This window comes from Podarcis raffonei, chromosome 14, assembly GCF_027172205.1.
Source record: "Podarcis raffonei isolate rPodRaf1 chromosome 14, rPodRaf1.pri, whole genome shotgun sequence".
Classification (NCBI taxonomy): domain Eukaryota; kingdom Metazoa; phylum Chordata; class Lepidosauria; order Squamata; family Lacertidae; genus Podarcis; species Podarcis raffonei.
In genome coordinates this window covers 17,176,078-17,248,166 of record NC_070615.1, presented here as the reverse complement: position 1 = coordinate 17,248,166, position 72,089 = coordinate 17,176,078, and the positions used below count along the sequence as shown (strand labels likewise).

At 46.0% G+C, this 72,089-nt stretch overlaps 1 protein-coding gene across 1 annotated transcript; it reads left to right on the top strand.

Moving 5' to 3' along the window:
* Nucleotides 1-13,012: 13,012 nt before the first annotated feature.
* On the top strand, nt 13,013-42,351 carry MINAR1 (membrane integral NOTCH2 associated receptor 1). The gene is made up of 4 exons (XM_053364027.1): nt 13,013-13,623; nt 24,868-27,216; nt 31,499-31,753; nt 37,385-42,351. Exons 2-4 carry the CDS (start codon nt 24,919-24,921, stop codon nt 37,580-37,582), a joined length of 2,751 nt encoding a protein of 916 aa, XP_053220002.1. The 5' UTR covers nt 13,013-13,623; nt 24,868-24,918; the 3' UTR covers nt 37,583-42,351.
* Nucleotides 42,352-72,089: the final 29,738 nt, after the last annotated feature.

The window sequence follows — 72,089 nt, the reverse complement described above, 5'->3', positions numbered from 1 at the left end:
CTTTCCCTGGAAAGAGGGGGAAACCAATTAACCGGTGTGATTCATATATGCCCAGGCTGTTTGTGTAAAACCACAATATCTGGAGATGTGCGCGAGATCTTTTCCCTTCTCCCCCTGCAGCCAGGAAGGAGGGAAGGGTTGCGCAAGAGAGACCCATTTGGAAAACTGCAGCCACTCATTCCTTTCCGAACTCTTGCCGGATGCTGCTCTTTAATTTTGCAGGGTATCAGCGTTCAAGAATCAATGGCATGGGGCCCATAAAGTGCATGGAATAGGGCTGTAAGCAAGAAATACAGTGGACAGGGATTTTAAGGCAGTTTCAGAAAAAGGCTACTCCGATACATAATTTAAAAGGGCACTCTGCAGTCGATCGGTTTGAGATGGCTTCTGCCGACCACGAAGCCTCTTAGAACTACTTAGCTCCATTACAGGGCTGGCTAATATGTCAAAAGACAATAAGTGGGTTTGAATTTCTTTATTCTGGGTTTCCGGGGATTTATTATTATTATTATTATATATATATATATAAGTTCAAATTTCTTTGAGCTGATGTTTAGCAACAGCACTAGACTACAGCCCAACTATGGCAGGGGGTGGTGATGGTGGGGAGGGCATTTTATCCAGGATTGAGATCATAAAAAGAGCCTGCTGGTTGGGTCAATGGCCCATCAAATCCAGCATCCTGCCACGCTGGTGCCTATGGGAAGCATCCATCCAGTTGCAATTGCCAGCAACTGGCATTCAGAGGCATACTGCCATCAATAATGGAAGCAGAACACAGCCATTGTGGCTAGTATAGCATTGCCCCCTTTGTTCTGGCAAAATACAGGGCAGGGCAATGGGGGGGGGGCACGATTTTGTTTTCATCTGGTGCTGAAGTGACTTCAAAGCAATCTATTGCAGCATAACAGGATGACCTCTCTGGAATTTGTCACACACGCTGGAAGCAAGAAGAATTACCGATGAAAGAAAAATGGTGGATGAAACTGATGGGCTATGCAGAATTGGATAAATTAACAGGAAGGATTCTAAACCTGCGGGACCAGAGCTTCTTAGAAGACTGGAGTAAATATATGAGCTATTTGAAAAGTAACTGTAATGAACAGATCACGCTAGTAGGGCTGCAAGAAATTTTGTAAGGAGGACTATTTGAAATATTGCAAGAAAGACTATGAGGAGAGTTATTGTTGTTGTTGTTTAGTCGTTTAGTTGTGTCCGACTCTTCGTGACCCCATGGACCAGAGGATGCCAGGCACTCCTGTCCTCCACTGCCTCCCGCAGTTTGGTCAAACTCATGTTCGTAGCTTCGAGAACACTGTCCAGCCATCTCGTCCTCTGTCGTCCCCTTCTCCTTGTGCCCTCCATCTTTCCCAGCATCAGGGTCTTTTCCAGGGAGTCTTCTCTTCTCATGAGGTGGCCAAAGTATTGGAGCCTCAGCTTCAGGATCTGTCCTTCAGAATGGATACGTTTGATCTTCTTGCAGTCCATGGGGCTCTCAAGAGTCTCCTCCAGCACCATAATTCAAAAGCATCAATTCTTCGGCGATCAGCCTTCTTTATGGTCCAGTTCTCACTTCCATACACCACTACTGGGAAAACCATAGCTTTAACTATACGAACCTTTGTTGGCAAGGTGATGTCTCTACTTCTCAAGATGCTGTCTAGGCCTGTCATTGCCCTTCTCCCAAGAAGCAGGCGTCTTTTAATTTCGTGACTGCTGTCACCATCTGCAGTGATCATGGAGCCCAAGAAAGTAAAATCTCTCACTGCCTCCATTTCTTCCCCTTCTATTTGCCAGGCGGTGATGGGACCAGTGGCCATGATCTTCGTTTTTTTGATGTTGAGCTTCAGACCATATTTTGCGCTCTCCTCTTTCACCCTCATTAAAAGGTTCTTTAATTCCTCCTCACTTTCTGCCATCAAGGTTGTGTCATCTGCATATCTGAGGTTGTTGATATTTCTTCCGGCAATCTTAATTCTGGCTAGGGATTCATCCAGCCCAGCCTTTTGCATGATGAATTCTGCATATAAGTTAAATAAGCAGGGAGACAAAATACAGCCTTGTCGTACTCCTTTTCCAATTTTGAACCAATCAGTTGTTCCATATCCAGTTCTAACTGTAGCTTCTTGTCCCACATAGAGATTTCTCAGGAGACAGATGAGGTGATCAGGCACTCCCATTTCTTTAAGAACTTGCCATAGTTTGCCGTGGTCGACACAGTCAAAGGCTTTTGCATAGTCAATGAAGCAGAAGTAGATGTCTTTCTGGAACTCTCTAGCTTTCTCCATAATCCAGTGCATGTTTGCAATTTGGTCTCTGGTTCCTCTGCCTCTTCTAAATCCAGCTTGCACTTCTGGGAGTTCTCGGTCCACATACTGCTTGAGCCTTCCTTGTAGAATTTTAAGCATAACCTTGCTAGCGTGTGAAATGAGTGCAATTGTGCGGTAGTTGGAGCACTCTTTGGCACTGCCCTTCTTTGGGATTGGGATGTAGACTGATGTTCTCCAATCTTCTGGCCACTGCTGAGTTTTCCAAACTTGCTGGCATATTGAGTGTAGCACCTTAACAGCATCATCTTTTAAAATTTTAAATAGTTCAGCTGGAATACCATCACTTCCACTGGCCTTGTTATTTGCAGTGCTTTCTAAGGCCCATTTGACTTCACTCTCCAGGATGTCTGGCTCAAGGTCAGCAACTACACTACCTGGGGTATACGAGACATCCATTTCTTTCTGGTATAATTCCTCTGTGTATTCTTGCCACCTCTTCTTGATGTCTTCTGCTTCTGTTAGGTCCTTTCCACTTTTGTCCTTTATTATGGAAATCTTTGTACGAAATGTTCCTTTCATATCTCCAATTTTCTTGAACAGATCTCTGGTTCTTCCCATTCTATTGCTTTCCTCTATTTCTTTGCATTGCTCGTTTAAGAAGGTCTTCTTGTCTCTCCTTGCTATTCTTTGGAAATCTGCATTCAATTTCCTGTATCTATCACTATCTCCCTCGCATTTTGCTTGCCTTCTCTCCCCCACTATTTGTAAGGCCTCATTGGACAGCCACTTTGCTTTCTTGCATTTCCTTTTCATTGGGATGGTTTTCGTTGCTGCCTCCTGTATAATGTTACGAGCCTCCATCCATAGTTCTTCAGGCACTCTGTCCACCAAATCTAAATCCTTAAACCTGTTCCTCACTTCCACTGTGTATTCATAAGGGATTTGACTTAGATTGTATCTTACCGGCCCAGTGGTTTTTCCTACTTTCTTCAGTTTAAGCTTGAATTTTGAGGAGAGTTATTAGTTAATGATAATTAAGAGAACAGAGAAATTCAGAAATGCTTAATAAGTGATAAAGAACAAAAAATCATCAGAGGTGTTGACGGAAGTCTAAAACATTGTATAAGATAAGAAGTTATGTTATATGATTGTTGGAAATGATATGTTAAAATAACATAGATGATAGATAGATAGATAGAGATAGATAGATGATAGATGATAGATGATATAAGAATTTGTCACACACACACGCACACATACACAAGAATTTGTAAATCTGTCTGTGTGTCAGGGAATGGTCTGAAGACAAGGACTGTGGAATGCATTCCTTGGCAGACCAGCTTCACTCCGATGGAGAGCTGGAAGGGAAGAGACGTTCCCCTTAGCTACAGTGTGTTCAGAAGCAGAGAGAGACAGAGAGAGAGAAGCTGAACAGCTTAGGGAGGAGTTACCCAGTTATGGTATAATGACAAGGGAACCAGAAGGGAGGGAGCAGCTAGTCGAGACGTCATTTGAGAGTGTGGGGGACCCCCCCACTCCACGGACTCGGAGGTCCCAGAGACCAGGAATACAGGGCAAAACTGTATTATTACAGGATGTAGCATTTTACATCGAAATATGGGACAACCCTATATTATACAGGACAAATGGCAACCCTGGAGTACAGCCTTATCTTCCATCAATTTGTCTAATATTTTTCAAAAGCCATTTAAGTTAGTGACCATCACTACTTCTTTTGGAAGCAAACTGCATAATTTAACTATGCACTGTGCGGAAAACTTTCTTTCTTTCTTTCTTTCTTTCTTTCTTGTCCTGAATCTTCTGACTTTCAGCTTTACTGGACACCCCCAATTTCCAGTGTTATGAGAAAAGCCTACCCACTTTCTTGCCCTTTCTCTAAGCTGAAACCGGCCCAAATGCCATAGCTGTTCCTGGTGGGGGAGCTTTTCCATTTCACAGGATGGGAGAGAAGGCTGGGAACACTGACCTCTAATTTGACTTAGATATCATCACATAATCAAATCTCATAAAGTCACAAAGCCAAAGCCAAAGCGGAGCAAGGACATTGCTTCTTGCCCTCACTCTGACATGATGTGGTTTTTATTTATTATTTATTTTTTTAAAAAAGAATAGTAAGAATATAAAAAGTATTCAGCAGTAGTGTAGAAGGTGATCATCACAACCACTGCCAACACAAAAAAGGAGCAGGGATGGGGGAAGGAACTTCAAAAACGCCCACCTACCCAGCTTTCTTTTGAACCGTATCCATTAAAAAATGTGCTAACAAAATGAAGTAGCTCATTGCTGACTTAGAGGTGAATTTATTTATTGTGTGGCAACGGCAGCTCCTGAGGGGCTAAAATGTGGCGTCCGTCAAGTAGGGTCAGCCACAAATGTCGAATCTCTAGCCACCAAAAGGCCAAAGGCGATAAATCAGTGGCTCAGTGACAGATGGTCTTTTGCTGACTTGGCAACTTTCCATTGGCCACGGCACCTCAATTAGTGTCAGTTTTCTTGCAAGGCAGTTGTTACAGACATATTGGTTGCCGACTAGGTTTCTGGAAGTGGTTGCTTTCCATGCTGTGAACCGGACAGAGAGTACACAGGGGCAAGCTGTGCAAAGTATATGGACTGACATCTTGATGAATCCTTTTGGATATGTTTTCCAACATGTCATGATGTTGGAAGAAAAGAATATGTAAAATAAAAAAAAGAATGCTGATGGAAATGAAAATATGGGTTGCTTTTATTCTTCAGGGCAGCTGCTTCATGGTTCCAACAGAGCTTTTCCTATACTTTATTTATCTGTTATCTTCTCTGCAAAATCTGATTTTAGACATTATAAGGTCATGGTCCAAAGAGGGATGGGAGAGAAAGAGGGTTTGGTTTGGTTTCTAATGCAAACCTAGCTAATTTGCAGTCTCTGTGAAACGTTACAAGAAATGAGCTTTGGAATTTGCACTAAATAATTTGCACTAAACGATGGAGCAGAAAAGACTTTCCATGGATAGAACAGCCGCTCGGATGTTAATAGCCCAGAGATGGAAAGAAGACCAAGTCCCTACCAGAGAGGAATGGCAAACCAAGTGGATGGACTATGCTGAGATGGCGAAACGGACTGGAAGACTCAGAAACCAAGAGGACAAAAACTTCATAAAAGAATGGGAAAAATTTATACGTTATTTAGGAGACCACTGTAAGCAGATGGGAACATTAGCAGGACTTTGATTCCACTTGTAGTGTAACAATTGCCATGCATAATATGGACTGATATAAAAATTAGAGTATGGAAGAATATGCAGTTTTAAATGTTTAAAATGGGACCCCATGGAGGGGGGGGAGTCCTGAGATTCGGAGCAGTGGTACCCTGGGTTACAGATGCTTCAGGTAACAGACACCTCAAGTTACAGACTCCGCTAACCCAGAAAAAGTACCTCGGGTTAAGAACTTTGCTTCAGGATGAGATCAGAAATTGTGCGGCAGCGGCACAGCAGCAGCGGGAGGCCCCATTAGCATTCATAAGAGAAAGTCCGTCGTCCCCCCCCCCGCTGCCCCATTACCTGCCCAGCCAGAGTGGTACCTCAGGTTAAGAACAGTTTCAGGTTAAGAACGGACCTCTGGAACGAATTAAGTTCTTAACCCGAGGTACCACTGTATATGGATCTATAGTTGGATGTTTTTATAATTTTGTATTTGTAAAACCAAATAAAAATGAATATATATATATATATATATATATATATATATATATATATAGGAGTGAACATAGACCACTGGGAGCAAAATGCATGGAAAACTGCCCTACTAGAAAATTTAACCATCAAATTTAAACTAGCACAGGGACAAGCAAAGAAGGGCGCCTTCACCACAACGCTTTTGTGGTTGTGGCTGCCAATACTCCCACATTGCTTAGCCATCCAATTCACCAGCCAGTGGCGGAGCAAGGGGGGTGCCGTGGGGTTGGGCCACCCTGGGTGTCATCTCTGGGGGGGGGGGTGACATTCGGCACGCCGTCCACCCGTGACTCCCAAGCCTTCCCTTACTCCCGAGCTGCTGAGCCGTCAGGGGAAGGGGGCGGAGCTTTACCACTTTGCAAGAAGGTGGAGGCAGCCTAGCAGCTGCAATTTAGAGCCCCTGAACCGCCTCTGAGGTAGCTGCGAGGCTGACTCCACCTTCCCCAACCCCATCAACTATTCCACCTGGCTGCCTTCAGGTGGTGCAGGGGCTCTGATGCTGAGGTGGGGGATTCTTTAAACTTCTCCCCTCAAGGGAGCGGGGGCGGGGTTGGTTTAGCAGAGGCTTCCTCAACCTCGGCCCTCCAGATGTTTTTGGCCTACATCTCCCATGATCCCTAGCTAGCAGGACCAGTGGGCAGGGATGCCTGGAATTGTAGTCTCAAAACATCTGGAGGGCCGAGATTGAGGAAGCCTGGTTTAGCACTTCCTTCTTTTAATAATTCCAATGTGTTTTAGGGGGTGACAAGAAGTTATCCTCACCGGATACCACCTGACTTTGCAACATCACTGTCACCAGCAGCTCCTTCAACCCTTACCTATGTATTGCTGAGATTTATGCATTAAAGAGTTTGCCAGAAACAAAAACCTGAGTTCGGGTTCGTCACCCAGCAGCGAGGACCAGGACACACCAGCCTGACCCAGCAAGGTCTTCTTGTGCTCCTCTTAGCACTGATGAGAGAGGTGTCACCAAAGGTCTGGCATCATTGCGCAGAACCAGAGCATCCCTCCCATCAGCGATGGGAAAGCGGAGACGTGGATCAGCTCGGAAGATGTACAGCACGAACGCACCCTATGCCTTGCAGGGTCGAGACGTCAACACAAAAGCAGCATTAGGAAACGAATGTTAAAACAATGAAAAAAAAATCAGCATTCATAAGAGAAAGTCCATCCCCCCCCCCGCTGCCCCATTACCTGCCCAGCCAGAGTTTGAACTCCCGTGTTTTTCATAAACCAAGCTCAAAAACTCATTCGTTTCTGCCTAGCCCTGGCACCGAGTCCCATAACTTTCAATAATTTGGTGTATTTTTCATCAGTACATCTGGTAGGGGAGGATTGATTTCTCCCAGGCAACCCTGTGCCAAAAAGCCTTTAGCTGAACAAGAATTTGTGCCCATAATCAGTCATCCGCTGATTGCCACTGCCAGCTGAAAGGCACACCTTTCCGGGCACACAGCACTCGTACAAACTGGCAGCAAAAGCATATTTAACTGTACCTGATATACCTTAAGCGATAGAATTTGGAAGACGTGCATATATGAAATGATTGATAAAAACTGCAGAGGGCAGGATGAATCAGGAAGTGCAGCCTGCCTCTGCATGAGCGAACCCTTCTGTTGATTCATGAGTTTGCTCTGCCTTGAGATTCAGTCTTTATGGGAATCTTGTCTAACTTGGATAATGTCTAAAATTAAACCTGGAATTAGAGTATGCCCAGTTTGCCGCAGTTTTCTTTTGCACCTTTTCTCTTCTCCCCTCTCAAAGGCTGTATGTTTAAAGCACACACCCCAAGAACCCTGGGAACTTTAGTTTGTTATGGGTGCTGTGATCTGTAGTTCTGTCAGGAATAGACATACCGTATTTTTCGCTCTATAAGATGCACCTTTTCCCTCCTAAAAAGTAAGGGAAAATGTGTGTGCATCTTATGGAGCGAATGCAGGCCGCGCAGCTAAGCCAGAAGACAGACCAGCTGCACAGCGATCCCTCTCGCTTTTCTGGCTTCTGGCTTAGCTGCGCAAAGCCTCCGCAGGGCAGCAGGGTGCCTTCATCCAGGGAGCCAGGGATAGCTGCGCTCCCTTTAAACAGCGCACGGCTATTGCGGGAGGTGGGGGAAGTGACAGAGCCGCGTGCTCTGTCACTTCCCCCACCTCCTGCAAAAGTCCCCAAGAGCCGCATGGAGTGTGTGTGTGGCTCTTGGGGGCTTTTCTCTGAGTGACGGGCTGCCCTTCTCCCTTCTCCCTCCTCGGGGAAAAGCCTGCAAGCGCCGTACACACACTCCACGTGGCTTGTGAAAGGGGGCGCTGAGCAGAGCCTGGGATGCATACAGGCTCTGCTCAGCGCTCCCTTTAAATAATATTTTTTTCCTTGCATTCCCCCTCTAAAAACTAGGTGCGTCTTATGGTCAGGTGCATCTTATGGAGCGAAAAATATGGTATTTTAAATGTGCTTTTAACACATGGAGTCTTTGAAGCAATCGCTGATTGTACATCTGCTTTGGGGGGAAAACAACACAACAACATTCCCCACACACAGTCCTTATGCATCAAGATTGCATCAACATTCTTTGAGTGGTGTTTTCCTGCGCCTTCGCATGGCACGTCAAAAAAAGAATTTTCACAGTACTGCTACCCTAATCGCCTTTCACTGAGCAGTGAGAAATTCCAGAGGATGCCACACAATTTTGGTTTCCTTTGGAAGGTCGCTGGAAGCTTACCAGCATTTTATGACAACTGAATTTACTTACAAAGGTCATATCCACCCATACCTTTAAAGCACATGGCGTCCCCAAAAGATTCCTGGCAACCATAGCTTAAGAGTGCTGGGGATTGCAGCTTTGTGAGAGGTAAACTACAGTTCCCAGAATTCTTTGGGGGAAACCATGACTGTTAATGTGACATTGATGTGCTATAAATTTATGGTGTGGATGGGACCAAATATATAGGTGGAGCGTAGGTGGAGGCACAGCTTAAACCAGCCTTCTCCAAACTAGAATCCTCCAGAACTTCCATCTACCCCTCCCAGCTGTTTGGCTAGAGCCAATGGTAAAGGTAAAGGTAAAGGGACCTCTGACCATTAGGTCCAGTCGTGGCCGACTCTGGGCTTGTGGCGCTCATCTCGCTTTACTGGCCGAGGGAGCCGGCGTACAGCTTCCGGGTCATGTGGCCAGCATGACTAAGCCGCTTCTGACGAACCAGAGCAGCGCACGGAAACGCTGTTTACCTTCCCGCCGGAGTGGTACCTATTTATCTACTTGCATTTTTATGTGCTTTCGAACTGCTAGGGTGGCAGGAGCAGGGACCGAGCAACGGGAGCTCACCCCATCATGGGGATTCGAACCGCCAACCTTCTGATTGGCAAGTCCTAGGCTCTATGGTTTAACCCACAGTGCCACCCACATCCCTAGAGCCAATGGTAGTCATATCCCAAAACATCTGCTGATCACTAGCCGGACCTACTCTACCATTAGGCAAAGTGAGGCAACTGCCTCAGGCAGCAGTGGCAGCCTCCTAGCTCTCCTTCCCATCAATTCCTTTCTGTTGGAGGACAGAAATGTACATGCTACGTAGCCTGCCCTGGGCTCCCTAAAGCAACCTGTCAAGGATCCCATCACCAGGGCTGAAGCACAATACTACCACCAGTCTGGCTGGCTTCTGTACATGGGATGGCAAAGGGGTGCCATCCTGTAGCAAAATGCTTTGGGAAAGACTGCATTAAACGTCCGAACAAGCAGTTGATGTCTGCTGCTTTTGCATCAGCCTTCCCCAGCCTGATATTTCCTTCAGATGCTGCTCCCTTGGGAGGCAGCGATGGCCACCACCAGCCGAGATGGCTTTAGAAGAGGATTTGACAAATTCATGGAGGGCTGTTGGTGGCTGCTAGCCATAACGATTATGCTGGGTCTCCACCATTGGAAGCAATGCTACTGAATACCAGTTCATGGAAACCAGGGGAGAGGAGGAAGCGCTCTTGTGCTCAGGTCCTGCTTCTAGGTTTCCCACAGTCATCTGGTTGACCACTGTGAGAACAGGTTGCTGAACAAGATGGTCCACTGGCCTGATCTAGCAAACTCTTCTTATGTTCTTACAGTGGACTACAACTCTCATCCTTCCTGACCATTGGCCATGCTGCCTGGGGCTGATGTGAGCTGTTATCCAACACTTCTGGAGAGCATCAAGTTGGGGAAAGCTGCTCCAGGGAGACAGACTTTACTCAATGGTGCTGCTTATAGAGCCCAACAAAACAACACAACACAACAACAAAACAACCACTGCAACCACTACTATGCTGTAAGATCCACTATCCTGTAACATTACATATGAGCCTGTTCTACTGATGAAGCCTAGGATGGCAAAACATGGCTAATATTCCGGAAATCCTTGTCTTAGACTCTGTGAAAGGATTTTGTGGAACTGTAACAACCCTTCATGTGGATTATTGGACTCTGTGAACAGACAGGTGGAATAGACACTTATACACGTATGGACCTTATGCATGAACGGAATATAGAATGAACTGATCCACTGGGTCTTCTGCTTTTTTTGTTGAACTTTATGAGACTTCCGTTGAAATCTACAGTTTGATACAATGAATAGTATACCTTATTTATTCAGAAGTACAGCCGGTTATGTCTTGTGTGTTTATTGCTTATAGAGCCCAAGCACAACTCATTCTGTTTGTGTCCATCCCCCCAAAAACCTGCTGTTTCTTTTCACACAGACACCTGGGTTACATCATCCTTAGCTGGGATGTGGGAAGAGTCGTGCCCTGATTCCAAAATGGCTCTCAGGAGACTCTCCAACTATTTCCTTAGTCATCATGGGCCAGCAGTTGAGAGCAATCCACCATTCTCTCCAACCTTAAGATATTCACCAACCATGTCCCTGGATCCATTAACTTTCTGCTATCTAACCCCCACAAAACTACAATCTCACTGAGACTGCAGACCCTCTAAGTGTCCCTATTTTCCAGGGACAGCCCCAAATTTACAGAAGCCGTCCCGGTTTCTGATTTGATCCTGGAATGTCCTGCTTTTCCTTAGGACGGCCCTATTTTCATTGGAGAAATGTTGGAGGGTATGGAGTTATGTGACCCCCGAGCCAAGGAGATAAGTAACTATACAACCTTTAGAAGACATCTGAAGGTGGCTCCGTATAGGGAAGATTTAAATGTTTAATGTTTTATTATGTTTTTATATATATTGGAAGCCACCCAGAACATTCAAGCAAGATATGAGCCACTGTCTGACATGAAAATGATCCTCCCTGTAGTTCAGCAACTTTCCTTTAGTCCACATACTATGGAAACTCTTTTATTTTAATTTCCCCCCAAAGTAAACTTTTTTTCAATCTCTCTCTATCTATCTAAGGGTTCTATCCAATGCAAGTTCCACCAGACACCCTTAACCTTTGTGATGGCTTCTCTCAACTATTGGGTTGTTGCTGTTGTTTTCTGAAAGCTACACGAGGCCACGATTTGACTAAAATTGGGGTGGAAACAGAAGGTGGTGTCCATGGCTTTCTAGCATTCGATCCCATCATATGAGCACTGGATAGTTTTAAAAGCTTTTTTAAAAACTCATTTTTTAAAGCCTATATAAACTTAAAGACAGCGTCCGGTGGTCTCCTATCCAGCACTAATTGATGTCCATCACATGTACCTCCTCAGCCTCACCACTGCCCTAGAGTAAAAGCATCCCAAGCCTTCCTTGTGTATCATCCCTGATAGTAGGAATCAGCTGTAAAGCTGCACATTGTCATTTAAAATGCATCAAATAAGAGCACAGCATACAGGTTTTGGACGACCTCCAAGCAAGCCATATCATACATCAAGTGCATTGGCAATTTAATTCTGCAGAGGAAGTGACAGGCAGTGACAGAGAGAGGATGGGGCAGCTGCAATACTGTAAGAAAGTAAGAAATGCCCTACTGGATCAGGCCAAAGGCCCACCAAGTCCAGCATCCTGTTCTCACAGTGGCCAATCAGATGCCTCTTCAGGGAAGTCTGCAAGCTGGACCTTGATCCTTTGTTTTCCTAGTGGCACATTTTCCCAGGCTATCACCTTATGAGGAAGTTAGCTTTTAACACCTGCTGATTCCAGGGGGTTGGCATTGTCTAGCACACAGCTTAGAACACAAGGGTGTGGCCTAATACACACGAGTCTGGCATCCAGTTTTAACACTCCAAGCATTGATTAAATTCTAACACCCAGGATGATTTCCCCACCACCAGCACCAATTGCAAATGGACAGAGACTGAGAGAGAATATGCTTGCAACAAAATAAATATCTAAAAGCCAGCAAATCCAAGGAAACCAAGATTTATCGATGAGTAAACACTGTGGTGCAGTTAGGCAATTTTCATTACATGCTAGTTTAATGGGGAAGGGGGTCTGCTGAATGTTGGAAGATTCAGAACAGCCAAAAGTACTTTTGCCTACTTAAACTATGGAACTCCTCTCACAAGCGATAGTGACGGCTATCAACCTAGATAGCTTTAAAAGAGGAAGAGACAAATTCATGGAAGAGACAGCTATTGAGGGCCAGGACAGCTATATTCTGCCTCCGAGTCCACAGTTGCTGGAAATCACCAGAGGGCAGAGTGCTCTTGTGTTTTAATACTGCTTGTGGGTTTTCCACAGATATCTGGGTGGCCACTGTGGGAACAGGAAGCTGGACTGGACTAGATGGGCCATTGGCCTGATCCAGCGGCGATCTTCTGATGTTCTTACGGATGGGAATGTGCATGTCTTTCCTCAGGCACGTTTTTAGGGGTAGCCTTCTGCTGCGTGGGCCCCTGACCCCACAAAGTACCGCTTCCCGGAGTAGCACCATGGGAGTAAACGCGCTGAACATTGCCTTGTGCGCCCTGGGGAGTTTGCAGCGGCTCCAGAGCCTGAGCTTTTGCCTGCGCCCCCCCCCCCCGATCCTGTGGGGCTTCTTGGCCAATGATTTACGAGCCACTCATGCAGGGGGAGCTTTGGAGACGGGAGAAAAGGCCCCGGAGAGAAAGAGAGAGAGGATGAATGAATGAATGAATGAATGAACGAAGGAGCGTGCATGTGCGTGCTTGCTGGCTTGCGCGCAAAGGAGACTGTGCAGAGCAGCCTCCGTCTTGCTCCTTCTTCCGGGCTCAAACGAGGGTCCTGACGTCTCCAGGCTGTTGGGGAGCGGCACACCCACAGACCCAGGAGGCGGGGGGTGCAGAGAAAGAAACATCCAGGAGGGAGCGACCCCCAACAGCAGCAGCAGCAGAAACGTCCCGAGCCGCCCGCAGTGTGCGTTTTGCGTCGCTAGTTTGCAACGACGGGGGTTGACCATTGCAGTTGCGCCCCCTCTCCAATGCCGGAGGAGCGCTGGCCTTTTCTTGCTTTGCCTTTTTTTATTGGATTGCAAACCGACGCTTGGGGGGGGGGGAGACTCTGCTGGGGAGGGGGGTGTTGCTTCCCGTTCGCTCCGCTTTCCCTCCTCTCTTCCTTCTTCCTCCTCCTCCTTGCAAGGTCCCGGCTGCAAGAGCCGCGGCAAAAGAAGACCCTGACGTGAAGGGGACATTGAGGGGAGGGGAGGGGGGGAGAAGCAGGCACCGATCTTCCCTCCCCAACTCCGCCACAAGACAACTTCGAGGTAAGAAAGAGAGAATCCGGGATCCTGCAAATCCAAATGCGTAAATAGCCCCAACCGCCACAGTTGGCTTGGACAAGGCTTGGTTTGCTTTCCTGAGGAGTGCTCCCTCCCGCCCCCCCTCCTTCCACCCACCCCACCCCAGACCCCATTTATAAAGTAGGGGAGAGAAATTTGGGAGAGGTTGGAAAAGGACAATGTCAAGGAAAACCCGTGTGGGAAGGCCAGGGCCCTCAGTTGGGGAGGAGAGGGGTACAGAGGTATTCATGAAGGGATCCTTTGCCTCTTATAGATGTTTATTTTGGAAAGAGGATTTTGGCAGGTATGGGGCTGGGAGAAAAGCTATACCTGCTGAAATTCCCCCACTCTTAAAGGTACAGGAGTCCATTTCCTCCCTCCTGATTGAGCCACCCAAGACTGAGTCTGGCTAGATCAAGTAGGGAGACTTTTCAACTGACACGGAATAGATTTGGAGTAGGAACACTGGGCTGGCTCTGCCGGCTCCTGCCAACCTCTTTCTCTTTTTATCCTGGCTTCCCCCTGGAGCTGTGAAGTGGGGTCCTGCTGTTTCTTGGTTCTTCAGACTCCCAGGGAGGCAAAGAGAGGGGGGGGGATACAAAATTGTTGCAACAACTTCAGCTTTTGTTGGTGATACTTCTCTGACTGCCTGAGTTCCGTAGGATCCCAGCAGAGGCTGGTGATAAGTTGATGGCAAGAGAAAAACAACAACCCAAACCCTGCTGCCACCGCCTTTCCAGATGGGCAATGGCAGTACCAGATATCAAGGCGAAAATTTGGGGTCTGTAGAGGTCTGGGATGAGCGGGTAAACATTGCAAAAGAACCTGGCTTGCAGGAATGGAAAGACGGTTGTGGATGGGATAGTCAATTCTGGCAAAGTCATCTTTGTTTTGCTTTGTGAAATGGAAACACGGGAAAATGGGCTTCAGGGAGGAGGGGGTGCAATGTTTTGGAATCTACAGTGGGATTGTATGCTTTTCCACTTGTTCCATGCTGGAGATCCTCAATATTAAAAACAACAACAATAACACAGAATTAAGGTGACCATGTTTTAATATCTGTGTGGGCAGGAGAGTCATTCTTGTGCTGAAACTGTGTCTATCTGTGGAAGGATTATTCCCAGGGTGTGAGGGAGTCAGGAACCAAATCATAACATTCTGTGGTTTTATTATGGTGTTTTTTTACTATCATAATTTGCCCTGCTTCCCCCCCCCCCCCACACATATAGATCACTTACCTAATACAGGGGGTTAGTTGCATAACACAATAACAACAGGTATTAATTTAAAGTGTTCTGTAAGGCATTAAGCATTCTTTGAACTTGTGCAGAGAGAAAGCACTAGGGAGGGAGGAATGCTGTGTGGATATACAATGCATCCTTCCTGGAATGTGTGTGTTCAGTCGTGTAAGAGGCGGTGTGTTTGACAACATGGCAATCGAGCCAGCACAACCTTCTTTTTTTCCCTGTGTAGGAAGCCAGGTTTATATAGAGTTTTTATCACCGTTCCTATATCAGAGGAGAGACATAAACCTCACAACTTCCTTGGCATTCACCTATGTTTTTTTGTGATGGATGCTTAATGGGAGAGATGAGGAAGCTTGCTTTTCTTCCTCTTTTCTCCTGCTGCGGAGAATGCAGACTTGCAGTAAACTGTTTGCTGATGAATAAGCCTCTAGCAAATTGCCTTGCTTTTTGCTTCCAGGCTGCAGGGCATTGTCCTCACCTCACCACCACCCGGAGCTCCCCATTGGCTTGAGGAGAGTGAATAAAAATCACATTAAGGAGGCGCCTTGCCAGCAAAGTATCTCATACCTGCCCCATGGGGTGGGGATTTGCAGAGAAGCTGAAAGCACAAGCTGGTGGCCCTGGCATTGTGTTCCATTGTGTGTCACACAAGGCTGGCTGGAAGCAAAACTCAACCCTCTATCCTCCACCCTCCTCGCTTTGTAAGAGAATGGGACAGGTTGGATTGGAGTGAGCCTGCATGGGGCTCTCTACCTCCTAAGTGCTTTCTTCTCTTCTTCTCTCCCGATTCAGAAAGCAAATGGGCAGGGGCATTGTTTGGCAACATGTGAAGCCACGGAGTGGTCAGGTCTAAGAACTGGCTTGCAGCCTGGTCTTTTGTATGTTTACTCTAAGTCTTAATGCTTATTTTAATGGGGCTTCTTCCTAAGTAAATATACCCAGGCTGTTTCGATCACGTTTGGGAGAACAGCCAAGAGTCTTGTGGGATCTTAAAGGCAGTGTTAGAAACTCAGATATATAAGCTAATCACCAAATGGTACCTCAAACCTAGGTTACACTTGCCACAACAGAATGTCTAGGCACCATTTTTTCCTCAATGAGTTTTATTATTATTATCTTTCATTTCATTTCTGTACTGCTTTATATTTTAAAGGGGGGAGCTCTCAAAACGTTTTACAACACATTAAAACATCAAATAAAACAATCCAGGATAAAATAAATTCAGCCTTTGAGGGAAATATTTCAAAGTAACATTTTGCTTTCCCCATATTTATTTACCTGCTTAATTTATGTAGCTTCCCCCTAGCAAAACTTCAGGTTTATTGCGGCATACGTTTTCTGTGTAGGGCTTGTTTTGTGAAATGCTTTGGCTGTTGTATCCTTATTCTTGGATACAGTATATGTGTGTGTGTTTGTAAATAGTATGGCCAAGAGGCTATGGCATAAAAGGGAGTCTCTAGGAACAGGAGCAACCCTACCCAAGCACAACTAAGCTTCACTCAGAGTAGACCAGTTGGAGTTAATGGACCTAACAGAGTCATGTTGATTAATGCCACTGGGTAAAACTTGGTTGAATGCCACCCACTCACTGTTTAAACTCCTGTTGTTTTGGCTATTTAATTTATTTATTCTTCCATTTATATCCTACCTTTCCTCCCAGGTAGCTTAAGTTGGCTTACATGGTTCTTTCCCCGCCACCCTTCATATTACCCTTGTAACAACCTTGTGAGGTAGGTTAGGCTGAGAGTGGGTAGTGATTGGCCCAAGGTCATCCAATAAGCTTCATGGCTCGAGTGTGGGATTTGAGCTCGTCTCGTCCGACACTCTAACTGGTTCTGTGCCGTGTGTATTGCTAACTGAGGAGAACGCTCCATGTATCTGGCAGAGCGGACTGTCGTCAACAAAGGCTTATGTTGCAATAACATCTTTTGGCTGCAATCCTAAACACAGGGGCTGGAGAGGAGGCCCCATTGAGCACAATGGGGGTTACTTCTGCTCAGACATGCCTGAGTTTGCACTGTCCATCTCTAGGGTGCTACAATACCAATTTTATTTTGGTTCCACAGACTAACATAATCTGAATTTTGGAGATAAGGATTGATGCCACATAGGGACGGCCCTACTATTGGTCGGAGTGGAGCAGCCACCTCAGGCAGCAGATGCTGGGAAGCAAGGAGAAGCAGTGAAATGTTGGTGATATTGCTGTTGTGGTTGACCCTCTGCCCCTTAAAGCTAACCAGCTTCCTTCACTTGTCATGTAATATGCTATCCCATCACTTGCACTGAAGTAAGATTCAGTTGCCAGGCCCCATCTCTGCTGTAAATTTAAAGCATTATTATAAAACTTTAAACAGTCATGGCTTCCCCCAAAGAATCCTGGGAACTATAGAGTGTTAAGCGAGCTGAGAGCTGTGAGGAGCCCCCTATTCTTTTCACAACTCCTAAAGTTCCCTGGAAAGAAAGGTTGACCATCCAACACTGTTCAACCAGCATGGCATAGCGGTTAATGCATCAGACTGGGACCTGGGAGACCAGGGTTCGAATCCCCGCTCAACCATGAAACTTACTGGGCGACCTTGAGCCAGTCACTCACTGCCTCTGAGCCCTGTTGTTGTTGTGTTGTTTAGTCATGTCCGACTCTTCGTGACCCCATGGACCAGAGCACGCCAGGCACTCCTGTCTTCCACTGCCTCCTGCAGTTTGGTCGAACTCATGCTGGTAGCTTTGAGAACACTGTCCAAGCATCTCGTCCTCTGTCGTCCCCTTCTCCTTGTGCCCTCCATCTTTCCCAACATCAGGATCTTTTCCAGGGAGTCTTCCCTTCTCATGAGGCGGCCAAAGTATTGGAGCCTCAGCTTCACAATCTGTCCATCCAGTGAGCACTCAGGGCTGATTTCCTTCAGAATGGATAGGTTTGATCTTCTGCCCCTGAGCCTAGCTTACCTCAAATGTTTGTTGTGGGGGGTTGAATGAGGAGGGGGGAAATCATTGACGCCACTTTGAGCTCCTTGGAGAAAATGGTGGGGTATGAATTGGATATATAAATAAAGTGTAGCTCTGTGAGGGGAATAGAGGCTCTCCTAACAACTGTCAACACCCTTATCAGACTACAGTTCCCATGATTCTTTGGGGGAAGACACAGGTGTTTAAATCGGTATGATACTGCTTTAAATGTATAGGGCAGCTTGTGCCTCGGGCTGGTTGGCTTCTGCATGTGGGATTGGAAGGGGGCTCTTCTACGACTCATGCTACATGAAAGTCAGTTCTTAGGATTTCTACCATTTGATTCCGTATTGCTGTGTTGTGAGCTGCTTTGGGCATCCTTGTATGGCAAAAGTTCCCCTACAAGGTGCAATATTGATAATAGCCTTAGTAACAGTATGTCAAAAATGGAGCTAAATGATCTGAAACCCAAGTATGGTTTTCTTGGTTTTAAGACCACTGGTCTCAAATGCCAGGTTCTGAAGAGTTGCAGCAATTCTCAAAGAATGATGGGTGAATATTGTGCAATAGCAAAAAAAACCCCCCTGAAGATCAAAGTAAGAGTGAAATTTTTAACTGGAGATACTACTCTTGTATCACAGTATTAGCTCTGCTTGTTTGAAGGTGATTGCATTATTGCTGTCCACACACCTCTGTAGTGAAGCGCTGGAATTTTGCATTGAAAAAGTAATGTATGTCATGCATATTGGCTAAGGTTTCCTTAATATTGCCTAGTCCTGCAGGGTGTTTTGGGGGGGGGTTGTTTTTTCCCCCAAGATAATCTTGCATTGCTTTTCTTTTTTGAAGAGAAAATAATCTCATTGCCTCAGAGAAGGTAGTCTTGGAAAGGTAAAATGGAATGATTAATGCCACGGTCTGATCTCCCAACAGCTGAAATGCTGGGCTAAGGCTTTTTCCACCTTCACACAAGGAGTATGAAGTGTAGACCACCTGCTTTCGTAGAGGTCATGAAAGGATTGATCAGTAGTGAGTCCGTAGCTCATCCTAAAGACCAACCCCAGTAGACTCTGGCAAGTTGTCAGGTGGTGTTCTTGTGTGTGCGTTTTCACAGCAGTGCGATTGCTTTGTTCCAGTTGGGAAAATTGAATCTGAGGAAGACTGATCTCTCTTCAAAGACAAAGCATTTCCTTTATTCTTAATTGAACAGTCACAAGGCATTTCGTTTTGAAGGTGGCATGGAGCAGATAAGAGTAATTCTGCAAGCTGTTGAGCTCACACAGGACTCTTCGGCAGGTAGACTAGGTAAAGGTAAAAGGACCCCTGACCATTAGGTCCAGTCGTGACCGACTCTGGGGTTGTGGCGCTCTTCTCACTTTATTGGCCGAGGGAGCCGGCATACAGCTTCCGGGTCATGTGGCCAGCATGACTAAGCCGCTTCTGGCGAACCAGAGCAGCGCACAGAAACGCCGTTTACCTTCCCGCCGGAGCAGTACCTATTGATCTACTTGCACTTTGACGTGCTTTCGAACTGCTAGGTTGGCAGGAGCAGGGACCAAGCAACGGGAGCTCACCCAGTTGCAGGGATTTGAACCATCGACCTTCTGATCGGCAAGCCCTAGGCTCTGTGGTTTAACCCACAGCGCCACCCGCGTCCCTATCAGGTAGACTAGGAAGGCATTTAAATGCCCAGCTGTTGAAAAACGCCCAAGTTAATTGCAATGCGGGAAATGCAAAGGTAACACACATATTATCTTTGGAGATCAGATCAGCACTTGAGCTTCCCCTGATGCTTTTTTCTATAGTCTATTGCTTGACTCACTTGCTTGAGATTTGGGAAAGGGCCATTGCTGAAGTGGTAGAACATCTGCTTTGGATGCAGAAAGTTCCAGGCTCAATCCCTGGCAGGCCCATGTAAGGCAGAGGACAGAGAAGTCCCAGAAGCCTGTAAATTTATTTGGCAGGGAAGGTGGGCAGCATTCATGCCTTGGTAGTAGCAGGGGCAGAGCTGGGTTCTCTGGCACCCAGAGTGGCACACATGCCGTGCGTCCGGAGGTGGGGCGATCCGCCCACAGGCCAATCATCGTGGCTGCGTGATCCTCCGTGGGGGCCGATCTTGGCGTGACACCGCGATTCACTCCTACAGATAGCCAGGGGAAGGTGGAGAGCTGGAGCTGCGCTGCTCGCTGGGCTTGGGGGGGGTCATAGGCGGGGGGGGCCTGCACCGAATGTCACCTCCCTTCAGGATGACACCCGGGGTGCCCCGCACCCCTTTTCCTACACCCATGAGTAGTAGAGCACATACTTCTCAACCTCAGGCCCCAGTCAAAGGATTCATACTACAGTGGTACCTCGGGTTACATATGCTTCAGGTTACAGACACTTCAGGTTACCGACTCCGCTAACCCAGAAATATTACCTCGGGTTCAGAACTTTGCTTCAGGATGAGAACAGAAATCGTGCTCAGGTGGCGTGGCGGCAGCAGCGGGAGGCCCCATTAGCTAAAGTGGTACCTCAGGTTAAGAACAGCTTCAGGTTAAGAACGGACCTCCAGAACGAATTAAGTTCTTAACCCGAGGTACCACTGTATAGAGCAGGGGTAGGCAACCTAAGGCCTGTGGGCCGGATGCGGCCCAGTTGCCTTCTAAATCCGGCCTGTGGATGGTCCAAGAATCAGCGTGTTTTTACATGAGTAGAATGTGTCCTTTAAAAAAAATAAATGTTTATTAGCATTTTCCACACAACAACAACACGAAAAATAACAATACACAACACACAAAAACCAACATTCGAAAAACTAAAAAAGCAACAACTGAAGAAACCAAAACAAATCCATATCTTACAAGTTAATAATATAAACACTATAAAAACAACAACAAAGCATAGACTTCCACCAATCCCACAGCACCTCCTTTATCTCTCATTGTGTCTTCCTGTTTTCCTTATCATCTCTATCCTAACATCTAGATAGAAATCCCTCTTTCTTATCCTTTCACTTCACAGGGTTATTCCAGACTCAGCCAGATTTCTGTCCTTGAACCTTGACTTTTGAGGTATTCATTTAGGCACTCCCATTCTTTTTTTACTTCACCTTTTGGTTTTTGTCTTATTATGTCCGTCAATTTGGCTAATTCTAAGTATTCTGAAAGCTTACATAACCACTTAGAATGTGTCCTTTTATTTAAAATTCATCTCTGGGTTATTTGTGGGGTATAGGAATTCGTTCATTTTTTCCCTTCAAAATATAGTCCGGCCCACCACATTGTCTGAGGGACAGTGGACCGGCCCACGGCTGAAAAAGGTTGCTGACCCCTGCTATAGAGTATCCTGTAAGAATGACACCACCATTCTTTTCCTTGGTGTGTTTGTTTTCCGGCTTACCTGCTTTGCTCTGAGATCCACCTTCCCTGAATTCTGCTTTCAGCTAGAATCCCCACAAGTAATTTTGGAATTGGGCCATTTAGAGATCGGCAAAGCAGAGGGAATGAATCGCTGAAAGAAATGGACGAAGGCGGGACACAGGCTGCATAAAAATGTGCAGGCGCTAATTTATATGGATAGATGCAAATATGAAAAATAATCACTACAGTTCGAATAGAGATGCAAGAGTTTGCCTGCTCAGTTTGCTGTTCAGGTATTAACTGTTGATGGGCAACTTCAAGGCCCTTCCTCTCCTCTCTTATGGTCCTTTAATCTGTCAACCAGACAGGACTTCAGATAGAAGACTCCTTCAAATACAGGACTGCCCTCTGTAGAGTAGGATGCATGGCCCTTACCGAAAAAAGGCTGCAGGTATTGATGCCTTTCTTCTGCTCGTGTCATTTCCCCCTCGCTCCCCATGGGCATTGATAAAACGCTGGGGAAAGTCATCCTAAGGTGATGTACGGTCAAGATTCCTTTGATGCAGTTTTACTGAGACATACGTACACTGCAAGCATGTTAGTAAAGCATATCTTGAAAAACATCTTGATGCAATCATTTTTTTAAAAAAAGTTTTTATTTACACTTTCCAAGTTGGTGCATTTCATTAGTTTTACAATCAAATTAGCATTTCAAAGTGTGACTTCCTTCCCTCTCTTTCTGCAGTTCCTTAAATTTACTTTTTAACATCTTCTGCAGATCCAAATTCAGTGCTTTTTTCCCCTGGGGGAATGCAGGGGTACGCATACCCCTAAACATTTTGTGAAACTAAGTTTGGCCTCATTGAGGGGAGTATTTCAATCTGAGTAGGAAAATGAGAGTACTCCTAAACTTTTTTTTAATAGAAAAAAGCACTGTCCAAATTCATTTAATTTGCTCATTTAATTATCTACTTTAAAATATATATTCTTACGAAACTGCAGGTTATTACAATAATCCTGCTAATGTTTTTATCTGTTTGCAATTTATCTGTAAATATTCAATAAACCATTTCCATTCTTTTATAAAAAGTTTGTTATCTTGATTTCTCATTCTTCCAGTAAGTTTCGCCATTTCTGCATATTCCACGAGATTTTGTATCCATTCTTCCTTTACTGGGACTTCTGCTTCTTTCCACTTTGGGGCAAGTAGCATTCTTGCTGCTGCAGTAGCATATGTAAATAAATTTCTATACAGTTTAGGTAGTTCTGTCCCTATACAGTGGTACCTCGGGTTACATACGCTTCAGGTTACATAGGCTTCAGGTTACAGACTCCGCTAACCCAGAAATAGTACCTCGGGTTAAGAACTTTGCTTCAGGATGAGAACAGAAATCGTGCTCCGGCGGCGCGGCGGCAGCGGGAGGCCCCATTAGCTAAAGTGGTGCTTCAGGTTAAGAACAGTTTCAGGTTAAGAATGGACTTCCAGAACGAATTAAGTTCTTAACCCGAGGTACCACTGTAATTCTCAAAATTTTGGGAATTGATGCAATCCTATTGCCAGATTGCTGACTGGGGTAAGGTATTCTGAGGACATAACACCAATCCTGGCATGGCTGTAATGGCTACCAGTTATATTTTGGACTACAGTGGTACCTCTGGTTGCGAACGGGATCCATTCCGGATCCCCGTTCACAACTTGAGCAGAACGCAACCCGCATCTGTGTGTGTGCGGGTCGCGATTCGCAGCTTCTGCGCATGCGTGTGACGTCATTTTGAGTGTCTGCGCATGCACAAGCGGCGAAACCCCGGAAGTAACCCTTTCCAGTACTTCCAGGTCGCCGCGGGACGCAACCTGAAAAGATTTAACCCGAACCGTCTTTAACCCGAGGTATGACTATAATTCAGAGTGCTGGTTTTGACCTATAAAGCCTTCTGCAGCTCAGGGCCTCTGTGTTTCCTCACACATGAACCAATTTGGACTTGGTATTTAGGGTTGGGTGATACAATATACCTATGTATCATGATGTCTGGAATAAGGATGGAGCTGACCGGCCTATAGAGTGAGATGAGCGCACAACCCTAGAGTCTGTCAAGACTGGCCCGTACGGGCAGGGGTACCTTTACCTTTACCTTTTATGTAGAGGCATTGACTGGCTTTGCGGTGTCCCCCTCATCGTGATTATTGCCTGCTCTAGTGATTCCCTGCACCCAGCATGAGGTTAGCTGGGGCTGCAAGGAATGAGAGATGCATTGACCGGCTTCAAGGTTCTCACCACAGCCTGTTAACTAGTCATGGCTTCCCCCAAGGAATTATGGGAACTTCGTTAAGGGTGCTGAGATGTATTAGAGGGGCATCCTCTTTTCTTCTTCCAGAGATGGGGGGTTGAATGTTATACCGCTCTGGGAATTGTAGCTCTGTGAGGGGAGCAGAGGTCTCTGTATTGTGAACACTGACTGTCAACAATTCTGCAGGGTCCTCTCCCAGTGTTAAGTTGTGGGTGAACATATCAGACAACACAGCGATTCTTCAAACAGCTCTTGTTTATTCACAGGCCAGAACAGAACTGAACTGAAGGGTTCAGCCAGCCTGCTTATATAGAGCTCCAGTACAACGTAACTGTAACAATTTTCTAAAACTATCCAATCACTGAACGTCACTTTCGATCCCTTATTTGCATAACTATCTACAGTATCCCCTTGCTGGCCCAGGGTGAGAACTTCAGTACATAACACCCAGACCCACCTGGAAATGTTGGGGATTGAACCTGCGCCAAAGCAGGTTCTCTTCCACTGAGCTATGTCCCTTCCCTACTACTAATCAGAGGCATTAACTCTATGATTGTATGTAATTGTGGTTATTTATGCTTTTAAATTTGCTATATTGTTGTTTATTGGATGTTGTGAGCCACTCAGGGCCCATACAAACACAAATATGAATTAACAAAAGAATTCCCAGGGTTTGCTACAGTGTGACTGAGAAATACAGTGGTACCTTGGTTCTCAAACCTAATCCATTCTGGAAGTCCGTTCCAAAAGCAAAGCATTCCAAAACTAAGGCGCGCTTTCCCGTAGAAAGTAATGCAGAATGGATTAATCCATTGCAGACTTTTGAAAACAACCCCTAAAAGAGCAATTTAACATGAATTTTATTATCTAACGAGACCATTGACCCATAAAAGGAAAGCAGTAAACAGTGTACTGCAGTCACACAATCACTCAATCAATCAGTAGCTGAATTGGGTTCTACACAGTCACAAAAAAGAGCCACAAAAACTCAAAACAAATAACAAAAACAGCTTAACACTCAAAACGGAAATGTGGCACTCAAATTGGAAGTGTAACACTCAAAACAGAGCATGTTCAGCTTCCGGGAAAAAGTTCACAAACCGGAACACACACTTCCGTGTTTGCAGTGTTTGGGTTCCAAGTTGTTTGAGTACCAAGGCGTTTGAGAACCAAGGTACCACTGTACTGAGATAGATGACATGGTATAGCTTCTTGTGTTCTTAGTGTACATCATTTTAAAAGAAAAAGATCAACCCACAGAACACTTAATGACATGAATAAAAGAAAGTGTGTGGGTGAGTTATGGTTGATCATATTATTATTATTTTAAAAGTTGCTGTTTTGCTTTAGAGATTTTAGGTGGCTTACGAAACACAGCTTACTTTGTTTCTCTTTCGTGTTGTGTGTCCATTTAGAACTGGAATAACGCGACTGGGATAAGCGGCAAAGCCTGATCTCCACCAGCCATGGAAACCAGTCAGGACTCTTCTCTGTTCCTTGTGAACATTTTGGAGGAGCTGGATACCAAACAAAACTCTGTCTCCTACCAGGATCTCTGCAAATCGCTATGTGCTAGGTTTGATCTGTCCCAGTTGGCCAAGCTGCGGAGTGTGCTTTTCTACACTGCTTGCCTAGACCCTAATTTCCCCGCCACCTTGTTCAAGGACAAAATGAGGTGCAGCGTGAACAACCAGCAGTCGAAGAAGATCATGGTTGCGGCAGACATTGTGACGATATTCAACCTCATACAGATGAACGGCGGCGTGGCCAAGGAGAAGCTTCCTGTTTCGCGGGGAAAGATGGGGAAGAAAGAGTCTCTGGAGTCCTGCCGATCGGACACAGAAGTGTGCAATATGGTGGACTGCGTGCTCAACTGCGAGCTGAGGGATGGAGAATTTAACAGGGGGTATTCAAACAGGAGGTCGTCCAAATGCAGGAAAGGGGATTGCAAGGACTGCCCGCAGTTCGTACCTGCTTCCGAGCCCAACTTTCTGCTTGGGGTCAATAAGGAGATGAAAGGGCGAGCGGCTTCCCTCGACCGACTGCAGGCCTTGGTGTCCTACACCATTGCCAGCTCTCCCCCCTGCGAAATGCAGAGCACATATTTCCCCATGAACCTCGAAACCGAGTCTATATCTGACCAGGACTCCTTGCCCATCAGCGCGAGCATCAAGGAGGCGTTCATTTCGAACGACGAGCCGTTTGTGATGCAGTCGTGCGTGCAGAAGCGGAACATCTTCAAGGAGGACTTCCACAACCTCATAACCATTTCGCCCAGCTTAATGTCGCCCACTCGCAAAGCAGAGGAAGAGCTCGTCGAACCTCCGGGCAGGAAAGAGACCTCCAAGCAGGCATTTTTCAACCACAGTTTTGAGATGCCCTACAGCAGTCAATACTTGAACCCGATTTATTCTCCTGTGCCTGATAAAAGGAGAGTCAAGCATGAAAGCTTAGACGATCTCCAGGCTTCTACTTACTTTGGCCCGACGACCGTTCTCGGACCGCAAGAAACCAAACGGTGGCTGGGGAAGCCAAGCAAACAAACTCCATGGCCGGTCAAAAGCTGGAGTTTGAACACCGAAGAAGTACCTGATTTTGAAAGGTCCTTTTTCAACAGGAAACAGTCCGAAGAGAATCCACTGTACCAGGGTTCAAACAGCCAGCCTTCCAATTTCCCAGCCACAGAGAGGCGCCAGCCTTATCTCAACCCCAAGGATCAGCAGTCAATGATGCAGTCTGGCTACGCCATGAAACCGAACGGGCATAAACCCAAAGACATCCCCTCCATCTTGGAAGTGGAGAAACACGAGCCCATGAAAAAGTTTAAAGACAAGAGTATTAACTGCACCTCCATCCAGCTTCTGAGCATTGACAAAACGAACAGTGTTGGGACACAGACAGACCAACAGGGGCTGGAACACAAGAAGTGCAAAGAGATGGTCCACCCCAATCAGAATAAGTACGGAGAGAGACATTCTCTTAAGCAGTCCGATGACGACTCTGAAATTGTCAGCGACGACATCAGCGATATCTTCCGGTTTCTGGATGACATGAGCATCTGTGGGTCTACCGGGGTGATGCAGTCGTCGTGTTACAACAGCACCGGCTCGCTTTCTCAGATACACAAATCGGACTGCGAAAGCTCCCCTGAACACCACTTAGCTAAAATCTCCAACGGCAATGCCGGCAACAAGCTGGAAAAAGTCTCGCGCCTGGAGATCAGCGGCACAGACGACGAGCTGAAAACCAGCGTCTGCAAACTGGTTCTAAGGATTGGGGAAATCGAAAAGAAACTGGAGTCTCTCTCCAGTGTCAGGGATGAAATTTCCCAAGTCCTGGGGAAGCTGAACAAGTTGGATCAAAAGATTCAGCAGCCAGAGAAAGTGAGTGTCCAACTGGATCTCAATTCCTTGACCAGTGAGGTTCAGTCTGAAGAAAGTACCTCGCCCAGGATCTTTTCGTGCCATAATTCTTCGCACGGAGGCAAACTGGAGAATAATCCGGACTGGTGTTGTTCGGATGCCAGTGGCAGCAATAGCGAAAGCCTCCGGGTCAAAGCCTTAAAAAAAAGCTTGTTCACCAGGAGGTCTTCGAGGTCCCTGACAGAGGAAAACAGTGCCACAGAATCCAAGATAGCTAGTATATCTAACTCCCCTAGAGACTGGCGAGCTATCACATATACAAACCAAGCTGGAATTACGGAGGAAGATATGAAAGACAGGGGTGGAGGCGAGAACAAAGACTGGCACAGAAAATCCAAAGAGGTAATTTTTCAATTTCTGCTCAGTGAATTATATTTTTAACTTGACTGCATGAAAAGGATCTGGTGTAATTCTTGAAAGGCTCCGAGGATTACAACATCTGCCTACTACTACACTACTGTTAGAATTGTTTTAATGAATTTCCATCTGTTTTCTTAACCCACTTGTTTTTTTCTTCCCCACGGCAATATCCAGAATACATAAAGAGCTGCAGTCTAAAAAACACACTGATTGTATAATTTGGGATTGTCCCAAAAAAACACCAGCCGCCCCAAAATGCAGATTTTTTAAAATTTACATGGTATACTTAGAATCATAGAATTGGAAAAGGACCCCATGGATCATCTAGTCCAATCCCCTGCAGTGCAGGAATATGCACCCATACGGGGTTCAAAATCGCCACCTTGGCCAACTGAGCTAACCTGAAAGCAAATAGACTTGTATAGTCCATTTGACAGTTCAGTTTGCATGTTAATTCTTTACAGATAGGACTCACCTATTGGTGAGAAATCCCTTTAAGAAGTGTATACTCACATGTGCTCTCCCTCTGTTTAGATATCTTTGTATTCTGACATCATTATTATTATTATTATTATTATTATTATTATTATTATTATTATTATCTGATGTTAGTCTATAATTATAGGGCCACACTCGTGGCCTTATGTTAAGGGTAAATTGGCTGAATTAAATCCCACCATTATAATGAGAAGTCAGGTTTCCAGGGGGTAGTTAGAAAATGGTTCATCAGATTGATTTGAAACTGGGCAGCGTAGGAGAGGCATTTTTCAGGATGGTTCAAGCCAAATTTGGGGTAGAAGGGGTAAGAAATGGCTTATTCTGAAGATGTTTTAAAAAACCTAAACAAAATACCAGCTTCTTGATGGGTACCTTATGTTTTTATTTCTTAGAGTTTGCTCAGGTGATTTTTCCAGAAATATTTCTCCATTTGTACTGCATCTTTTCTGTTAGGTCAAAGGGAATGTCTAGAGTGTGCTTTTGTCTAATAGTAGTGCAATACGTTTGTAGATTGGGTTAAAAATAAATAAATCAAAAGGGCATTTTTGTGGCCAATGTTGGTCAATGGGATTTCATAAGGTTGTTCCTTGCACATGCTCAGTACGAACTTGTTGTGAGAGAAGGCTAGGTGGAGGAAAGCTGGATGGAGTGAGAATGTCTGTCAGACAGGTCAGTTGGAACATGCCAACACGGATATATGAAGGACAGAAAAGAACTGTGAGAGGGAAATGAAAGATTGTTGTTATTTTTAATTATAGAGCCACAACGGTTAGGGGTATGTGTGTTGACTGAATCGTGTTCCTCCATTTATGATGAGAAATTGAAGGGCGGTAGTAGGTTCTATGACTTACAGTTTGAACATGTCTCAGCGGAATGATATGAAACTCAGCAGCATAGGAGAGAAAGCCTTGAGGGCAGTCCTTGATGAATTTGAGGTGGACAGGATAAGAAATGGCTTTTTTTGGATGAATTCAGCATTTGTTGAGAGACTTCAGCTTGTTGACAAGTTCTGTGCATTGTTCTTTCATAGATTTTGCTGGGGTGGTTTTTCAGGGAAAAATTATGTTTGCAGTGTGTGATTTCAGGAAACTAGGGATGGTTTAAAGATTAAGAGAGTCTGTAATATGTGCTTGTCGCATTGTGTAACACGTTTGTAGTTTGTGGGCATTTTAAAGAAGATCTTTCTTCTTGGTTGAGCGGTACAGAACTTTATGCGTATATAAATAACTTATACAAATAACTTTCTTCTTGTTTTTAAACAGGCTTTAAAGTCTTTCTCGTTCACAAGGCTTTTATGAATGATTAAAGCCTTGCTTGCTCCTGTGTATACTAATATGCTTATGGGTTTTCTTTTAGTTATTTATCCTGTTTTGAATTGTAGAAGTTTTGTTTGCTTAGTTATGTCAGGTGCCTTGAGAATCTTTTTATTTTATTTCGAGAAATCCAAAGAAGAATGTTTCAATTTGTATATTATTTCAGAAGGTGTAAAATTGGTAAGGTAAAGGGACCCCTGACCATTAGATCCAGTCGTGACTCTGGGGTTGCGGCGCTCATCTCGCTTCATTGGCTGAGGGAGCCGGCGTACAGCTTCTGGGTCATGTGGCCAGCATGACTAAGCCGCTTCTGGCAAACCAGAGCAGCGCACGGAAACGCCGTTTACCTTCCCGCCGGAGCGGTATCTATTTATCTACTTGCACTTTGACGTGCTTTCAAACTGCTAGGTGGGCAGGAGCTGGGACCGAGCAACGGGAGCTCACCCCATCACGGGGATTTGAACCGCCAACCTTCCGATTGGCAAGCCCTAGGCTCTGTGGTTTAACCCACAGCGCCACCTGTGTCCCCGCAAAAATGGTAGATTCATATTAAAATGTGAACGGAGCCAAATTTCTTACCCTGTGCCTAGTCACTTTCAGAGTCACTTCCCTCCTTCCACACATAGGAGGCAGAGTTTTAGGGAAGAGATGGAGGGAATCAACCCTCCCTAGCCAGCCAACTGACTCACCTGTGTGGAGTTTCATGAGCTCTTCTGCACGAAATTCCTGGTTGACTAGGGGTGCATTCAGAAATGGGGAATAGTGCATGGGACACGGGTGGCGCTGTGGTCTAAACCACTGAGCCTCTTGGGCTTGCCGATCAGAAGGTCGGCAGTTTGAATCGCCGTGTGACGGAGTGAGCTCCTGTTGCTCTGTCGCAGCTCCTGCCAACCTAGCAGTTCAAAAGCATGCCAGTGCAAGTAGATAAATAGGTACCGCTGCGGCGGGAAGGTAAACAGTGTTTCCATGCACTCTGGCTTCTGTCACAGTGTTCTTTTGCACCAGAAGTGGTTTAGTCATGCTGGCCACATGACCCAGAAAGCTGCCTGTGGACAAACATCAGCTCCCTCAGCCTGAAAAGTGAGATGAGCACCGCAACCCCATAGTCGTCTTTGACTGGACTTAACCATCCAGGGGTCCTTGGCCTTTTCACCTTTAGTGCATTAGTTTTCCTGATTATAACAGTAGTGCTACTTACCCGTTCTCTAATGTTCCTTTCACACTGCAGTACCTGTTGTGTTATGGAACTGTAGCTTATTGACCCATAAACCAGCATGTTGCATTGACTTTCATTCACACCACTAGGCATGGTGTGACACAACCAACATCATTGGACAACGTTTCTGCAGAAGCTACGTGTGTGCTTCTGTTCCTCCATGATAATGGCAGGAAAGAACTATATGCTGGTGTACTGCCCCAAATTTTGCCACTTTACTCCCACAATTTTTCCAGGTTAAGGGCTGCAAATGGTCCCGCCCCCCCCCAATCAAATAACACAGAAATGAGCACTAAACAGGTACTGCATTCCATTAGTTTTCCCATAAGTGGCTTCTACATTGTGTATAATGCAGAAATAAACAGCAAGGGAAACATTGGGGAAATGGAATAAACCAATAAATTAAAGTATAGCTTTGTTGTACTTCTGTTAGATCAAGGTCCTGAGTGATGGATGTGTATGTATATTTTGATGAACTGAATTGGTGGGGAAGTGTGTGTGTGTGTATGAAAATAGTAGTATTTAGCTTATTTTTTAGTAGTAGTATTTAGGGCTGAGCGATATCTGGTTTTCAACAGCAGCTAAACATGATGATGATGATGATGATGATGATAATTATTATGATTTATACCCCGCTCTCCCCAGCCAAGGCCTGGCTCAGGGCGGCTAACAAGCAGTAATGAAAACAAGTTGAATGAATACAACTTAAAAACAAGATTAAAATACAACATTAAAATATTGAAACAGTAAAATATAAAAATGTTAAAATGCAGCCTCATCACAGGAGGAGAAAGGAAAAAGAAAGTGATATAGTAATGTAGCAGAATGTCTGAATGGTTTTTCCTGCATCGTGATTTTTGCACAGCACAGAACACACACACATTGTGATTCACAATAAAAGATTATGAAACCAATATCACAATATGGACTTCAAACCAGTCTTGAATGATATATTCATATATCACCCAGCCCTAGGTGTAATACATATAATCACAATTTTATGGATGATATATAATATGACTTGCGCTGTACCTGTGATGTTCTGTTATGTAATTGCCATTTGTTGTTTGCAAGCTGCTTTCGGATTTGTTTGAATGGAAAGCGGCATAGAAACACATTGAATGAAATTAAAAATGAATCGAATAAACAGCCATGTGGGTGCAGCCAAGGCAACTGAGCTGTTGAGCGTAAAACTCCTTTCTTTCTTTCTCTGAACTCCTTGTGTGACTCAATGCAGGCAGATAGGCAATATGAAACCCCACACGCCCCAAGGCACTCCAAGCAACCCAAAGATGGCTTCTTGATTGAGCAAGTCTTCAGCCCCCACCCTTACCCGGCGTCGCTCAAGTCGCACATGAAGACCAACCCCCTCTACACGGACATGCGGCTGATGGAACTGGCGGAAGTGAAGCGGGCTCAGCCGTCGTGGACCATTGAGGAATATACGAGGAACTCGGGCGAGAAAGGAAAGTTGGCCGCTCTGGATCTACAAGTGAGTCACGTTGGTTTCCACCGTGGGTGGCCTGTGCCAAAGTGGAACCTACCCAAAAGAAGGGGAAACCTGAATGTTGAAGGGTATAGAGATTCATATTGTCAGTAAGTATGTCAGACCCTCTAAGTGTCCCTGTTTTCCAAGGACAGTCCCAGATTTACAGAAGCCGTCCTGGTTTCTGATGTGATCCCGGAATGTCCCGCTTTTTCTTAAGACGTCCCTATTTTCACCGGAGAAATGTTGGAGGGTGTGGAGTTATGTGACCCCCCGAACCAAGGAGATAAGTAACTATACAACCTTTAGAAGACATCTGAAGGCAGCCCCGTAGAAGGAAGTTTTAAAATGTTTAATGTTTTACTACCGTAGATTCTGGTGTATTAGGCGACTGGGTGTATTAGACAATCCCCCAAATTGGCAGCTGTAATTTGGGGGTTCGTCTTATAAGCCCAGTCGCCTAATACGTTGGGCAGCTCCGCGCCAGGAGAAAGCCGCCCGGAGCGGAGCCCGCCGCTGGCTGCTGCTGCTTCAGAACTGCCGCAGCAGCAGCAATGGGCGGGCTCCGCTCCACGCCACCCATACCCGGCGTATAAGACGACCCCTGACATTTTAACCTCTTTTCCGGGGTTAAAAAGTCGTCTTAGATGCCGGAATCTACGGTATGTTTTTCATATATATCGGAAGCCACCCAGTCAGATGGGTGGGGTATAAATATGATGATGATGAAATAGGACGTCCCTATTTTCAACGGAGAAATGTTGGAGGGTGTAGTAGGTTTGGATTGCAACCCTGTATATGAGAGATGCGGGAGCTTCTTCCTGTGAACTGCATTCCTTCGGGAGAAAGTGGTCAGGGTCTACATACCAGGAGTGGGTGGGGCCCACTCTCATATTTATTTATTTGTTTGTTTGTTTATTTAATTTCTTTCTTTTTTTAAAAAAGAATATTTATTAAGTTTTCCAATTTTTAGACAAAACAAACAAACAAAACAAACAGAAACATTAAACAAAAGCATTAGATTCATAAACCATACTTTTAAATAACAAATTTCTCAGACCTCCTCATACTTCTCCTTCTTGTATCCCAATTAAAATTATTTGTTCAGCAAATCCTTCATTTCAAGCATTACAGCTTGTAACATTACCTTATTTTACAAACCCTTTCCCCCCCCCGTCTATTTTCTTATATATCATTGCAGCTAGAAACCTCTCAATTTCAATCCAACACCATCCAACTTTCTTAAATTTTACAATATTTCTGTAAATAGTCCTTAAATTTTTTCCAATCTTCTTCAGCCGACTCTTCTCCCTGGTCACGGATTCTGCTCGTCAATTCTGCCAGTCCCATACAGTCGATCAATTTCATCTGCCATTCTTCCAGAGTGGGTAGATCTTGCGTCTTCCAATACTTTGCGATGAGTATCCTTGCTGCTGTTGTAGCATACATAAAAAAAGTTCTGTCCTTCTTTGGCACCACTTGGCCGACCATGCCCAAGAGAAAGGCCTCTGGTTTCTTCAAGAAGGTATATTTAAATACCTTTTTCAATTCATTATATATCATTTCCCAGAACGCCTTAATCCTGGGACACGTCCACCAAAGGTGAAAGAATGTACCTTCATTTTCCTTTGTTTATTTAATTTCTATACCTCCCTATACCCGAAGGTCTCAGGGTGGTTCACATAAAGCAGGCATCCCCAACCTCGGCCCTCCAGATGTTTTGAGACTACAATTCCCAGCATCCCTGACCACTGGTCCTGCTAGCTAGGGATCATGGGAGTTGTAGGCTAAAAATATCTGGAGGGCCGAGGTTGAGGAAGCCTGACATAAAGGATCACATACATATAATCCAAATACAAACGACAACCCAATGGAACCGCCCTAAAAAGAGCCAGCGTTTTAAAAAGTGTATAGGATGTAAATCAGATCAGTCAAAGGCCTGGCTAAAGAGGAACGTTTTTGCCTGGTGCCTAAAGGTGTATAATGAAGGCGCCAGGCAAACTTCCTTGGAGAGAACATTCCACAGATGGGGAGCCACTGCAGAGAAGGCCCCGTTTTCGTGTTGCCACCCTCCTGACCTCTCGAGAGGGGGAACACAAAGAAGGGCCTCAGAAGATGATCTCAGGGTCCGGGTAGGTTCATATGGAAAGAGGTGGTCCTTGAGGCATTCTGGTCCTGAGCCGTTTAAATCACATTCCCTGTGTCTAGGGGCGGAGGCAATAATGCAGTGATATCAATTGCAGGAAGCCACTGGAGGGGAGAGCGCTGTTGTGCTTGGCTCCTACTTGAGGATTTCCTCCTGCAGGCATCTGGGTGGGGGGCTGTGAGAACAGGATGCTGGACTAGGTGGGTCATTGGCCTGATCCAGCAGGTTCGTCTCATGTTCATACAAATTCACACACATATAAGGTGTGTGCAGGTATTCGCATGAACACCTGAATGATCTCAAGTGTGGATTGGGGGACATCCTGGCTGCATGCCCAATGTCCTTATGTGCATTGCCTGCCCCACTCAGTCCACAGTCTTCCGCATGCCCAGGTCCTTGATCATTCAGAGCGTTCTACTAGCAGTCAAAGGAACACAAGAAGAAGCCACACAGAGAGGTTCCTTGGACAACACCGGCAAGATCAGGGGACAAGCAGGGAGAAGAAATGTACACAAGGACATTGGGGTGGGCCTTGTGTGTGCACCTGAACATGCCATAAAGGTAAAGGGACCCCTGACCATTAGGTCCAGTCGTGACAGACTTTGGGATTGTGGCGCTCATCTCGCTTTACTGGCCAAGGGAGCCGTCGTACAGCTTCCAGATCATGTGGCCAGCATGAGTAAGCCGCTTCTGGAGAACCAGAGCAGTGCACGGAAAAGCCGTTTACCTTCTTGCCGGAGCGGTACCTATTTATCTACTTGCACTTTGATGTGCTTTCGAACTGCTAGGTTGGCAGGAGCTGGAACAGAGCAACGGGAGCTCACCCCGTTGTGGGGATTCGAACTGCCAACCTTCTGATCGGCAAGTCCTAGGCTCTGTGGTTTAACCCACAGCACCACCTGTGTCCCTTGTGTGTGAATTGGGTATGTGCAATGATAGGGTGTCCCATCATTCAGCCTGGTCCCTGAGGTCCAACTCCGAGGGCCTCCTGGTGGTTCCATCACTGCAGGAAGTGAAGTTACAGGGAACCAGGCAGAGGGCCTTCTTGGTAGGGGCACCCTCCCTATGAGATGTCAAGGAGATAAAGAACTACACAACTTTCAGAAGACATCTAAAGGCAGCCCTGTATAGGAAAGTTATTTAATGTTTTATATGTGCTGGAAGCCACTCGGAGCAGCTGGGGAAACACAGCCAGATGGGTGGGGTATAAATAATAATGATGATGATGATGATGATGATGATGATGATGATGATGATGTTGATCCCTTCTAGTTTTGGTATTTATTTGGTCTGCCCACTGCTAGTATGTACATCCTGCTAGTATGTACTACTTTGGACCATTTGCACGCTAAGGCGCACAGCTGACTAGATCTCTAAATCCACCCACACTACTTTCACTCACAACCCATTCTCAACACATTCACACCAGCTGCTTGGCTTCTATGCTACAGTGCATAGAGGAGGCTTCCTTTCTCAGCATGCAGTAAGGAAATGTAGCAACCTGCCCACAGAGATCAGGAGAGCCTCAGCAGCAGGAGAGCAATGGAACAAGTCCCTGCTAGATAGGATTTTGCAGTCTAGCAGCAAACCACAGTGCAACAAGTTCCCCATCTCTCACTTTGCCTACTCTAAATCCTCAGAGCACATCATGCATATTATAACTAGGGTTGTAGCGTTCAATTATCTGTTTTAGAAACTGACCAACTGGAGAGGTGCAAATCAGCTAGCAGGGTTGCTGCTGCTGCTTAAAAATGTTGATGGTTTTGTTTTTGTTTGCTAAAACTCATTTATTCAAAAGTTACAATTCAGCTTTGTTCCCTGCCGTAATATCACAGAATGATCACTGCATTCCTCAATCCCTCGTCGCTGTCATTTTGGCTCGCCGGATGCCCTCAGTAGGAACCCAACTACCAATCTGATTTCAATTAATATATTAATTGTTTTTAATAAGATACTCCCTTCTAGCTTTGAGAAGCACCCAAATGGACTTTGCATATGGTGGTCAGTAGTCACACTCCAAATCAGCACCAGATGCCATTTTAATTTCCCACGATGCCTGGTGTTGAAATAGCTCTTGTCTGAGATGTTGTGTGGGAAGCTAAATTGACTGTTCCACACCACCTGGCCCAGGAGCCCCAGAGCTGGCAAATAATATTATGGTTGGTCCCTGGCAACTGACCGAGGATTACGAATGCAGGTGTCAGGTCTGGTCGGCCTACGTGGCTGGTAGGCTCCCTTCGGTTCTGTGGGTCGCTTGTTGTGCAGGCCTGCCCTCCCTCAGAATTTTACACATGAGTTGTATTTTAAATAGTAATTTCCCCACCACCACCAGATGCTTTTCGCAGTTTCTGTCACACACAGGTGGCAAGATTCAGGAATAAATCAGCCGTTCTGAGACCCAAGAGACTAGAGGGGTTAGAAGATTTCAGTCACAAGGTGTTGCTAGGACTTGACTTAAGGACATCTTGCACTCTGTTTTTAGAGAGGCTGCCGAATTGAGAGCAGGAAGCGTTGCAACAGGGGAGCGTGAGGCAGCCACTTTATAATAAGCTTTGTTTCGTTGTTAGTTGCAAATTTGAGAGCGTGGCGACAGAGGAAGCCATCTTTGGGAAGGTGCCTGTCAGCCTGAATTTTTCAGCAGATCCAATACACTCTCTTTTTATATTCAGTGGATTCTCAGGTTGCAAACATGATCCGTGCAGGAGGCACGTTCGCAACCTGCAGTGTTCGCAACCCACAGTGCCGTGTCTGCGCATGTATGGGTCGCGATTCGGCGCTTCTGTGCATGCAAAAAGCGTGATTTAGTGCTTCTGTGCATGTGCGATTGCCGAAACCCGGAAGTAACCTGTTCCAGTACTTCCGGGTTCGGCGCGGTGCGCAACCTGAAAACATGCAACCTGAAGCGTTTGTAATCCAAGGTATGACTGTACAGTCATACTTCAGTTCCTGAATGCCTCTCTTTATGTACTTTTTGGCTCCCGAATGCCGAAAACCCAGAAGTAAGTGTTCCGGTTGTCGAACATTTCGGAAGCCGAATGGGCTTCCAGAACTGATTAAGTTTGGCAACCGAGATTTGTCTGTAGATGGCTTCAAAGAAGAATCGCTTCTTGCCTGTGTCCGCTTCGCTATCACTAGCCACGATGTCTATGTTTTGCCTCCACTGTCAGAATACTGCTTACTGGGAATCAAGCAGGAAGAGTCTCCTCACAGAACTACAATTCCCAGAGTGGTTTAGCAATCAAGCCTTCTTCCAGGGAACTCTGGGAATTGTGGTTCTGTGAGCAGAATGGCGGTTTCCTAGCAAACTCTCAGGACCCTTAACAAACTACGTTTTCCCAGAATTCTTTGCGGGAAGTCGTGACTGTTCAAGTGGTACAGCAGTGCTTTGAATGTATCGTGCGGATGTGGCCTAAGTTGTGCGTATCTTTCTTTAGAGCTGGAATTCCGAGAAAGAGAATCTTAATGGCTTTATTTTTCTTTTTACTTTCCAGACTCAAGAATCTTTAAACCCCAACAATTTAGAGTACTGGATGGAGGACATCTATACCCCAGGCTATGACTCGTTACTAAAGCGCAAAGAAGCTGAATTCAGAAGAGCAAAAGTTTGCAAAATAGCTGCCCTGATTGCAGCCGCAGCCTGTACTGTTATCCTTGTCATTGTCGTTCCCATATGTACTATGAAATCGTGAATTTGACGATGGATGAATAAATCCATCCTGTAACATTTGCTCCAGATATTCCATTCAGTCTTTTAAATAATCACCTTATGGCAAAAATTGTAACCGTGAACTGGGAAGGATGCGCTGAGCAATCCCAGCGAGGGAGCATGTAAAGACATTTGGGGTTTGTTTGTTTCTGTTTCTGTTTTTTGTTTTTTAAAGAAGAGAGTCTTTTTAAAATAACAAAGCACCTGGCAGACAATGCTAACTAGGTTTAAATTTTTACACATTATTACAAGTGGAATTCTTTTCCTCTCTTTTTTTCCCCACCCTTTGAAGAGAAGATAAAATATTTTGCAAGACTGGCTGTGGATGAAGAAAGAGGTTCCTCTCACTCCTCTATACTGAGAGAGATGTTATACTAAAGTTATCTAGATTGACTGCTAACCATCCTGTACAAATATGCATCTCGTCAGACAGATAAGAGCAGTGATACTGCACTCCAAAGTATGAACAACCTGAATGTATTTTTGTGCTGGTTCTGTTACGTATTCCTCGTTTGTCCAGTTTTGAAAGCAGATTGGTTGCCATGGGACAGGTGTGTTCCTACATTTGGAATCGATAAGGGCTCTTCGTAACAAGGTCTTCCCCTCAGAACCTCCTTTGTTATCACTGAGTACGTTGGTGAAGCGTCATCTGCTGTAGACCAAAAAGATCCAAAAGGGTTTTTTATTGCTTGCATTAATAATCACATTTCCAAAAAAAAACCCGGCATGTGCTTCCAGCCCAAAAAAGGTTGCATTGTTGTTGTTTTACCTCCACCAATGGCGTACAAATGTTGCTCTTTTGTTCCGTTCCAGTCATGGCGAAATCCAACAAATTCAGGAGGTGTCCATTGTTCTGCTGCGATGGTTGGAATGCTTATAACCAGAATGGTTGTAACTTTAGAGAAGTTTGCACAGTTGCTGTTGGTTTCTTGGTGCGGAGAGGAAAGGATCCATGCACAGGCAACATCATTCCTGGTGACATGCATGTTGTCTGTGCAGCCCTATCACTTGTGCAGTCAGTGCACATGAGAGAGGCCATGTGCATGTGTCAGCTGTTTGCGCATGGAGCTCCGACACATGAGGGCTAGTCTTGGACCCATCAGGATCCTCCATTGTGTGGGAAATCTCTATGCATGTGCATTGATGTGGCACATATGCCCAATGTATGTATGGGTGGTGGGACCTAGCCGGTTCGGTGCATAGGCAGTGGAAGGCTGGCTGTTGGCTGGATCCCCTGTCACTCTTCTCTGTTGAACTTGTGAGGAGGTTTGTTACTTTCACAACAAATATTTTGTGCCTTTTTAGAATGTAAACGAACAGGATGGGTCATTTGTGTTTTGTGGTCATCATTGTCGTTTTAATACTTTTCATTTCATAACAAAGCGCTGCATCGGGCCGGCAGTGCAAATCCTGCATTATGTTTTTCAGGTCTAGAACTAATACAGTATTTTCAGTGCATGCTTAAGCGTGCAAACCAAGAGTTGTCTCCAACTAGGTCCTGCTCAGAGTAGACCCACTGAAATTAATAGACCTGCATTAGTCATGTTAATTAACTTTGGTGAATATACTCTTGAGTAGAAATAGCACTGGCTACAGTTCCCAAGTGTTTTGGGAGAAGCATTGTAGAAAGATGCTGAGAGGTCTTATGGGATCCCCATTCGCCTCTACAATTCTCTGTGGAAAGGAATTGGTTGTTAAACCACCCTGTGGAGAACAGGGTTCTCCTAACAACTCTCAGCATCCTTAATGAACTACAGTTCCCAGAATTCTTTGGGAGGAACCATGACAGTTTTAAAGTGGTATCACAGTACTTCAAATGTATGGTGTGAATGTGGCCTAACTTAGGTTCATTGTTTTTGTGGTTCTACTGTGGATCCCTATTCCTCTCAGAAAGCCACGTTTCCCAGAGTTCCCTGGGAAAGAGCATGAGCTGTTAAACCACTCTGGGAATTGTAGATCTGGGGGAAGAACAGTGGTCTCCTAACTACTCTCAACAGTTCCCAGGATTCTTTGGGGTTGGGAAGCCATGACTGAAGTGCAGTGCAGTAAACAGTGCAGATGGGACCATTGTTTTTAGGGTTGGATATTGCTTTCAGCTGCCTGTGGTAAGTGTTCCTCATATTTTGAAATAGTGGGTGCTATTTAGCCCCAACTACAGCTGCATATCATGCACCCATGCGCTGTAATGTTTTGACAGTGCTCAGATCAGCCCGGAAACAAAATGTCTCCTTTTGAAGCGATGACTCCTCTATGACGACTGTGAACCAACCAGTGTCTGGATCCGAGTGTGCAAATTTCAGCGTATGACGTTTGCTCTGCTTGTTTGTTTTGGTGCCGGCCAGTGTCTTTTCAGGCACTTCTTCAGGTGGTCTCCCTTTCCAGGATATGGAATGAGTAAAACCTAAAGGTTGCTTCAGACATTGTGACAAGAGGCTGTGCATTGGGGAAACCACAGAATCAGGGTATGGTGTTTGTAGGGATGGGCAAATCCTGTCAATTTCAATTTCTCTCGCTTTCTCATTTTCCCCATCCTAAATTCACTTCAGGGACGCGGGTGGCGCTGTGGGTTAAACCACAGAGCCTAGGACTTGCCGATCAGAAGGTCGGCGGTTCGAATCCCCGCAATGGGGTGAGCTCCCGTTGCTCGGTCCCTGCTCCTGCCAACCTAGCAGTTTGAAAGCACGTCAAAGTGCAAGTAGATAAATAGGTACCGCTCCGGCGGGAAGGTAAACGGCGTTTCCGTGCGCTGCTCTGGTTTGCCAGAAGCAGCTTAGTCATGCTGGCCACATGACCCGGAAGCTGTCTGCGGAAAAATGCCGGCTCCCTCGGTCAATAAAGCGAGATGAGTGCCGCAACCCCAGAGTTGGTCACGACTGGACCTAATGGTCAGGGGTCCCTTTACCTTTAAATTCACTTCCCCACATTACTGCATCTGTTTATTTGCAAAAATTCATCAATAGTTCAGTGTCCCCCCCCCTTAATGCACACATTTTTGATACAATTGTGCGTCATTTCCTCCTTTTTTGCAAGCAGTTCCCACTAACGCAATGCATTTGTGCATATTACTTTCACTGAGATTGATCCCCCACTTCCCCCTGGTAGATGCATTTTGGCTTCCATCATTTGGTAGGAGAACTTCACTGCAAAATTCAGAGGAGTGGGAATTTTGAAGGATGGTTGTGTTTTCGGTTTGCATATAGTTTCAGTAAGCACAGATTGTGTGTATTCACCTGCAAATGCAAGCCAAATCAGATTTCTCCCCCATCTTTAGGTGCTTAGGCCTCCGAAGCTTCTTCAGGTGTAGGAGGGAATAGGAATGTGCAGCAGAGGCTCCTGCAATTGGCAGGCAGTAAGAAACCCTGGATTGGCTGAAACTGGGATAAGTCCTAGGAGCCAAGTACTCCACACTTTCCTTACCAAAAGGTGTAAGGTACTGAATCTGGGTGCAGCCACACACAGTCCTGACCTGGCTCTGGCACATGGCTTAGAAAGGCCACCTACGCATTGCCAAAAATAAAATAGAGAACGCATCGCCATACGAAGCGCAAAAGAGGACACTGATCTGCATTACCCTCACCTGGTAATTTATACGCAGAGATGCCAGTTTGGAGAGAATTGCTATAATTTAAGTAGAAATACCATGCATCTCAGCATAATGAGGGAGACTGTGATCAGGAGACCCATCTGCTTGCTCAGTCTGCTGTCCAGATGTTAACTCTCGGTGAGCAACTTCAAGCACCCTCTTTCCCTTTTTCATGGTTCTTCCATCTTGAAATGTAGACCTTGCCCCGGTAACCTTTCGTATAGAGGACTCCTTCAGCGAGAGCAGGGGTGGCCCACTCCCAAGCGACTGCGATCTACTCACAGAATTAAAAACTGGCAGTGGGGGATACATGTGAAAGTTGTTGACCTTTCTGGGGAAGGAAAGCCCTGTTTTGGGGGGATTCAGGTCAAAGTTGTTGAGCTTTCTTTAGGGAGGAGAAAAGCCCCCCCTTTTAGGAGTTCAGGTTAAAGTTGTTGAACTGGAGGAAGGTCCCTTTGGGGGGGTGACAAAGAGGAACAGCCACTCACCAACAGATTGCTGGGGAAGCAAACAATCTCATTGAGGAAACTCCGTCTTCCGTTCTTCAGATCGTGCAACAATGGAGGGCAGGGCGAGAGGGCAGGGGCGGAAAGGGACTCAGCAATCGACCACGATCTACCAAAACCTCCCGGGGATCTACTAGTAGATTGCGATCGACCTGTTGGACATCCCTGAGTTAGAGGATCGCCCTCTATAAAGTGGGACACATGGCCATCCTTCATGCACTGCCTCTTCTGCTGCTTGTACGTCATCTTGCCGAAAGGTCTGACGCCTCTCTCTTAACTGGCAGCATGCAGAAGAAGACCTGCTGGATAAGGAACAAAAAGAGCAGATCAACAAAATGCCAAACTGACTCCCCCCCCCTCTGTGTTGAGAATCCATCAGGTTTTCGTTGTTTTTATTTGCCTCTTTTAGCATCTCACTTTGCAACACTTCTTAAGTGAACTGAATTCTTCACTTTGCAATAAGTTATGTGCAATGCCCACTGTAGAAGGTTGTTGTCTCAAGCATGCTTTTTTGGGCGGGGGGAGTTGTCCTTGATTCCAGGATATCTCATGTCACGTGTTCTATTTCTATTTCATTTTGGCATTTTGCTGTTTTTGGAAAATTCATTGTAAATGTTAGCTGGGTGTCATGTGGAGGTTGTTCAAAAGTGCATCTTCATGGGCATGATGCGGTCCTTAAACCCTCCCCAGCATAACAGTCTTTTGGGCATGATGCCCAGGGCGCCTGCCATGTTGAAATGCTTGGGCACCTGCTGTGTTGAAATGCTTGGGCCCAGATTCGTGCAACACCTCTATGCCAGGACGGTGCCTCCCTAGTGGCTGTTGGTGTATTTAGGTTTGTAATGTAACATGCTGCATGGCACATTTCCAGCAAGACCCACAGAGTGGCTGTGCCATTTAAATTGGCCCTTGCCAGAATGGCACAGAACAGAGGCAAACAGTGGCCTTGAATAGGGTCAATTGCCAGTGGAACAGACAGCCTCCTGACCTGATCACTGGTATACAAATTCTGGCCACTTACTTTCCTGTGGATTTCATACATGGCCAGAGATGTTACGTGGCAATAGCTACCACAGATGAAAAGACACCAGCAAAGACTAGGCCAATTGGCTTGGAGACACCCTGGAAGTTTGCTCCCATTGAAATTAATTGCTTTATTCCAGCGTTAAGTAGTCGAAAACTGCAAATTCTGCCAAGGTATTTTTATTTTATTTTTTTAGTTCTCCAAATAGTCAGCTGCTGGGTGCTTATATTAAGGACCCAGGTCTTAAGCACAAATGGGAAACATTGATATTCATGCAATATATACTTCAGAAGATGTTATTCTGTGATTTAAGTGAAAATGCTGCCAGGATCCTGCAAATTTGCAGACCTTTGTATAGTGGGTGTGGATTGTTGCCTGTATCCCCTCTGCTGCTCAGATGATACATAAACAGGGTGTTCCATGGGGACCGCTGGTTTTGTGGAGGGTGCTGCTTGCACAATTTCTGACATACACGCACTAAAAAGGAGGCGGGGGAATGGGGCACTGTCATAGATCCCCTGGCTCACACATGGGTTGTGGGCAGGGAGTGTAGCACAGCTCATCCTCCATGAGATGGCCTTGCAAGTTGTATGTGCCAGAGCATTGTAACCGACTCAGCAAGAAGTTTTGCCAAAAACACTGGCCACTTCCGGACCAATTCAGGTTCAGCGGTTGAAGTGAATTTGGCGCTCTTCCTCAACAAACCCATTTCCATTTAAAACACACACACACACACACACACACAACTTTTTGCAGGAAGGTCCACGATGGCAAAATGTGTTCGGAAGTGTGGGGTAACTATTGTTTGCCTTATCCTCTCCACAAATAAATGGGAAAGAGTGATGAAGAAGCCACTGGCATCATATTATTATTATTATTATTATTATTATTATTATTATTATTATTATTATTAAAATTTGTACGCCACCCTATACCTGCAGGTCTCAGGGTGGTTCACGGGATAAAATCACAATATAAAACCACAAAATACATGATCGAAATAAAAAACAAGAACAACCCTATAACACCCCCATATAACCTCCCTGCTAAGGTTCTGCAAACAAATCGGGATGAAGGCTCAATCAACAGATTGTCTGGAAGTGACCAGTGACTGCAACCACAATTGCAGTCATTGTGCATAATCACTGTAGCACAAGGCATAGGCCTCCCCTTGAATGTCGGGGCACCGCATCTTGGACCCAGCCCCAAACATAGGGGTTGATCAGGCAGGTTTTCTTGCCCCACGTTGCAGTTGGCTTGTGGCAAAAGGGGTTGCACGGACGGTGTTTTAAATATCAGAATATTGCAGCGGCACTCATCCAGCTGCTTCATCTAGTCCATTGTAGAAGCCATGTCCGTCAGTGTCCTATCAATGGCCAGCTTCCCATCTTGTCTCTATGCCCTATTAACAAGCTTCCAGGACATATATGCATCGACTTCAAGGGCATTTCTCTGGGTCTATCAAGCAATATTTTGATTCCCCCTCCCCAATTCCCTAAAAAAAAAAGGTTGCCGCTTCTGATCCAGCTACACCTGTGGGCAATTAGCATAACAAATTATGGCCCCAGATGGGGATACCCCTCCCCTTTCAAATTCCTCCAATCACTTCAGAAGGGAATATATGAACATCATGATACAGGTGAGGAGGGGGTGCACTCATGTTGACTAAATATGTAGGCATCTGCACACTTGTGCAGATTTCCTTTGCTGGATCAGGGTGGTGATATTTAAAGAGTTATAGTGCGATTCAAGCTCACTGCGAGCGTTGAAATTCAGGGAAGGTGGATCCTTATTATTTTTTGTATAGTAGAAATAATCTGGCAGCAGTAGCTGGCAAACTATACTGTGTTCACTCTTGTGTAACAGTTATTTTAACAAAAACGCTATATACTGTATTCTACATTATAGACTTTTATATGGAGATACTACTACTACTATTACTACTAATAATAATGCAGCTATAGGTACATTATAATCCTTAGTGTGACTGAGAAAAAAAATGTACTAGATGGTATTACTTAAAATAATGATGATGAGCGTATTTCTTTTTGTATTTATGCCTTATAAATAAAATGGTTATATACACAACGAAAGGGTACTGTGAAAATTAATAAAGTCAACAGACTGTTTAGAACCGATCCTACTTCTCTTAGTGTGTTTTAAGGGTTGCACCTGACTCAGCTGGTCACAATAAATGTTCCATCGCAACTAATTCAAGAAATTAGAATTGTAAATAACTTTGGTCCCATGGCTTGCCATGAGACATGGTTCACGCCAAATTCTTGCTGGGTCAGGACCACCATATGGAAATCATCCAGTTTACTTAAAAGAGTAAGGCAAGAAGGATGTCTCCATCCTTCCCAGGTTTTTAGGGTACATCTGTTTTAATTTAATTGGGGCATTTGATAACTGTCAGATGTAATGATGCCTTTCTTTTACAAAGTTACTGTACAATGTGGCCTTTCAGTTCATTAAAATGTGACATCCAATAAACTTTTAAAAATGGTGCACATCCTTCGAAGTCCGCTTAATTAAACAGAAATATTAATTCATCCCTCGGTCATGTTTCCTCTTCCCAGGGACATCCAAGACAATGCCGTAAGCCTGACTGGCGAAGGGTTGGCTTAACAACACGTTCTGTTTCGCATCGGCAGGGTTTTTCATGGGACCTGCATCAGGGAAATGAGGAGATTGCTGTTGCTTATGGGGGAAATGGATTTTTAAAATTATAGGTTCTTGCCAAGGGATTTGCAGGTCTGCAGGAGGGATCACCTCTTGAATTCTCAACGGATTATTTTATAGGTTGTTTTGCAATTTGAGTGATGCCAAGTCAGTGATGAGCCGGGGCTCTGATTCCCTATCCTCAGGAGAAGAGGCCATGCAAACAGAGGACATCTTTGACCAACCTGTATAGCAGAGTGCCTTATACAAAGCCAGACCACTGGTCCTCCTAGCTCAGTGTTGTCTACACTGATTGGCAACAGCTCTCTAGGGTTTCAGATGGGGAGTCTTGCCTAGCCCTTCCTGGAGATGCTGGGGACTGAACCTGGGACCTCTTGCATGCAAAACAGATGCTCCACCACTGAGCTACAGCCTGTCTTCATAGAGTGTTTAGGACCATAGGAAGCTGCCTTACACAGCTGCCATGGTCCACCTACAATGACTGGCAGAAGCTCTCCAGGGCTTCAGACCAGGAGGCAAATTAGACCTCAGACCTAGTCTTCAATGCCCCTGCTTCTTCAGGAGTTCTAACACCACATGTTGCCGGTGGTTGCAGTGTTTACTGTGGACTTCAGAAGAAATAACAGAACCACAGCCTCCTCCTCGCCACTGGAGTCAATGGTACTAAAATAGGTTGGATCCCTTGATAGGAGTAGAAGTTTCAGTGATCAGGAGCTGCAGTCCTACTTACAGCCAAGGCTTGGTTTGGTCGCCTGCTAGAGCCATAATCAAACTGGCCTTCTTTCGTTAGCTAGGCCCTCTTCGGAGCTGTCCAGGGTGCTACCTGCTTGCTCTCTTGCCTTTTGGATCCTGAGCATGGCTTTGCTTGACCTCACTTACCGTATTTTTCGCTCTATAAGATGCACTTCCCCCCTCCTAATAAGTGTGTGCTTCTTAAGGAGCGAATGCAGGTGGGAGGCTCTGCTCAGCGCTCCCTTTAAAGAGCCGCGTGTAGCGTGTGTGCGGCTCTTGGGGGCTTTTCCCCAAGGAGGAGGAAGGGCTGCCCTTCTCCCTCCTCGGGGATAAGCCCCCAAGAGCCACACACACGCTCCGCACGCTCTTTAAAGGGAGCGCGGCTCTTGGGGGAGCCTTCATCCCACTGCCTGGGAGAGGCTGCGCACGGCTATCCCATAAGCCAGGACAGCAACAGGGATCACTGCGCAGTGTCTTGAGGGCAGGGGGAGCCTTCATCCTGCTGCCCTCTTGCTGTTCTGGCTTCTGGGATTCAGAATATTTTTTTTCTTGTTTTCCTCCTACAAAAACTTTGTGCGTCTTATGGTCTGGTGCGTCTTATAGAGCGAAAAATACGGTATATGGAACTACCCTCTGCTTACAGGAACCTGATTTGACTTTGTTTCCAGGATTCTGAAGTGGGAGTGGTGGTATGTGGCCTTGTTTCCCAGCCATGTGCATCTGGCATGGTCTCCTGCCCCCGCCATTTATCTAAGCCATGCAATCGTGTATCTCCCTCCACTTCTATTCAAATGAACAAGAGTACTTAGGATGCCTGCCTGAGAGATACGGCAACCATAGTAAATTGACTGTGGCTCCCATTGGTCAGAAAAAGCTAGAGGCCACTCCCTCCATGGAGAGGGAAAAGAGCCTTTAAAAGTGGAGCCAGCCTTACAGCTTTGTCCTTTGCACCAGATCTGGGCCAGATTTCCCATGCCACCAGGAAGCTGATCATCCCCACTTGTCTTGATGCTTGGAATCCATTCTACGAAATGTTTAAGAGCAGAGTCGTAATAAACCAGCATGTTCTTCTGAACTCTGGGAGAGGCTCGGGGAGCATGGGCTGCCTTTACACGCTGAGCAAACTGGGAGGGAGTTCTCTGGGAAACTCAGGGGGCATTGGTTTCAGAGTTCCTGGGCTTTAGTATATCTGAAGGAGCGTCTCCACCCCCATCGTTCTACCCGGACACTGAGGTCCAGCGCCGAGGGCCTTCTGGCGGTTCCCTCACTGTGAGAAGCCAAGTTACAGGGAACCAGGCAGAGGGCCTTCTCGGTAGTGGCACCCGCCCTGTGGAACGCCCTCCCACCAGATGTCAAAGAGAACAACAACTACCAGACTTTTAGACGACATCTGAAGGCAGCCCTGTTTAGGGAAGCTTTTAATGTTTGATGCATTACTGTATTTTAATATTGTGTTGGAAGCTGCCCAGAGTGGCTGGGGAAACCCAGCCAGATGGGCGGGGTAGAAATAATAAATTATTATTATTATTATTATTATTATTATTATTATTATTATTAAAGTTGGTTGGGGTCCGCAAGCTGCTTTGATCTCTTGGATGGGATAAGGCAGCTGGAAGACAGCCCCAATTCCCCCAGCAAGTTGTGAGCAGGTTGGGCCAAGGAGCGGAGGTTGCATTAGCATAGAGCAGGCATAGGCAAACTCGGCCCACCAGCTGTTTTGGGACTACAACTCCCATGATCCCTAGCGAACAGGACCAGTGGTCAGGGATGATGGGAACTGTAGTCCCAAAACATCTGGAGGGCCGAGTGCCTATGCCTGGCATAGAGCTTTCTTTATTTTAAGTAATTGCTTCAGTGCAGCCCAGTCCTTTCCCATCTGGGCTGTGAGAGTTGAGTGAGAGGGTGGCGGTGGCTGCTACTGGGTAGCAAGGTCCAGCAGGCAGCACTGCAGGTCTGTTGTGCAGCAGCAGGGCAAGGAATGTGCTAGGAGATACTTAGCTTAGCATCCTCTGTTCTCTGCATGCTACCTGCAGGCTGCAAACCTGGCTGGTGGCGCCGCCTGGCACAACAGGCACAGTATGCCAGTCACTGACAGCTCTAGGTGTTGGATAAGCAGGAGAAATGAGTCTATCCTGAAATATATCAAATGCACTGCAATAAGATATAATAGATTGGTTTCAGGCCAGCCAAGGATTATCATTAGCTGACAAGGTGCTTTGCTTGAACAGTTTTGACTCTGATCCAGCTCTGCCTTGCTTCACTAGCTCTGGAATCTCCATTTCATTCTTCAGCAAGGAAGGGGAACCTGTGACCTTCTGGGTGATGTTGGGCTGTAACTCCCATCATCCCTGACCCTTGGACAGGTGACTGGGGAGTCCGACAACATCTGCAGGGCCACAGGTGTCCTGTCCCAGACCTACAGGAACCATCAGTTCATTCTGGCTTGGATCCAGATTAACTTGGCAGCATTTAGGTCTAGTTGAATTCACCGGGGCAAGTTATCCATGACTTAGTCCCATTGATTTCAATGGGAACCAGGGGCATCTAGCTTGGTCTGGATCCAAGTTTATCTGGGCTGTATTGGAACTTCACATGTCCTTTAAATTCTTATGTATTCTGTACAGTGGTACCCTGGTTCTCAAAAGCCTTGGTACTCAAACACCTTGGTTCCCAAATGCCGAAAGTAAGTGTTCCAGTTTTCAAACGTTTTTTGGAAGTCAAACATCTGATGTGGCTGTCGGCTATTGTTTCCGGGGCACCTGCACCAATCAGAAGCTGCGCCTTGGTTTTTGAACATTTCAAAAGTCAAACGGACTTCCGGAATGGATTAAGTTTGGTGCTTTTGTTTTAGCTATTATTTTGCATTTTTGTTTTTGAGGCATTTTTGGTTAATTTGTTTTTGTGACTGTGTGGAACCCAGTTCAGCTACTGATTGATTGTGTGACTGCGGAAATGGATAAAAGCCCCCCCCCATCCAAACAATGACTGTCATCAGTGCAGGTAAGAAAATAATAAGAATTTTATTTTTTATCATCTACAATACTGTCTTCTTTATTTTATAGTACTGTACATTGATTATTGCTTTCATTTTATGGCTCAATGGTCTCATTAGATAGCAAAATTCATGTTTAGGGGTTGTTTTTAAATGTCTGGAATGGATTAATCCATTTTGCAATACTTTCTATGGGAAAGTGTGCCTTGGTTTTAGAACGGACTTCCGGAACGGATTAAGTTTGAGAACCAGGGTACCACTGCATTGCTTTTTCAGGCATCTCCAAGTAGGGCTGGAAGAGGACACTGTCTGAACACCCCTCAGAGCTTCTGCCAATCCGTGTAATCCATGCTGAGCTAGATGGACCAATGGCTTCCCGTTTTTGCATGTTTCCATTCATCATTCCAGGCCTCCATTCCCCATTCTGTGGGTGAGTGAATATCTGCAAAGGCTGCAACTTCCCTTCATCTAGAATCAAAGTAAAGTGTGTGAACTTCTGGTACGGGGATGTTGCTGCCTTGCTTCTCATTCTCAGCCACCAGAAAAGACTACTCAGTCATGTTGAATAATTACACCTTGGAAAACACATGGGCGATTCTGGGTCGTGCTAGCGACTTGAGAAATGATTAAATGGCTGCTCCGAAATAAGTTGCTCTAATTAAACAAACAGTGTTGACTCAGAGTTAAATTCCAGAGTTTTTAGTTGTGGGCTGACCTTCAGGAGAACGGCAATGGCTCCATGGGGAAGTATGCTTTGCACTGGGGACATCTGGCCAGATCTGGCGACAGCGTACATAACTAAGATCATTATGGAAATGTATCATCCAGGACTCTGGGTAGTTAGCCTCAATTCCATGGGAGCAGCAGAAAAATGCAGAATTCAGGTCCTTGAGAACTGCAGATTCTGATAAAACAAAAACCTAAGATGCTACTCCTTATGACACCTGAAAATAAATGGTTGTTACCTGCTGGAATCTGAAAACAGGTATACAGTTACCAGTGAATGATCCTTGGGGGGTCCAATGATTTATCTAGCAATCTGTTCTAAATTATGAAATAGTAAAACTTGCAGACCACTGGTCCCATCACCTCCTGGCAAATAGAAGGAGAAGAAATGGAGGCAGTGAGAGATTTTACTTTCTTGGGCTCCATGATCACCGCAGATGGTGACAGCAGCCACAAAATTAAAACACCTGCTTCTTGGGAGAAAAGCATTGACAAACCTAGACAGCATGTTAAAAAGCAGAGACATCACCTTGCCAACAAAGGTTGTATAGTTAAAGCTATGGTTTTTCCAGTAGTGATGTATGGAAGTGAGAGCTGGACCATAAAGAAGGCTGATCGCCAAAGAATTGATGCTTCTGAATTATGGTCTGGAGGAGACTCTTGAGAGTCCCGTGGACTGCAAGAAGATAAAACCTACCCATTCTGAAGGAAATCAGCCCTGAGTGCTCACTGGAAGGACAGATTCTGAAGCTGAGACTCCAATACTTCGGCCACCTCATGAGAAGAGAAGACTCCCTGGAAAAGACCCTGATGTTGGGAAAGATGGAGGGCCCAAGGAGAAGGGGACGACAGAGGACGAGATGGGTAGACAGTGTTCTCGAAGCTACCAGCATGAGTTTGACCAAACTGCGGGAGGCAGTGGAAGACAGGAGTGCCTGGCGTGCTCTGGTCCAGGGGGTCACGAAGAGTCAGACACGACTAAACGACTAAACAACAACAAAACTTGCAGAAGGATTGATGGAAAACAAGAGATATCACTTGTATTTCTCAATTTGCAAAGTTCATTCAGGTTAGGAATGCAGGAATCTGTCTTACACAGAGTCAGACAATTCGTCCAACTAACTTGGTAGAGTCTGCACTGACTGGCAGCAGCTCTCCAGGCAGGCTTTCAGACCAGGATCTTTCTGAGTCTTACCTGGTGATGCTGGGGATTGAAGCTGGCCCTGAGATCTCCTGCATAATTTCTCCACAGAAGGACCCTTTCCTTGAGGTGGAATTTGGATTATCTGGGTGCATAAATCAAAAAATGTTTATTTAAAGCAAACTACTTTAAAAACCGGTTAAGAAAATACACTGTTTGGTCTCATCAGACCTGCATCAACTCATTAGCTCAGGGTTGAGGGCCCAAAACTCAGTTTTAGAACTGCTACTGTAAGCTCCTGCTCCACATTTCTCCTTTCTTTAATTCTCTGATTTGGACATGTGAATGCCGATTGGTTGAGGAGAGCTGTAGAGCAATCACCACAAAGGGATTTGCATAATCATGACACTCTTGTTTCTCAGCTCTCCTGATTGGCTATTGTCACTTCCTTGATTGGATGGGCTATTATAATCTTCCTCTTCCAACTGGTTCCATTATTAGAATCTCCCCGTTTCCCCCCTCCTTCTTAAAAAAGAACAGTTTTGCTAGCAGCAGCAGTAGCAACAACAAAAAGAAACCTTGTTTTCATTCCCCGAAGCTTAGACAGGAAGGTTAAAAACATACAGAAAGAGGGAAGGTGTTTAATACCAACAGAAAATCTCCAGTTGTGGGGAACCTTTTTCAGCTTGAAGGTCGGATTTCCTCTTGGATGACGTACTGAGGGCCGAGCGCCAGCGGTATGCAAGGCCAGAGACATATTTTTTTTAAAAAAATAAACAAGCAGTGTATAAATTTTATTAAACAAACAAATCAAATAAATAAAGGTGGGCATGGCCAGAGGCGAAAGTGAGTGGAGTCAAAGAGGGAGGTTTTTATGCACCTGCCAAATATATTTCTCCACATGGGTACCGTAAACGCTTCTTTGCATTTTTGTAAACGGTAATTGCTTCCCCCAAGGAATCCTGGGATGTGTAGTTTGTTAAGGGTTCTGAGAGTTGTTAGGAAACCTGTAGCCCCTCCTTGAGTAACAGTTCCCTGAGTGGCTGAACATGAATTCTCCCTTCCTAGGGAACTCTGGGAAGTGTAGCTCTCCACACCCTTAACATCCTGCCAACCTAGCAGTTCAAAAGCACGTCAAAGTGCAAGTAGATAAATAGGTACCACTCTGGCGGGAAGGTAAACGGCGTTTCCGTGCGCTGCTCTGGTTCGCCAGAAGCAGCTTTGTCATGCTGGCCACATGACCCGGAAGCTGAACACCGGCTCCCTCAGCCAATAAAGTGAGATGAGCGCTGCAACCCCAGAGTCTGTCATGACTGGACTTAATGGTCAGGGGTCCCTTTACCTTTACCTTTACACCTTTAACAGACTCCAGGGTTCTTTGTGGGAAGCCATTACTTTTTAAAGTGATATGATACTGCTTTAAATGTACAGTGAAGAAGGGGCTTGTGTGTGTGTGTGTTTTCTATTTTTTGAATCAGTGAAGCTGACAAAAGAACCACTGGCCAGTTTCTGAGACTCCTGTGCCTCTCTTGGTGTTTTTTTAATCAGAAAAAAAGCCCAGAATAATAAAATTGATGGTTATGTTATGGCTGACCATTCACTTGCTACCACAAAGCCCAAGGTGATGATCAGGGCAAGCCCTACCATTAGGCAAAGTGAGACAACTGCCTCAAGTGGTGGATGCTGGAGGGAAACACTGACAGCCTTCCCACCAGCCCTTCTCAATCCCCTGGCTTTCCTTCTGTGCTGGAGGACAGAACTGTGTGTACTGCATGAGCTGCCCTGCCCCATCTCAGCCTCAAGTGCAAGGAGAGACGCTATCTTGACACTGTTGTTCAAGGAAGATTCAACTGCTAGTCCACTTGGCCTTTGTTCGTGGGAGAGGGTTGCCATCTGGTCCTTTGACTCGGGCTGCAAAATGGCGTGTGCTTTGTCGATAATTCATTCAGTGACCTCCAGCAGAAGATTCGTCCATCCATTTCTTTTAAAGAAATGTTAGGGACTGCCCTTTGCAATGTATATACCCAAAGCCTTGTTTGTAAGCAGAGCGGTTAAACCAGAGTTTCCTGGTTCTGGTGCAATGGGAAACAATGGTTTAAACAAACCACCACAGAAGTACCCAAGCTGCCTAGGATTCAACAGGGAAGGGACAGAGCATGCAAACACAAGGCTCCTGGTGTTTTACAGCATGGTTGTCACATCTGAACTGGCCCCGCTGTGTTAATGCATGTAAGTAAGGTAAAGGGACCCCTGACCATTAGGTCCAGTCATGACTGACTCTGGGGTTGCGGTGCTCATCTCGCTTTATTGGCTGGGTCATGTGGCCAGCATGACTAAGCCGCTTCTGGCAAACCAGAGCAGCGCACGGAAACGCCATTTACCTTTCCGCCAGAGGGGTACCTATTTATCTACTTGCATTTTGGCGTGCTTTCAAACTGCTAGGTTGGCAGGAGCAGGGACCGAGCAATGGGAGCTCACCCCGTTGCGGGGATTCGAACCACCAACCTTCTGATCGGCAAGTCCTAGGCTCTGTGGTTTAACCCACAGCGCCACCTGTGTCCCAAATGCATGTAAGTACACACCGATAAAGCATGGAGATAAAGAAAGCATGGAAGCATTACAAAATGTAGGAATTGAGTAGTAACAGAATAGTCATTAGAAGGTAAATATAGAATGAGAATGAGATGGCTGTTACTAGGGCAATAGTCCCCAGATAATAAAGGCACTTTATATGAAACTATCCATCTGTGTGTGCTTTCTGTGCAAATACTATTTAAAGAGTTTCAGTTTGCTGGGGAATCTTTCCTCTTGGTTCAGCAAAAAAAACAACACATGGCACTTTTGAAAAACTAAACTATTTTCCACCCTCCTCGTCTGTCATTTTTGCAAGGAAGCAGGAGAAGGCACGTTGCTTTTCTGATATATTGGAACAACACATCAGTTTCTTCAATTTTGCGAAGTAATAGAAAACCTCAGCCCTGACTGTGTCCATTACCTGATAAAACCCATCAATCCAGTTGAGGATCAAAAATCCTCAAATGGCAGAGCTGCACCACAGAACCTGATGCTGTTTTGTGTTACTGAGATGGGAAGGGTGGGGGAACCTGAGGTGCACCTGCTACAGGGGTGTGCCAAAATTATTCCCCCAAAATTCACAACTCAGTTTACATTTCAGACTGCGGGGCATCCATTTCACCTGTCTTTTCTAAAGGAAGATACTTCACCCTCCTCGCTTTACGCAGTGTGTCAGTATGGTGTAGTAATTAGATTGTCGGACCAGGACCTAGGAGACCTGGGTTCAAATCATCACTCAGCCATGAAGCTCACTGGGTGACCTTAGGCCACAGTCACTATTTCTCAGCCTATCTTACCTCAATGGGTTGTTGGGGGGATTAAATAAGGAAAAGGAAACCCAGGTATGCCAAACCCCTCAAGTGTCCCAATTTAATGCAGAATTCAGTGGCCGAGTTGCTCACCGGAGCAAGACGGTTTGAGCATTTTACACCGATCCTGGTCCGACTGCGCTGGCTACCAATTAGTTTCTGGGCCCCATTCAAAGTGCTGGTTTTGACCTATAAAACCTCAAACTGCTCAGGACCGCAATACCGCAAGGACCACCTCTTTCCATATAAACCTACCCGGATCCTGAGATCATCTTCTGAGGCCCTCCTTCTCGTGCCTCCTCCTCGAGAGGTGTGGAGGGTGGCAACACGAGAATGGGGCCTTCTCTGCAGTGGCTCCCCATCTGTGCAACACTCTCCCCAGGGAAGTTTGCCTGGCACCTTCATTAGACACCTTTAGGCACCGGGCAAAAATGTTCCTTTTTAACCAGGCCTTTGGTTCATTTGACTGACATCCTATGCCCTTTTAAAATGTGGGTGTTTTTTGGGGGGGGTTATTGGGTTGTCGCTTTTATTTTTGTTATGTATTTTGTGGTTTTATACAGTGGTACCTCGGGTTAAGTACTTAACCTGAAGCGTATGTAACCTGAGGTACCACTGTATCTTGATTTTATTCTGTGAACCGCCCTAAGACCCCCAGGCATAGGGTGGTATATAAATTCTAATAATAATAATAATTGTGACAACCCAAATTTACAGAACCCATCCAATTTGGGATGTTCCAATTTTCCTGGAGGCCGCTCTAGGCTGAGCGGCATCTCTGGACGTGGCAGGGATTAGCGCGACCTTCCTGAGGCCGCTCTAGGCCTCTGAGCAGGAAGCCAAAACAGCAAAGGTGAGAGAGAAGGAAAATGGAGGGGCCGAGTGGATGAGCGACAAAGCGGTCAGTAGCAGGGAGGGGGCAAGCGATGGAGATGGGGGGTGCCCCATTTTTTTCTTGCAAAATGTTGGAAGGTATGGTATGCTGGGGAAAGATTGGGATATAAATGCAATCCATCAATTGTGGCACCCACGCTGCACTTGTACAGTGGTACCTCGGGTTACATATGCTTCAGGTTACAGACTCCGCTAACCCAGAAATATTACCTCGGGTTAAGAACTTTGCTTCAGGATGAGAACAGAAATTGTGCTCCAGTGGCGCAGCGGCAGCAGGAGGCCCCATTAGCTAAAGTGGTGCTTCAGGTTAAGAACAGTTTCAGGTTAAGAACAGACCTCCGGAACAAAGTAAGTACTTAATCTGAGGTACCACTGTATAGAGACGCCTGTCTTACATAGGCATCATGCGTAAACTCTGAATGCCTAATTGCTCAAAACTGTGTAGGATGTAGAGGCGCCAGCTTGCAAGGGCAATCGGGGAAGCCAATGTCGTGCCCGTGATGTCAGGGCACTGGGAGGAGCTGGGGGCGGAGTTGAACATGGCGGCCTCGTGGCTTCGATAACTGGCGGCTTCCTCTTCCACTGGCGGAAGGCTGCTTCAACCCTCCTTCTCCTCCACGGCAGGAGAAGGAGGAGAAGGAGCTGGCCACTTCGCTTCATGCTTCTTTTATTGAAATTGAAATACTTTATTGTCACTTGTACACAGCGGCATAGCGTGGGTTGTCAGCACCCGGGGCAAGGCAAGTAATTTGCGCCCCCTAACTCGGGGCAAGGCAAGTAATTTGCGCCCCCTAACCCCTAACCTGCCGCTGCTGCCAGCTTCTTCTTGCTGCTGCCTGGGCTGGGGTATTTACGGTAAGGTAGCCACGGCGGCGGCAGCGGGTCCATGTCAGGTGATCTGAGGCGAGTTGCCGCTGGCACTGCCGCCCAAACGACGCCGCTTGCCCGGAGGAGGAGGAGGGCAGAGAGGCGAGGAAAATGCAACATGGCCCAGCAGCTGCAGCAGCGTCGGCGTCGGCGGGGGGGCTGTGAGGAGGGGCTGCCTGGTGCGCCCTCCGCTGCCCTGATGCGCGGGGACCGCGGCGAGTGCTGAGAGCCGCTGCCTGCCGGACGCCTTCAGCCCGGACGCGCGCACAGCTCGTCGGTTCCACGATACATGGGGCTCTGCTACAGCCTGCGCCCGAGGCTCTTCAGCGACTCCGGAGGCGGTGAGTGCGCCCCCCCCGATGTTGCGCCCGGTGAGGCCGGCCCCCCCTGCACCCCCACGCTACGCCACTGCTTGTACAACTTGTATACAGTGAGATTACACGAACACCCCCCCCCACTCAGCTCTCTTAGTCTCAATTCCCCTCGTTTACTGACGCACACCCACCAAACCCGAAAGCCAGTTGCCCTGTTGTTATCTTTTCCTTCAGCAGCCTAACAGCCCACGGATAGAAGCTGTTCTTTACCCTGTTGGTGCGACTAATCATGCTTCTATATCTTCTGCCTGAGGGCAGGAGATCAAGAAAGTGCCGGCCAGGCTGTGAATCATCCCTGAGAATTTTCCTCACTCTCCTGAGGCAACTTTCTTCCGCTATTTCATCCAGCAGATTCACGGGACAGCCCATAATATCTTGTGCTGTATTCACCACCCTCTGTAGGCATTTCCTATCAGTTGATGTCAAACCAGCGTACCACACCGTGATGCACTATGAAAGGACAATTTCTATTGTGGACCGATAGAAGGAGATCATCAAATGTTGATTTCTTGGACTTGGGGGAGGGGCAGCCCCTACCCCCAAAATATAGGGGGCCCCCAAAAGTGCTTGGCCCCAAGGAGATGGCACCCCTGGTTGGGTGTGAAGACAGACCAAGCATTCAGGGCTCACCAACTTGTTGTTGGTGCACATTTGGAATATGTCTTTTAGGGGAAATTCACATTAAATTGCAGACAAACCTCCACGATTTTTTTAAAAATAAAGATCATAAATTAATGGATGACCTTCTATCATATGTAGTAGAATTGTAAAATGATAAAGGAATTCTGGGAAATTACATATAATGAACTTTTTAAAAAAAGTTTAAAATAATGGGTTGGTTTTTTTTTGAAAAACCAGAAATCTTTTTGTTAGGAATTGTAACCGAAGGAATTGAAAAGACTGTTCATGTACGCTACTACTGCTGCAAGGATGCTGCTTGCCCAGAGTTGGAAAGATGATAAGATACCTACAAAAGCGGATTGGCTACTGGACTATGCAGAGATGGCAAGATTGACCGGGAAAATTAGAAATCAGGAGGATCAAAGCTTCAATAGAGAACGGGATAAATATAGACTATATCTAAATGAACTCTGTAAACACTTGAACTCTTTGGCATGCTTTAAATAACTCTTGCAATGTGACAAAGACATTGGATATTATGGAAGACTGAAATTTGGATGAATTTATAATATGCAGTTGACAGAGGTATTTAAAGAACCCACGGAGGGGAGGAGGGAAGTCCTAAGATTCGGCAGAATCTTGTTTTAATTTTAATATTTGCAAGAATGTTAGTTGTGTCAATGAACTTGTAAAACCAAATAAAACTTTTGGAAGTGCATCTGCCTGTCCCAAAACCTAGGAAGGATGGAAATCCTTGCATCCTTTCTGCCCAACTTTGTTTCTCTCATCCCATCAGGGAGTTTACTGGCTTTCCTAGATGCTGATCACAGCTCAGCTTCTGACAACAGAAATTCCTTTGGCTCGCAATTACTGTACTTACGATAGAAGAGATCCCTTCTGGCCTGACCCAGATTTTGGCTTCCATCTCACACTTGTAGGTATATATTCCTATGCGGAATCCAGGCTCCTGGAAGGGGGCAGAAGACTGGTCTTTTTTCTAGCTTAGCCAGAGGCATCGGAAGGGGGGTGAAGTGGGGGCAGCCCGCCCCAGGTGACATCCTGAGGGGGGTTGACATTTGATGTGCCCCCCACCCACATGCTGTTGCCCCCACTTCTGGCTGAAGGAGCAGTCAGGGGAGAGTACGAGCTGTGTGACGTGTTCATCCCCGAGCCCCTGGCAATGCTATTCCAAGAGTTTTCTCCTGGATTCCAAGTCCTACTACAGGGGAGGGACACCCCAGGCCTTGGGAGCCAATCCTGGCCTCCTGCCCCCAAAACATGGCTCCCCAGGGAAGGTGCCCCTCCTGCTGACAACTACCCCCCACCTTGCCCCGCAGCCCAGCCCCCTGCTTCCTCCATTGGACCCCACAAAACAGGGTGGTTGGGTTTCCAGACGCTGGCCCAGATGGACCTTGGGTCGGATCCAGTCATCTGGCTCTGTGCATCTTTTGACTAGCTGCTCCCCTAGCCCATTCCTGCCCTCCTCTGTCCCAAAAAGAAGGGCCACTTGCTCACCTGATGCCACCGGCTGCTCCGGGCCTTGCGGGGGGGCACTCTGTTGCGGCGGCCGATCAGGCATCTTAAGCACCTGAACCTAGAAGAGACGAGCAGAGAGACCGACTCAGAAGCTGGCAGCCCCAATTCTTGGGGGGTGTTTGTGTTTGAGGAGGGGCGGCTGGCCCAATTCCTTCCATCTCTCTGCAGTTCAGTGACCTGAAAGAGACCTGAAAGAGGAAAGAGGCAGCCCTGAGGGCTGGCAGAGAGAGAAAGGAGGCCCCAAGTGCTATGGGTTCAAGAGCTCCAGCCCAAAGAAAAGAGAAGCATTGCCAGCTGTTAAAGGGCTGCTCTGCCTCGTCTTCTTAGGACACACCTACCCTTCCAGGAGAAAGGGACGCGGGTGGCGCTGTGGGTTAAACCACAGAGCCTAGGGCTTGCTGATCAGAAGGTCGGCGGTTCAAATTCCCGTGACGGGGTGAGCTCCCGTTGCTCAGTCCCTGCTCCTGCCAATCTAGCAGTTCAAAAGCACGTCAAAGTGCAAGTAGATAAATAGGTACCACTCCAGCGGGAATGTAAACGGCCTTTCCGTGCGCTGCTCTGGTTCACCAGAAGCGGCTTAGTCCTGCTGGCCACATGACCCGGAAGTTGTACGCTGGCTCCCTCGGCCAATAAAGGGAGATGAGCGCCGCAACCCCAGAGTTGGTCACGACTGGACCTAATGGTTTAGGGGTCCCTTTACCTTACCCTTCCAGGAGAAGGAGGGTGTTATGTATTGGGCTTAACACATTTTATGTTACAAGGCATGTTCTAACCAATCGTATAAGCATTGGTAGACAAACATTCTAATGGCAAGTAAGCACATGCACTTGCAACTGTCAACTGTCAATGGTCAGTTCATGTTCCGGCATTATTATTGTGTTGTCCAGTCAGTTCGGTTCTTGTTTTCCTATGAGTGAGCTGTTGTCACTGACAAATGTTGAATAAACGTAATTGAGGAACTTATACTGCCTTGGGCTTCTGACATTTCCCGAACATTTAACAGAGGGAGACCCCTAGGAGGGTCCTCCAAGCATCAAGGTGTCCCAGAAGAGCAGAACATGAAGAAGGTGGTGGAGTCTTCCTTGAAGCCAGAGAGACCCCCAGGAAGGGGGAGAAGGCCGAAGTCGTAGGGCAGCTGGAGAGATGCAAAATGGAGCCAGGCAGCGATGTAATGGTTGGGGCACTGGACTAGGAGGACCTGGGAGAGCAGGGTTCGAATCCCTACTCAGCCATGAAACTCCCTGGTGGACCTTAGGCCAGCCTAGCCTACTTTGCAGGGCTGCTGCGAAGATAACAGTTGGTGGCAGGGAGAATCATGAAGGCCACCTTGAGCTCCTGGGAGAAAAGTGAGCTAGGAATGTCCTAGTAAATGTAAATGATGAGAGGGGATAGAAAAGGGGAAGGCAGGGAAAGAGTGTGGAGGAGCTGAGCTCTCTGGAGAAGACTGGCCAGGTTGATTTCAAGAGAGCTAAGGCTGTGCAGGGGACCCCAAGACTCACACCCTGCCCCCAGGAGACCAGGAGAAAGCAAAGGAATGCTACTTACAGTCTGCACATTTTGTTCACGAAAAATTCCCACCCTCCTTTCTAAACTAGCTATCTAAAATGCCCACCCAAGCCTAACTCTGACCCCAACTCCAGCCCCAGCCCTAAGCCTAAGCCTAACCCTACACTTAACTACTCCTCTATGCACAAAATAAATATATACAAAATATATACAAAAATGTGCACAAATGTCCACAAAATGTAAAATAAAAAAATATGCAAATAGAGAACAAAAAGTAAAATAAAAAAGTAAAATAAAAGTGTTAAAATAAAAAAGTAAAATAATAAAATAAAAATTAATTAAATCAAATAAATCAAATAAAAGTAATACAGTGGTACCTCGGGTTACAGACGCTTCAGGTTACAGACTCTGCTAATCCAGAAATAGTACCTCGGGTTAAGAACTTTGCTTCAGGATGAGAACAAAAATCACACAGCGGCAGCGCAGCAGCAGCGGGAGGCCCCATTAGCTAAGTGGTACCTCAAATTAAGAACAGTTTCAGGTTAAGAATGGACCTCCAGAATGAATTAAGTTCTTAACCCAAGGTACCACAGTAAATCAAATCAAAATCAAAATAACCATCAAAGAACACCTTACCATCTCCTTATCATCTCTGCTACCTCTCTCTACTACTCAACTCGCCTCACTACTAACCCACAATGGCCTCCTGCAAGTCTCTGGCTTTTAAGGGAGAACAAGAGATGTCACACAGGAGGGCAGGTCCTTGTCACCGTGGCAACCCCGTCATCAGGACCTGGCCCCTCCTGAGAGGTGATGCTCCACAGTCAGAACTTGGAGGCATCTGGTGTTACGCCTGCAGCTGATTTAAAGCAATTTAAATCAATTTAAATCAACTGGTGTTGAGACATTTCATTACGAATCTGCTAGACAGAGCCAGACACAGGATGATGACAGTTGGGTGTCCTGCCTGCCCCCTAACATAAATCCTGGCTACGCCCTTGCCTCCATGTGGGCATTCCAGGTCTGATTTGTATGAAAAATGTAGTTCATTGATCGTACAGAGGATAAATTTCTGGAGATATCAAATTGAGCAAGAGTATTCTTACCTCCTCTGGGACAAGAGATGTCCCTGTAGACCTACATTAGCTAAGCTCTTTTGGCACTATTGACTGATGTTCATAAAAGAGATATCCTGATTTGATTACATCATCTGCCGAAAAAGCATTCACTTTTACCCAACCATATAGAATAAAATCCCACAGAGTGGCACATTATCCATTACCTCACGGCTGTTGCAGAGAGTCTGCCAAGTTCATCTCCTAAATGACAAGTGGGGAAGAGTCTTTGCTCTTGGTGCTACAGAACCATAAAACAGGTTAACAGCGGAGAAAGATAGCTCTGGAAGTGATCCCGACGATCTTTTGTTCATCATAATGGAATAATTCATGACCAGCATTTCCAGTTGCTATGGTACTGGAATTTTAATATTATTGTTCTAAAAGATGTCAAATAGCCATGTGCAGAAGATGTCAAAAGAGTGGAAGCTGAGACCGTACTCATAGTTAATAGATAAACAGCAATAATCTGGAATACATAAAGTCAACATGTTTAAATTTAGCTAGACGTTTGGAAATTGATGGGGTAAATCAGTTCATAATAATCTATTTCAGCTAAGCTGGGGTCAGCAGACTTTTTCAGCAGGGGGCCGGTCCATTGTCCCTCAGACCTTGTGGGGGGCCAGACTATATTTTGGAAGGGAGGGGGAATGAACGAATTCCTATGCCTCACAAATAACCCAGAGATGCATTTTAAATAAAAGCACACATTCTACTCATGTAAAAACACACTGATTCCTGGTCCGTCTGCGGGCCAGATTTAGAAGGCGATTGGGCCTGATCCAGCCCCCGGCCTTAGTTTGCCTACCATGTGCTAAAGGGTGCTCTGCCTGAAGTCACTGGGATTTAAGAAGCTTAACTGACATCCAACTGACTCATGAGAAGAACCACGATTTTTTTTAGCTGGAACTCACCAGAACTCAGTTCCGGCACCTCTCAGGTAGGCGCCACTGCCATTCTAAGAGAACAAAGTTCATGATAAGTTCTTGGACAGGAATGGTTCTTGAAAGGGAAGGAAGGGCTGTAGCCTAGTGTAGCTCGCTGATGGAACACCTGCTTTTCATGCAGAAGATGTCTGATTCAATCCCTGGCTTGTCCAGGTAGACTCTTCTCTGAAACCCCAGAAACCAGCTGCCAATCAGTGCAGACAATGCTGAGCTAAATGGGCTTTCGGTCTGACTTCAGTGTAAGGAAGCTTTGTATGTTTCCTAAGAGCTGGATAGGGTCCTTCCACACCCATTCCAGATGTTGATGCACAGTGCTGGATGTGGAAGCTGCTGTCACCTGGCATCCACATCTGTATCTGATGTATGGAGAAGAGCCTTCATGAGCGAACAGGGCTACGGTTTTGTAAGATGTACAACTGCTCTGATTGCTTTATCTTTTCTTTACTTTTTTATATATAATTTTAATTATATTTTCTGTTTTACAGTTCTAAATACTCATTTAAACATCCTTACAATATCAATGACTTTGCTTCTTCTCTTTCCATGGTTCATTTTGCATACCATAAATCCCTGCACATTTTACATAAACTAAACCATTCAGAATTCCATTATTACATCCATCAAAATGTGTCTACGCTGTTGAATTTATCTTAATGCTGCCCACATTTTCAAGTGTACACAATTTCCCCCCCCCGTATATTTAATAAACATTTTCTAATCTTCTTTAAATGTATGTTCTTCTTGTTCTCTTATTTTATATGTTAAGTCTGCAAGCTGGACATATTCCATCAGCTTAAGTTGCCATTCTTCTTTAGTTGGGACCTCAGTCGTTTTCTATTTTGGGGCTAACAAAACACGGGCTGCAGTAGTGGCATACAAAAATAACCTTTTTTTGACACCTGGGAATTTCTGTTTGAATTATCCCCAACAAAAGGAACTCCAGTTTTTTTTGGGGAAAGTACTATTAAACTTTCTTTTTTCAATTCATTATGAATTATTTCCCAATACCCTTTTACCCAGATTGCTTTATCTTTTCAAATCTCTTTTTTTAATGGGTGTTGTTTATTGGGGAGGGGTTGTTTTAAATTGTTCTTAAGCGTTAAGTGTTAATTTGTATTTGTATTTTTTGGCTTTATAAGGCTGGTTCATATTCTGGTGTAACCTTAAAAAAGGTAAAGGTAAAGGACCGCTGGACGGCTAAGTACAGTCAAAGGCAACTATGGGGTTGTGGCGCTCATCTCGCTTTCAGGCTGAAGGAGCCAGCGTTTGTCCACAGACAGCTTTCCAGGTCATGTGACCAGCATGACTAAACCACTTCTGGCATAATGGAACATCGTGACGGAAACCAGAGTGCACGGAAACGCCATTTACCCGCCACAGCAGTACCTATTTATCTAATTGCACTGGTATGCTTTTGAACTGCTAGGTTGGCAGGAACTGGGACAGAGCAACGGGAGCTTACCCCATCATGGGGATTTGAACCACTGACTTTCTGATTGGTAAGCCCAAGAAGCTCAGTGGTTTAGACCACAGTGCCACCCGCTCCCCTTACACCTGCTTAACACACACTGGTCTGCTTAATGCTGACTTTCTGTGTATAGGAGGGTTTCTTGAACCTGCCACATCACCAACAGATCTGCCTGTCTGCTGTTCTTTCTTCTCAGTGTGCAGATGAAAAAAGTATTTTGTTTTTGTGATCTCTGACCCCCTAAATAAACCAAATCAGCCACCCTCAATTCTTCCCTATGACTGAGGCAATCATTTCAGCTCACCTCTGCCAGACTTGTGCAGGTGTTCCATGAGGTTGGGAACTCTGCACACTCTGAATTTCCTGACCCCATGAAGCATCTGTGTATACATGCATCTGTGTGTCAAGATGACAGAGAGGTTCAATTCTGTTTGCATTTTAATGACAGGCTACCAGTCCTACTTCTTGAAGCAAATACACAGCGCCGTTCTCCTCGAAATTCACACTTGTCCAAAATTTTGCAATGCAGTTATCCAATCAAACAGTGTGTCTGAAAATGCTAGGCAGAAGTGCTCATAAAAATGTGCATATTGATGAAAATTAGGGGGAACGGCTTGCAAAAAAAAGTGTTTTTATTTAAAATTGCCTGCAAAAATGTGATTCACACTAAAATGCCAGTACATTTTCACAAGGAACGTCTAAAGAAAATCACAAGCTGCTGTGATAATGTGGAGAACTGAAACTGATGGACATTGTAACCGACAAACGAGGCCATCTCTGGGCATGTTTAGCCTGGAGAAGAGGAGGTTAAGGGGTGATATGATAGCCATGTTCAAATATATAAAAGGATGTCACATAGAGGAGGGAGAAAGGTTGTTTTCTGCTGCTCCAGAGAAGCGGGCACGGAGCAATGGATCCAAACTACAAGAAAGAAGATTCCACCTAAACATTAGGAAGAACTTCCTGACAGTAAGAGCTGTTCGACAGTGGAATTTGCTGCCAAGGAGTGTGGTGGAGTCTCCTTCTTTGGAGGTCTTTAAGCAGAGGCTTGACAACCATATGTCAGGAGTGCTCTGATGGTGTTTCCTGCTTGGCAGGGGGTTGGACTCGATGGCCCTTGTGGTCTCTTCCAACTGTATGATTCTATGATTCATCTCTCCCTGCATCTGCCTTTGCCGTGTCTTTTCAGACATGCCGACTACACCCATGTTGGGGCAAGTCTAGGTGGCTGTTGCAATGATGGAGCAGAGTGGGTGGGTGCAAGTCTTCCCCCCTCCAAGTGTAAATTAAAGGGACCCCTGACCATTAGGTCCAGTCATGACAGACTCTGGGGTTGCGGTGCTCATCTCGCTTTACTGGCCGAGGGAGCCGGCGTACAGCTTCTGGGTCATGTGGCCAGCATGACTAAGCCACTTCTGGTGAACCAGCACAGTGCATGGAAACACCGTTTACCTTCCCGCAGGAGCGGTACCTATTTATCTACTTGCACTTTTGACGTTCTTTCAAACTGCTAGGTTTGCAGGAGCAGGGACCGAGTAACAGGAGCTCACCCCGTTGGGGGTTTTGAACCGCTGACCTTCTGATCGGCAAGTCCTAGGTTCTTTGGTTTAACCCACAGCGCCACCCGTGTCCCTTAAGTGTAAATTGAATACACCCAATTTAGTAAAGGAAAGGGACCCCTGACCATTAGGTCCAGTGGCAGATGACTCTGGGGTTGTGGCGCTCATCTCGTTTTATTGGCCGAGGGAGCTGGCGTTTGTCCGCAGACAGCTTCCTGGTCATGTGGCCAGCATGACTAAGCTGCTTCTGGCGAACCGGAGCAGCACATGGAAACGCCACACCCAATTTAAAGCACACCAAAAAACTGGGTTTCTTAGGTCCCAAATTTTGGACATTCCAGGTTTTCATATAGGACAGGAAACAGGCCATGAATGGTAGATCTACCAGTCCTTCCATTAAGCATTAACAACATGCACCAAGAATTCTCAAAGCGCAGCAGAAAATGCTGCAGCGACAAGGCAATCGTTTGCCTCTATTGTGTTGTGCAGTATGTTGGGGGGGGGGAAGGAGAAGCACGGTGTTGACAACAGCAGAGAGGAGAGCTTAGATGATGAAAAGGAGCCAGGAAAAGATTACCCTACTCTTTCTGGACTCATTTAGGAGATTAATCCAGCAAATCTTGCCTTGCAGCCCTAATGCCATATTGCACACTCTTTTCCTTTGCAAGCACCGGTGCGGAATAGCACAAGCCATTTAAACACAAAAATAGCAGAGGCTGATGTTGTTGTTGTTGCTCTCTCCACAGTCCAGGGAACTCCTCACTTCACGGCTTTCTGTCACGGGGCTACTCTCCAGCTTGAACTTTTCTTGATTAAGGTGAACTTCATTTTCTCCTCTTTCCCGCATTTTTACTTCCGTGTTTTCCTCCCTGATCATATGCCATCAGTGAATGAGAAAAGAAACAACATGCCAGTGATCAGTGGGGCAGATGTAATGGATTTATGAATGAACACATACAGAACTGACAGTCTGATCCATCCATCCTACTGAATGGCCCCGAAAAGCGATTGGAGCTGGAAAAACGCAACACACATATTTCAGACAAGCCCCAGGAAGAGTTGGAATCACACAACACTCACTTTATTAATCTGATTTACACAGCTGAGAAACCGCTTCTCAGCAAAACAGCAACTTGTTAGCTTTCCTATGACAAGTGATTTGCAGCGGCATACAATAGCATTTAAAGATGTTTAAAATAAACTTATTGCCACTGGAGAGAGGTGAGATTTTGTTTGTTTGCCTGTTTTTACTTGCAGGCAAAGCAATCAGTGATAATATATTGGGGAGTATCAAAAATAGCTAAAACTCGACCAGGAAAAAAGCGAAGTAGGACTGAAAATGCAAGGAGCTGCTTTATATTGAATTATGACATTGGCCTATCTAGCTCAGGATTGTTTACGCTGACTAGTGGTGTCTCTCCAGGGTTTGAGAGCAGGATCTCTCCCAGCTCTACCTGGAGACGCCAGGGATTGAACCTGGGACCTTCTGCATGCACAGCAGAAGCTCTTCAAACAAACTGCATCCCATCCCTTCAAGTAATCTACTGTCAGGGGCTGGACTGAGGAGGAATGATGGGAACTACCCCCCCCCCCCCGCCGAGAAGGGGGCCTGGTAAGCCCAGTCCCAAATAATAGATCGCAAGATGTGTCACATGAATACCACTTGAACGGCAATGCCCAGTGTTATGTACTGAAGTTCTCACCCTGGGCCAGCAGGGGGATACTGTAGATAGTTTTCACTCAGGTCCGCATATGCAAACAAGGAATTGAAAGTGACGTTCAGTGATTGGATTGTTACAGAAAGTTGTTACTGTTGCTTTGTAGTTGAGCTCCATATAAGCAGGTTGGCTGAACCCTTCAGTTCAGTTCTGTTCTGGCCTGTGAATAAACAAGAGCTGTTTGAAGAATCGCTGTGTCGTCTGATATGTTCACCCACAACTTAACACCCAGTAATTTGGGGAGGAGGCTCAAATATTTTATTGGGGAGGGGACAAAGGGATTTCGCACCTCTCCTGACTCAGTGCCTATGTCCCTCACTATAATCTATGTTATAAATATCATTTATATTTCTATCCCTCCCTTCCATCAAAGGAGCCCAGAGCGGCAAACTTGTTAATACTTAAGCAATGCAATTAAAACTTCTTTAAAAGTTTAAAATAATCTTCTGAAAACAGTTAAAAAGATAAAGAACCCCTGACAGTTAAGTCCAGTTGTGAACAACTCTAGGATTGCGGCATTCATCTCGCTTTACTGGACAAGGGAGCCAACGTTTGTCCACAGACAGTTTTTCCGGGTCATGTGGCAAGCATGACTTGCGTGGCTATTCCCTCCCCCTCCCACAGATGGAGTAAATAAAGACACAGGACACCAGAATTTAGGTTAATGGGCGAAAAATGGCCACAACTTTATTGATTACAGGCTTAGGCATTGGCCCTAACAGACTATCCGGTTCTAACCGGGAAGGGTTAAACACCAGCAGGGGGAGCCCCCGAGATGCACATCCCTAGGCGCTCCCCGAGGGGTTACCGCTCGGGAGCGCGCTTTAGGCCCTAGCCTCCGTAGGTTTCGGACGAGGCAACGCCCCTCGGAGTCCTTTAACGAACTACCCTTCAAGAAGTGGGGGAGGTGATGGCGTTCCTCCCCCCCGATCTCATTTGCATAACAATACCCCGGCCAATGCCTAACCGCCAAGACCAAGAAGTTGTGACGTTTGCTACGAGGTAGGCGAAAAAACCAAGTGGCTTCAAAATTCCAGCCAATTAGCCAAATGGAAAAACTCCTACCAGGCCCCTTGCGGCGACCAGCCAAAGCCCATAGCAAAGTCTGAATGCTAAACCTAAAGGGCGGGTGGGTGGGAAAACACAGCTGCTGCGAAGGAGGAAAAGGGGCGAGCCAAGGGCTGCCCCGACCTTAAGTGCCCCTAGGTCGGCCCACCCCTGCTGCCAGCCGATTGGCTGAGGCTGCAGGAGATGAATAATAAAAGGGAATCCCTGGTTCCCGCGGGGCTGGCACCAGCCCCGCGAGAGTGCGTGTGGGCGGGGTCATGAGCCCGCAACACACACCCCTCCTAAATTCGGGAGTGGCTTAAGCCGCTTCTGGCAAAACCAGAGCAGTGCATGGAAACGCCGTTTACCTTCCTGCTGGAGCGGTACCTATTTATCTACTTGCACTTTGACATGCTTTCGAACTGCTAGGTTGGCAGGAGCAGGGACCGGGCAACAGGAGCTCACCCCGTTGCATGGATTCGAACTGTCGACCTTCCAATCGGCAAGCCCTAGGCTCAGTGGTTTAGACCACAGCGCCACCCGCATCCCCACAGTGCCACCTGTGTCCCCTGAAAACAGTTAAATACCTGTAGAAGCAATCACTTGTTTGCTGGGGACAGGACTTTCAGATGTCAAATGTCTGGGTAAGCAGGAATGTTGATAAATTTCTCCTATTGGTCTCAATGGGGCTGAGGAGAGTTGGAGTGCATAATAATAATAATAATAATTTATTATTTATACCCCGACCATCTGGCTAGGCTTCCCCAGCCACTCTGGGAGGCTTCCAAAAAAATATTAAAATACTGTAATACATCAAACATTAAAAGCTTCCCTAAACAGGGCTGCCTTCAGATGTCTTCTAAAAGTCTGGTAGTTGTTGTTCTCTTTGACATCTGGTGGGAGGGCGCTCCACAGGGAGGGCGCCACTACCGAGAAGGCCCTCTGCCTGGTTCCCTGTAACTTGGCTTCTCGCAATGAGGGAACCACCAGAAGGCCCTCGGTGCTGGACCTCAGTGTCCGGGTAGAACGATGGGGGTGGAGACGCTCCTTCAGATATACTGGACCGAGGCCGTTTAGGGCTTTAAAGGTCAGCACCAACACTTTGAATTGTGCTCTGAAACGTACTGGGAGCCAGTGTAGGTCTTTCAAGACTGGAGTTATATGGTCTCGGCGGCCGCCAGTCTAGCTGCTGCATTCTGGATTAGTTGTAGTTTCCGGGTCACCTTCAAAGGTAGCCCCACGTAGAGCTCATTGCAGTAGTCCAAGCGGGAGATAACCAGAGCATGCACCACTCTGGCAAGGTAGTCCACAGGCAGATAGGGTCTCAGCCTGCGTACCAGATGGAGCTGGTAAAAGAAGCATTGGCTTCTTCCTGCAGGCAAATGGATATTTCCTCTGCTAAAGCCCATGCATGTTGTATCTAAAGATGTTGTGCATGTGCAACGTCAAAGAGCACAACTCTGCCAGCCAGAGATCAGTTGCAGCCACCGTTGGAATGTCCTTATGTCACCTCAGTTGTGACAGGCAGGGAAAGTCGCAACACCAGACGCTTTGTCGGAAGCTGTGACAAACACATCTAATTTCAGATTCCTCTACCGATCCTTCAAGTTGTTTTCATAAAGCTTTCACTCACAGTTGGCCACACTGCGCTAGCTTTGTTAGGCAACATCTCTGGGTAATATACTTTCCTGGCAGGGCTGCAAAATGTCAGCCGATGAAATTAATCTTGCTTTCTCCCTTTCGCTGCAATCAACAGCAACAGCAGAACAAATAATCCCATTTCCCATTGTGCTTCAGAAAGTGCAAGGCTCTCTCTGCCTCTCGGCTCCTCTTTTTCAGGGTCACCCAGCTAACATTTTTCCTGCCCTCAGATGATCTTTGCACCGTCCAGGGGAGTTTGCTTTGCTGAATGCTGACCTGGAAAACCCACAGATGATATTAAACTCATACATTTATGTCGCAAAAATCACTCGGCCATTCCTACAGCCTCCAAACAGAAACTCCAGAAATTGTTCCTTCAATCTTAATTGAATTTGGACAAATCAATCTATTTCCAGTCTACATTCATTCATAAGTACATTTCATTCCTCCATTGATTTTATATATATATATATATATATATATATATATATATATATATATATACTGCATGGAAATCTGCATTTAAATATGCATTTTTGAATGTACCTCCTCTCATCTTTTAAAAAAAGAATCTGCATAAAAATTTGCATTTAAATGCATATCTTTGGGTTCATTTTCCTCATTGTGATTTATTTCTTGAGCTGAGAACTGCAATAAAAATATCCCGGACGTGTAAAAGCTGGAAGATAAAGCTGCAATCCTAACCCCACTTAGAATCATAGAATCATAGAATCATAGAATCATAGAATCATAGAATCATAGAGTTGGAAGAGACCACAAGGGCCATCGAGTCCAACCCCCTGCCAAGCAGGAAACACCATCAGAGCACTCCTGACATATGGTTGTCAAGCCTCTGCTTAAAGACCTCCAAAGAAGGAGACTCCACCACACTCCTTGGCAGCAAATTCCACTGTCGAACAGCTCTTACTGTCAGGAAGTTCTTCCTAATGTTTAGGTGGAATCTTCTTTCTTGGAAATAAGCCCTGTTGAATTCTGGTGTAGCCAGGGCCGGCCCTGCTGTAAGGCAGAGTGAGGAGGCTGCCTCAGGCAGCTGATTTTGGATGTCACGAAAGGGCAGCAAATGATTGGTTATTAAATTTATTAGTATTGCATTTTTACTCCCATGGGAAGGCACTTCCTGCTTTGGGGGCCTGGATAGCTCAGTTGGTTAGCACATGGTGCTGATAATGCCAAGGCTGCAGGTTCGATCCCCGTATGGGATGGCTGCATATTCCTGCATTGCAGTGGGTTGGACTAGATGATCCTCGGGGTCCCTTCCAACTCTGCAATTCTATGATTCTATGGAAAACAACATGGCCAGTTTGGGGGACTGTGCGTCTTGTCTTGCAGGTGGGGCACACACTGCCTTAGGCAGCAAGTCTCTTGAGCCAGCCCTGGGTGTCGTGGTTAAAGCAGGGCTGGAGAAGCAGTGGTTCTCTAGATGTTGCTGTACTGGTAGATCACTGGACATCTGTGGTAGATCAGTGGTAGATCAGTGGCTCTCCCCAAAGAAGCTCAACAGCTTTTGCTCCTCCAAAAGAAAGCTCAACATTTTTGCCCTGCACCCCTAAAAATGGGGCTTTCCTCCCCGCTAACAAAAGCTCATCAACTTTGACCTGAACCCCTAAAAATGGGCCTCACTCCTTCCTAAAAACAGCTCAACAACTTTGACCTGAACCCCTAAAAACGGGCATCACTCCTTCCTAAAAACAGCTCAACAACTTTGACCTGAACCCCCCAAAACAGGCCTTACTCCTTCCTAAAAACAGCTCAACAACTTTGACCTGAACCCCCCAAAACAGGCCTTACTCCTTCCTAAAAACAGCTCAACAACTTTGACCTGAACCCCTAAAATCAGGCCTTACTCCTTCCTAAAAACAGCTCAGCAACTTTGACCTGAACCCCCCAAAACAGGCCTTACTCCTTCCTAAAAACAGCTCAACAACTTTGACCTGAACCCCTAAAAACAGGCCTTACTCCTTCCTAAAAACAGCTCAGCAACTTTGACCTGAACCCCCCTAAAAGGGGGTAGTTCACTGCCAGTTTTTAACTCTGTGAGTAGATCGCAGTCTCTTGGGAGTTGGCCACCCCAGTAACTCCAACTGTGATCAGCCCCACCCAGCACAGTGTTGTATTTAAACTGTGCCATTGAAGTGTTTTGATCAATGTGTGTACATGCATCAATGGTGCAGAGCAGGGGGAAAGGCGAGGAGCTAAACTGAGCCTGAGTGATGCTCTGTACTAACCGCAGAAGCATGACAGGCCCAGAACAACACAAAATCCCCCAAAACATCAGTTCCATTTCAGAAGCAAGGCCAGGTAACGGAGAACTGCAAAACTGAAGGAGGAGTTGATACGTGGGTAATTTTGGAGGCGTCGCTACCTGCCAGGTGAATGGTCCTCTCTCACGGTGGGAGGGCAGGTTGTC

Bases quoted from the DNA above. Each gene is read 5' to 3' on its own strand.
- MINAR1 (XM_053364027.1), top strand. From the start codon at position 24,919: ATGGAAACCAGTCAGGACTCTTCTCTGTTCCTTGTGAACATTTTGGAG. The intron at 27,217-31,498 runs GTAATTTTTCAA...GACTCAATGCAG, and splicing joins GGCACAGAAAATCCAAAGAG to GCAGATAGGCAATATGAAAC. The intron at 31,754-37,384 runs GTGAGTCACGTT...TTTACTTTCCAG, and splicing joins TGGCCGCTCTGGATCTACAA to ACTCAAGAATCTTTAAACCC.